Here is a 72089-nt window from a genome sequence, read left to right as displayed (position 1 = left end):
CTTTGGAGTGGCAGAATCCCATTTGTTGTTGCTACAGAATGTGTATGTTTATTGGAAAGCGCTGAAGTTTGGATTGTCTTTCACTATTTGCTTACTTAGTATCCAGAAAATGAAAATATTATACATTTTGTGATTTTAATTTTTATGCTTATTGTATATTAAGACGAAAAACTACTACACAGGTTAATTTTTCTTGGCATAAGCAATTTCATGTTAGGAGAACTAAAAGAAATGCTTTGCTTCAACAGCTGACCACATGAACAGTTCTCACTCCTTGGCTATGGAAAATCACGTTGATGATCACTTTGGGCTGAGCTTATGTGTTTCTCCCAATACTTCATGAAGCAGTGCTGAGGAATAATCCCAAACATGAAAGTTTTAGCTGGATCTTCTCACAATGACTTCCACATTCCTCAAAGTACCATTGGAAATGATCATTTGAAGAACATCTTAGATAGGAGCTGTAAGAAGCCCGTTAGTAAACTCTTGAGAAAATTTTCTGTGAAACTACTTGATTGTCATCTGGGACGGGGCAGAGTTCCAGAAGACCCAGGCAAATATTGAATCTCGCCCATAGAGAACTGAACCAAACTGTCACACATTAGCATGTGATAACATGTGGGAAAAATTACTCCTGCTCCTCACACAGGTGATCTTGTTTTTTGATGAAAATTTTCTTTCAACCAAATTGATATTTCTCCAGTGGAAAACTCAGAAAACTCACTTTTTTTCTTTTTTTTAAACTCCACTCAAATCTGCTTTCTGTCTATGGGTCTTCTGAAATACAAGCAATGACTCTAAAAGTAATTTCAAATGCAAAAGACATTCAGAAAAGATTATGATCTGTGAGGAGACCATGGAAAGCAAAAAAAAAAAAAAATGTTAGTTAGCTCGCTATATTTAGCTGTAATTAGCAAAATTTCCTCAAGAGAAAGCTTTCAGGCAGTATCTATATAAGTCCACACATTCTTTTGCAAGGCATATTTTTCTCCGTTTAAGAGGAGACTGACTTTTTCAGCATCAGAATACCTGAAAATTCTATTGTTATCAGCTGGAAAGTTGATTTTGCCTGTAACTCAAATAAGTATAGCCTTTGTCCTGATACAAATATTTAGAGATTTTTATCCTGAGACAAATATTCAGAGCTACATGCCAGTTTTCAAGTTCATATGAAATAGCCATTTGTCTTTTCTCACTGTCTGCAATGAAGCTGGTACAAATTAGCATCCTTCTGACAGAGGAATATGTTTCATTTTTTCAACATTTTGACTCATGATGTCAAGATCTTTCTTAAAAGGCTGATCTCTGTCTTTTTGTTACAAAGTGAATATCAAATTGAGTATCAGAAAGAAATCAGAAAGAAGAGGTTAAAGGGAACAGTTACATTTCTGAATAGGGAGATAGATTTTTAAACCATCAATGCAGTAAGTTCAGACAAAGGTGATGAGTGGGCAGAAGAGACTTATCTGAACTTTTTAGTGCAGTTTGACAGGAAATTAAATACCTTTATATTTGCTCATCTATCATGCATTCACCTTTACCTCATGGCACGTCCTTAGTAAATGGTGACATTTGCAAATGGTTCAATTAAAGTCTCTGTGTTCTGGGAAGCACTGCAATCTCTGTATATGAAATAAATAACAATTAAATCACTGAATGAATTTTGCTTCTTCTGAAACAGTAAGTAGGATCATAACTATGTATACTATGAAGTTGAAGGAATACTGATTGCTCATTTTACAATTGTTCTCTGGTCAAAGTTCAGTATAATACAAGACTTAAAATTTACACCTATGTTAGAAAGAAGAGTGGAAATATCAAAATTTTCAGTTTGCTGAGAGCTAGAATAATTAAAAAAAAATGCTATTCTCTTAGCTTAATCTCATAGTTAAAGAAAAAATTTTGTTTTATTTTATATTCAATATTGAATGTTTTAACTGTAATTTCTATACTAGTGTAGAGTTCTTCTTCTCTCCTCTTTTCATATCTGACCTGTGAAAAGAAATTAGATGGAGACTGGAGAGAAGAATATTTTCAGATATTAGCATGAGTATGTATATTCTATCTCATAGGATCACAGAATCACAAAATGGTTGAGGTCCAAAGAGGCCTCATCTAGTCCAACACCCTTGCTCAAACAGGGACACCTAGAGCACATGGCACACGGTCGCATCCAGGGGGGTTTGGAAGATCTCCAAAGAAGGAGACTCCACAACCTCTTTGGGCAATCTCACAGTAAAGAAGTTCTTCCTTGCACGGAGATGAAATTTCCCACGTTTTCATTTATACTCATTATCCCTTGCTCTGTCACTGGTCACCACTGAGAAGAGTTTGACCCCATCTTCTTTACATTTTCTCCTCAGGTATTTGTACATATGGACCAAATCTCCTCTCAGTCTTTTCTTCTCCAGAACAAACAGGCCAAACTTAGCCTTTCCTCAAACAATAGATGCTCCAGTGCCTTAGTCATCTTTGTTGCTCTACGCGGGACACTCAAGAAGCTCCACATCCCTCTTGTACAGGTGAGCCCAGAACTGCACCCAGTACTCCAGGTGCGACCTCACCAGGGCTGAGGAGGGGGCAGGATCCCCTCCCTCGACCGTCTGGCAACACTCCTCCTAATGAATGCAGGCCAGGATCCCATTGGCCTTCTTGGCCACGAAGGCACATTGCTGATTCATGGTTAACCTGTTGTCAACCAGGACTCCCAAATCCCTCTCCACAGAGCTGCTTTCCAGCAGGGCTACCCCTAATCGGTACTGGTGCCTGGGGTTATTCCTTCCCAAATGCAGGACTCTGTGCTTGCCCTTGTTGAAACTCCTGAGGTTCCTCTCTGCCCAACTCTCCATCCTGCCTAGGTCCCTCTGAATGGCAGCGCAGCCCTCTGGGGTGTCAGCCACTCTTCCCGGATTGGTATCATCCTCAAACTTGCTCAGGGTGCACTCTGTGCCCTTATCCAAGTCACTGATGAACAAGCTGAACAGCACTGGACCCAGTACTGACCCCTAGGGACACCACCGACCACAGGCCTCCAACTAGACTCAGCCCCATTAATCACCACTCTCTGAGCTCTGCCATCCAGCCAGTTCTCAATCCACCTCAGCATCCACTCATCTAACCCACACTTCCTAAGCTTTCCTATGAGGATATTGTAGGAGACTGTGTTGAAAGCCTTGCTGAAGTCAAGGTAGACAATATCCATGGCTCTCCCTTAATCCATCCATCCAGTCATCCCATTGTAGAAGGCTATCAGTTTGGTCCGACCTGACTTCCCCTTGGTGAATCTGTGCTGACTACTCCTGATCACTTTTTTTTTTTTTTTTTTCCTTCATGTGCCTAGAGATGGTGTCTAGGATGAGCTGCTACATCACCTTTCCATGGTGGAGATGAGACTGACCGGCCCGTAGTTTCCTGGGTCCTCTCTCTTGCCCCACTAATGCTCCACCGGGTTTTCTTTCCTGGGATGTAGGTAAGATCATGGCACATATTATATATGTGTATATAAAAGTACACATAAACCAGAATTATAGAGAGTTATCTGAATAAGGGAGTGAAATGGAGATAAAAACGTGAGGGAAACCACACTAAATGTCCAAGGTGGCATAGCTATGAAAGTATTTTAGTTTTTACTCCTTTATAAAAGTTTTTTTTTTCCTGGAAAGTTTTTCACAAGAAAAAGAAAAGTTTCTGTAAGATATTCAAAAGGGGAAAATGAAAACATTTTATGACCTTTTTTCAGCTGGCTTATATGAAGACATTTTAGTAAAAGAGGTGTTAAAACATAACATTGCTAGTGTATTTATTACAGAATCTTTGTAAGTTTCTCTGAATTCCTTGGTTCTTGTTCAGATCATTTACACTAATACAGGATAAATTTTGTATTTTTGAGCTGATTCGTTGACGAAGCATTACCAAAAAGATGAATGAAAATTAGTCTTGCAAAAGAGGTTTTGCAAAGAAAAAAAAATCAAAGAAATACCTGCTTTACAAGTGTTGCAGCTTCCTTACTTGTTTTCATTTTCAGTCAACTATTCCCCATCTACCTAAAGTATAGATATTCTGAGTTTATATAAAGGTGATGTTACAGACCTGTATATCATACATATATAACCATTATTTTGCCTATCCAGTCTCCCAAGAGCTCAATATATATATGCTCAGTGACATTGCAGACCTGTCAAGTGTCACATATTGGATATAAGACTCATAACACTTGCTCATGATTCACGCTGCCTTTCACAGCAAAGGATATGCCTTGTACTTTTATACCATTGTGCCACTCCTGCACCTTCTCTCTTTGCTGATAACTTGATTCAGCTGACAGTGATAGTCACTCAACTTGTCAGGTTGGACAGCAAGGGCAGGATGTGGCTCTGTACTTCAGTAACAACACGTAGCATCTACCAGTGCCCCAGTCTCAAAAGATGTCCTACTTACTGGCAGTCTTCTCAACTTCAGCCTTGCACCCACTTGCCCCACATCATATGACACAGTGCTATCTCAAGTGGGACTGGAGTAGAAATGTCAAATGTCTGCAGTTAGTTAGAAGACATTCTGTGGAGCTCTACAGCAGTGAAAAGAATATGCTTTAGTTTGGTCAGCAGAGGAGGATCCTGCATTAACAATCTTGTACTTTGCTCTCTTAGTAAACACTATGAGAACCACTCCTATTAAGTGTGTTAGCAGGACTGACTTCTCATTGCCAGTCATGAGCCAAAAGAAGACTAAGCAGAACACCAGGTGACAAGTTTGACACAGCTTTGTTGTTCAGGCCTGTGACCACCTACTTGAGTACAATCAATAGTGACTAGGTCCATGATGACTGTGTATGTGCTAAGTGGAGAATTAAAAAATGGAATGAGTACCAATGCTGTACAGAGGGATAACTTTGTGGTAGTAGAAAAATACTAAGGAGAAAGTAGGTACTCCCATTGTTTCAAAAAATTCCTTAAGCACAGCACCCATTGTAATAATTTACAGCTTTTTGCATATGTATCACAAACACTGCAACTCTCCATCATATAATAGAAATAATCCCTACACCCATAATTAAAGCATACCTTTTCACCATGAAACATAAGACTTACACTTGATTTGTGGTAAAAAATGAAAACCTCTGAAGAAAGCAAGTAAACAGGCATGTACACCAAAACACAGTGAACTAGGTAAGTCTCTGCTGATGAGACAGTGACAGCAAGTGAACTGACTATAGGGACCAAAAGGACTGACCTCCTCTAAACAAGATATGAGTGATATGCCCTGACCCACTTGATTCAGCAATGATTACACTGACCACTGAGTGTAAGGTATATTGAGAAATTTGGCTATATTTGCTATATCTTTGTGCTGGATTTATTAAAAAGTCCTTGTCTTCATTCTCTGTGGCTATTTTTTTTGCTTCTGTAGTGCTAAGATGTCCATAGTGAGACTTGGACGAGGGCACAGAGTTCACCCTCAGTAAGTTTGCAGATGACACCAAAACGGGAGGAGTGGCTGACACTCCAGAGGGCTGTGCTGCCATTCAGAGAAACCTAGACAGGATGGAGAGTTGGGCAGAGAGGAATCTCATAAGGTTCCACAAGGACAAGTACAGAGTACTGCGCCTGGAGAGGAATAATCCTAGGCACCAGTGCCGATTAGGGGTTGATCTGCTGGAAAGCAACTCCGCAGAGAGGGATTTGGGAGTCCTGGTTGACAACAGGTTAACCATGAGTCAGCAATGTGCCCTCGTGGCCAAGAAGGCCAGTGGGATCCTGGCCTGCATTAGGAGGAGCGTTGCCAGACAATCGAGGGAGGGGATCCTGCCCCTGTACTCAGCTTTGGTGAGGCCGCACTTGGAGTATTGGGTGCAGTTCTGGGCTCCTCAGTACCAGAAGGACATTTTGCTTCTAGAGAATGTCCAGCACAGAGTCACTAAGATGATTAAGGGACTGGAGCATTTGTTGTACGAGGAAGGACTAAGCGAGCTGAGCCTGTTTAGTTTGGAGAAAAAAAAGGTGAGAGGAGATTTGATTAACATGTTCAAGTATCTGAGGGGTGATTGTAGGGAGGCTCTTCTCTGTGGTGGCTGGTAACAGGACAAGGGGTAACGGGTGTAAGCTCAAACACAGGAAGTTCCACCTCCATAAGAGGAAGAACTTCTTTCCTGTGAGGGTGATAGAGCCCTGGAACAGGCTGCCCAGAGAGGTGGTGGATTCTCCTCTGGAGATCTTCCAAACCTGCCTGGATGCCACCCTGTGCCATGTGCTCTAGGTGTCCCTGCTGGAGCAGGGGGGGTTGGACTAGATGATCTCTAGTCCCTTCCAATGCTAAGCATTCTGTGCTTCTGTGATTCTGTGATTGCAACAGCTGTTATCAACACAATAAATTATATTTAAAAAACGTATTATTTAGAAAAAATAAAACATAAATCTTTCTTTACTCTGTAGTATATATTTCCAGCATTGATTTCCATTATAACTGGTTTTGCTATTTATAAAAGAATTTAAACTAAGATAAACAATAGTTTTTCTTTTTTTTTTTCTTTTTTTTTCTTTGTCTATATAGCATATTCCTTCATTATTAAGTCGTCTTACATTCATCTCAGATTGCTTCTCCAAGTGGACTGGTTTTGTGAAAATATCTAAGTAGAAAAGGATGGATTGTTGCTTTGGATAAATGTCCAAAGGAAAGAGAAATGACAATTTCAGAAGCCACAAAAACACGTATGAAGATAATATAGAGGGCATTTTTTAAAAACTTGAGTCTAGAGAAATGTGTACAGAAAATGAACACAAAACTGTGAGCAGATTCTTTCTTTCGGTAAAATGGCAAGTCCTTGGATTTTTTTTGTTGTTTTTGTTAGCATATTTTTTTTTCTCCCTCACTCCTTCTCCCTTTATTCAGTTCTCATAACTTGCTAAGAGTTTAAAATTAGACTATCTTCCAATGTCAGAGAAAGTGTCGTTGTATTTGATCTACAAAGCATCCAGTATGTTTCAGAGTGCAATATAAATAACATGGGGATCTAATTCTGTGCTCAACCTCTTGAGAAGTGTCAGAAGGAGCAAGATGATTTTAAAGTTATTTTTATACTCCCTAGATTTTGCTTTGACTGAGAATAGATGTAGTGTTTTAACTACTCTTTCCATTGAGCTGCACATCTACAGGTTTGAACGTTTACAGTAAATCTTGCTGTACCCTGCATGAAGCAGTGCCATGGAAAGAACAGTGTAAGTACAATGTAGTTTCTGCACAAGGTGAATCCTTTGCTAGGCTGTTTAAACATCTGTACCTAGTTGGAATGATTAATACTGGAGAAGACTATAACAGGCCAAGTAGTTCTTTAAAGACCCAAAAGGGCAGCTGGCCCTGTTTTCTAAGACAAATAGGTGCAGGAGATAGGAAACCACATGGGGGCTCAATTTCCAGCTGGCAGATTTAAAAGGCTTTTGGTTCAGAAAGAGGATTCATGCAGGGAGTAACTTATTAGTTAGAGGATGTTTCTATTCTAAGGAAGGTTGAAGAGATCAGCTGCATGATTTGAGGAAGGATATTTTTTTCTCCTTCTTCTCTAGTTGGATGAGGTTTCTCTCTTTGTCATTTTGATAGCTAATGGAAGTTATCTGGGAATTCAAATCAAATACTCAAATCAAGCTTTGACTAATGAACAAATATTGCACTATGAAGTTTTCAATTAATAAATATTAACTTGAAGGAATTTAGTCACATAAACCAGTTTTTTCCTAGTTTCCTACCCTACCTGAGTTTTATTTACAATCAACAGAGGAAAAAAAAAAAGACTCTTTATATCTGCCTGACTTTAGTAAGATTTTCAGTGCTATGTTCCATGATATCCTCATAGACAGGCTTATGAAGCCCTGTTTAGTTGAATAAAAGATGTATAAAATTCTGTTTACATCACACCATGCCAGCCTGGTTGCCAGCCTGGTCCACCACTTGTTTACTTAATCATTGGTCATTCTCTCCCACTCTCATAATTTCTAAATTATAGCCTTCCTTACCAAGTTGGTCAGTCTTTTGGCAAAGACATTTTTGGTCCACTTTTTCGGGTGGATCCCACCTCTTACAAGCTGTTGTGAGTCCTCATAGAGGATCACAGAAAGAGAAACTATGTTCTGGACATCATCTATGCTGGTGTCAATTGCTGACCTGAAGAATCCATTCAGTTCTGCTCAGACCCTTCCATCTCATTGGCATAAAGCATCAAGAAAAACAACTGAGGCCTCATGCCTTTGCCCATTTCCCGCAGAGTCATGTAGCTATGACTAGCTATGTAGCTATGACCATGACTCTGTAGTGAATCAGCATGGATTCAGCAAGGGAAAGTCATGTCTGATGAAGGTGATAGCCTTCTACGATGATGTGACCGGCTGGATGGACGATGGGAGAAGTGTGAATGTTGTCTATCTTGACTTCAGCAAGGCTTTTGACACAGTCTCCCACAACATCCTCATAGGAAAGCTTAGGAAGTATGGACTGGACAAGTGGACAGTGAGGTGGATTTAGAACTGGTTGGATGGCAGAGCCCAGAGTGTGGTGATAAAAGGGGCTGAGCCTGGTTGGAGGCCTGCGGCCAGTGGTGTCCTACAGGGGTCAGCACTGGGCCTAGCGCTCTTCAACTTGTTCATCAATGACTTGGACGAGGGCACAGAGCGCGCCCTCAGTAAGTTTGAGGATGACACCAAAATGGGAGGAGTGGCCGACACTCCCAAGGGCTGTGCTGCCATTCGGAGAGATCCAGACAGGATGGAGAGTTGGGCAGAGAGGAACCTCATAAGGTTCCACAAGGACAAGTACAGGGTACTGCGCCTGGGGAGGAATAATCCTAGGCACCAGTACAGATTAGGGGTTGATCTGCTGGAAAGCAACTCCGCAGAGAGGGATTTGGGAGTCCTGGTTGACAACAGGTTAACCATGAGTCAGCAATGTGCCCTCGTGGCCAAGAAGGCCAGTGGGATCCTGGCCTGCATCAGGAAGAGTGTTGCCAGCAGGTCAAGGGAGGGGATCCTGCCTCTCTGCTCAGCTTTGGTGAGGCTGCACCTGGAGTATTGGGTGCAGTTCTGGGCTCCTCAGTACCAGAAGGACATTGAGCTTCTAGAGAGCGTCCAGCACAGAGTCACAAAGATGATTAAGGGACTGGAGCATTTATCATATGAGGAAAGACTAAGTGAGCGAGCTGGGCCTGTTTAGTCTCGAGAAAAAGAAGGCTGAGAGGAGATTTGATTAACATGTTCAAGTATCTGAGGAGTGATTGTAGGGAGGATGGGACCAGGCTCTTCTCTGTGGTGGCTGGTAACAGGACAAGGGGTAACGGGTGTAAGCTCAAACACAGGAAGTTCCACCTCCATAAGAGGAAGAACTTCTTTCCTGTGAGGGTGACAGAGCCCTGGAACAGGCTGCCCAGAGAGGTTGTGGAGTCTCCTTCTCTGGAGATCTTCCAAACCTGCCTGGATGCCACCCTGTGCCATGTGCTCTAGGTGTCCCTGCTGGAGCAGGGCGGGTCACACTGGATAATCTCTAGAGGTCCCTTCCAACCCTAGTCTGTGTATACTTGATACTTTCCAGGTCTCCCTGGTTCCCACATAACAACCTCTCCACAGCATCCCATACAAGCCTCCAGAAAGTAGCAGAGTTCCCTAGACTGCACGTCAGGTTGGCAGGACTCCATCTCCTGCAGCAGGGAGTCTCGCACTACTGACGTTTGCTGCTTTTTCCTGTTTGTCCCATGCAGCTGAGGCTCAGCTGATAGAAATGGTCCCTCTGAGAGTGCCCCCAGCACCTTGTTAGATACAAGGGCTGCAAGTCTTCTGGCAATTCTTCCAATGCCAGAAGTCACTAGCTTACAGCCCTCATTGGAGTTACGACTTTGGCTCAATAGGCACTGATTTTGTGTTCCCCTCAACTGCCTGAAGGCTCCTGAAGCTGCAGAATTAAATATCTGGTCAATCGCATTCTCATCCTCTCTGATGCTGCAAACTCTGCTGACCTCCTGTCCACAATTCCTTATTTTGGTGGCACCGCTACCTGAGCCATTGCACACCTCCTGCACACAGAGAGAGCATCTTCCCCAGACTCACTAAGGGACACTGCACACTCTGCAGCTAGAGATGTGCAGAGCTGCCTCCTCCTTCTGAAGTTCGGTCTTGTTCAAATCCTCTGATGTTGCAGGGGGAATTGCTCTAATAACTGTCAGGGACTGTCACCTGTGCCATCTCACCACCATAGTTGGGGACATGCTTGAGCAGTGTTGCCAGGCACTTTTCTTTGCGCTTTTCAGCACGAATTGTGTAACCTGCTGCATCTGATGGCTGCCTCTGTTAGCTGTGCTACAAATTTGTTTTAACAAATGTGATGCTGAGTATCATATTCATATGGAAAGGGTCTCTGAAGGAAAACTCAATATGCTGAGCTGAGAGCTTCCAAATTCCTATCTATATCCTTCAATTCTGATTAAAGAAAAATAGAATTTAGAGAAATAAACAGCACACATTATAGAAAAGGGATATCTACAGTCTATTTTAATCTGCCATGCTGGATTTTTTCTTTGCTTATTTTTTTAGGGGAAATAGTGGAGAAACCTTTGGATCATTTTCAGTGTGCCGGTGACAGCAGAAAGAAACATCAAATCACTTACTATGTTTTAAAACAAATACATATTGTCAAATGTATTGCTTCTCTGTTGTTTCTATCAGCTGGATAGATTCACTGATATAAAGTTATTTAAAGATGAAAGATGAGTTGTGTTTCTTTCAGCTTGCAAACATTTACTATGGTGCTTTTAGTAGGGCCAGCAGACAATACCCAAGGGTTATGGGAAGGGTGAAGGAAGCAAGAGGACTTGACAGTTAAGCTGGAGGTTCATTAATAGATTCTGTATGACTTTATTCAACTTTGTATCATTTCTTAATTGAGAACTCTCCTCATGCTATAAACCATAGTCTCAAAGTCAAGTGGCCTGGTGTTTGCCTCTCTCTAATTAGATGAGCTCCTGCTTTGTGAATGTCACGAAATATTCATGTTATAAAGTCCTTCTTATAAGTCTTGTTCTTGTGTGTATGAGTTGCTATTAACTCACTGTGATTTCAGCATTTTTTTTCAGATGTCCATAAAATACAGCTCACGACCTCCTGAATTTCTATTTTTTATCATTTTGTATAATTGTTTTAAGTGGAATTTATTGCAACTGATCGCTAAAAATCTACAACACATAACTCTCTGTACTCCACTCTACTGAACTTCTTTATTAGAGAACTGTATTTGAACATATAAATTGCACTCTTTTCACCCAACAAGATCCTGGCAGCAACATAAGTCCTGATGTGAAGTTTGTCATTAAGATTGTCTTCTGGCATTTGAACCAAGGCTTTGACAGAGAGAATACTGTCTGATAGCCATTTTGTTCTGTTATGGCTAAACTGTTCTCTTCTGATATACCATCTGACAGACAGGAAAAACCTTCTATTCCCTGAGTCTGCTTTGGCAATTCACATTTTGATTTTCTTCATTCATAGTCACATATATCTACTATTTCCTGTTGGTGTGGAACTCAATTATCTCTCATCTCTTTTTCATTTGGTATGCAAATTATTCTGTCTTTTGATTTTTTCTTCCCCTGCTCTGCTTCCTTGTTGTTTCCATTATCTTTTCCCTCCACTGGGCTTGTGTTTTCTTTTCTCTCTCCTTTTTTTTTTTTTTTTTTTTTTAAATAACTTTAGAATATATGCTGTTGAACTGCTAGTCTTCTGGTAACTCAGTCTTCCTCTGCCATGTTTTCCTGGTCAATATCTAAGCCCTAGAAATACCTCACTCTAGAACTTTTTTTGCAGCTTCGTATCCTATATCTTTAAATGTCAATGAATTCGACAGTCATTTTTAGCTTCATCTTTACGTTCTGTATTTCTACTTTCATAAGCTCTGCCAGATGATGCTAAAAATACAAGAAGCTTATATATTGTGTCTGAATAGACAGTGACATATCATGCTGATTTTTTCCCATTAGTTCCTTTCTGTCTCCTTTTCTTCTCCTTAGGTCACCACCAGCATTGTCTGTGGTCAGCTTTTTTAGCAAATGTCTTTGAAGAAAAAAGGTACAAATCTGAGAAACTCTCCTCTCATTCCCTGTTTTAGTACTCTTCTCACCCTTCACATACCTTCACATTCACATATTTTGCTACGTACAGCACGGTATAACTGCTATTGTGCAGATTTTCTTCTTGACTGGTCTCATGGTCACTTGATGGTCCAATATCAGAGAACTTTTTTTTTCTTTTCTGAAAAAAACACCTACTAACAGCAGCGAGACATGTATTTAGACATCCTTAATGGACCTGGTTAAAAAATAAAATTATGTTCGCAATGACTTTAGAAACGAAAGTCACTCAAAGGCATCCACACTTGTTAGATTTAAATATTTATGCAACATCAAGGTAATTTTTTCAAAAACTTCTTAAATCCTGAAGATTTCACTATTCTTCACTTAAAGAGATCTGATCTGGTAATTTTGATCTGAAAATGTCTGATGTGTAATTTGAGGGCATCAGGACTCTGTGATATTAGAGGTGGTTTTGGATACCAACTTTCAGGACTGAATTCTTATTTTCTAGTGTATCTTCAATTTTAAAAAATGCATGGTTTAAACATTTTAACAAAGCTTAATCTAAAATGATAAAAAACTTGCAATTTCTTGCAAAAAAAATTTCCAAAGTTTCTTTTAAAATTGTCTTGCAGTTTTTAATAATATTACACAAAGGTTCAAAATGCAAAGTTCAGTGCAAGTAAAGCTAGTGTGTGCACACATATGTATATGAAAAAGGGATCTGTTTCTACATGACATAGACTTTAACCCTTGGGATTTTTAACACTTGCAGAAGCTAATCTGCTTCATGTAAAGTACATGAAAGATGGCAATGAAATTAATAAAAATGCTGCACATACTGAAGATTTTTCTGTAATACTTTTAGAGACTCTTGTTATTATTTTTCCTCTCTTTTGAAAAAAACAAGGTCTGGATGTTATCCTTTTCAAACAGAAGGAGCAGACTAATAGAAACAGCTATGTTCAAAGGACCAGATCACAAATCTGCCAAAATCAGAGAATATCTTCCAACTCATCTTCCCATTCGCAAAGTGTTACCAGGTGCCCTGAGTACAGAAAGTAAGATAAAAGACTAAGAGCAGAGAGAGCTTTTTTTTTTTTTTTTTTTTTTCCAGTTACTTAAATGCAGCATGTGACAATTGCAGATAGAAAGCTTTTTGGGGGAGGAGAAGACAGTATTTAAGTTGACAGGGAAAGACGGTCCGTAAATTGTCAGAGAGATTCTACTCTTGACTACTGCCTTATCTTTCCCCTTATTATAGATCTATGGATATAATACAATCTGAGAAAAAAAAATCACACATTGAAAAAAAAGAAAATAGTTCTGAGTGAAGAGCATTTTTCTGTAGCAATATACTTACGAGGTATCATACTTTCCAATAACTCTCATGAGTATTGGCAGTCAAGCATGACTTTGTTTAAGTAAGCTCTGCTTGTGAAAAACTAATTTTTAAACAAATATCATGTATATTGCTAATGTAATAAATAAATTTAGGTGCTATCAGTGGAGCAGAACTACTTCACTACTTCACATTGTTTATCAAATTTGTTTTTGCTTCTTCAGAGAAAGGAATCTGATTAACACATTGGATATGTAGGGCTATATTTTACATTTGATCTAATACATGTCTAATACCTATTAATTTCAGAAACCTTCTGCAAAGTTGTAACTCATGTCAGGATTTGATTTGTAACTTCTCTACGCAGCAGTGAATGTCTTGCCTCCTGATTAGAAACAAGTTAGAAATGTTTGGAAATCTCAGAACAATCAGCAAGCAGCTTTCTGTAAGATAGCTGGAAATTTTTCCTTCACACACACACATCCACACAAATGTTAAGTGCATCAGAAGGAAGTTCAGGAAGTGTTTCAGGAAGTTCTTTTGCTGGCAATGTAGCTTTCATGCCTTTTGGCATGAAAAGATGCAATAGTTTTACTTGTCCTCAAAAACACACCAGCACTTATCTGCTTTGCAATTAAATTTATCTTGATGTGTTTGCTCAGCAGAAGGAATCTTTTAGATCATGCTTAAGAGAACTGACATCACTGAAAAGATATGAATTTTGGTACTATAGAGAGGTAAAATGCTCTCTAAAAATGTGTCAAGGATTGATGATCAAGTGTTAGAACTAATTTGAACTATTACACTTTCAAATGTAGAAAAACTAAAAATCCCAGTTAGTTAAAATGGACTAGAGAAAATTACAAGTAAAAAGCAGTCCTCATACAAAGATTCATCCTGACACGTTTCACAAAGAGGATGTTTAAGGTTTTTGTATGCCTGTGCAACTCTTCTGGCAGCATTTTTTTTTCCAACTTTTTCATGACCATCATTCTGTTGAAAGCTTGGTCAGGTACAAATTAAGAAAACACTTATACCAACACAGAGCAGAGTTAAAGACAAAAAGGCATACCATAACACCATTTTAAATGTCCTGATAAAAATTAGGCACTGTAGGAGCTGTAATAAGAGCATGGCAACAGAGTTTTTTGAGCATGAGTATAGAACAAAGAATTGTTTTTCTATTTTAAATGCATGTTGTCAAGCAAAAAAAAATTAAAAAATATCTTGACATTTTTTCTACTTCAGCTGAAAAGCCTCATCTGAGTTTCAGCAACTATTCCAGATAAAGTTATCCCAAAAAGTCAAAGCTCCAGCTTTCTCCCTGATTTAGAGTTAAAAACAGCCCCTCTATTTTCACATGATATTTGCTTAACATTTTTTTAAGGTTCTTTCTTCTACTGAAAGAGAAGGTCAGACCTGAAATGTTGAGATGGGTTTGTTGAAACTTTTGTAGAGGAAATCTTGGTCTTATGCAAGGTCAGAATCAGAATTTCATTTGCAAAATCCTAGTGAACCTAGGCAAAACGGTGAGTTTTGAAGAAAGTTCTGTAGAAAGCTTTATTGTTGATGTACTGCAGAACTTTAGTCCTGTCTGATTTGAACAATATTCCTGAAAAATATCACATTAGCTTTATATTTGACCAAAAAGATATTTTTAAAAAATCTTAGTATAGGAAAGAACACTGCAGCCCTGTTAGTCTCACTTTATAAGAAAAACAAGATTTATAGGCAAAGATAAGTGACAAAAGATTAGTGTGAAGAATTAAAATAGAAAGTACTGAAATCTCAAACTACATAATAGGTGTTGAAATAAAACTGCATAAAATGCTATTCACCTCTCTATCATAGATTTCATAATAGGACAAAACATATATCTATCTATAATTAGCATATGCCTGGAAAAGCATTATGTTCTCTGTAATATAAGAAAATAATTCCAGAGGATTAAGCATGATTAAGAGGCATATCAGTAAATCTTCAGGCTAATAGCATATTTAAATTGTTTATTGGGAAAATTCTGAGAGAGAAAATGGAGGGAAAAAAAAGTTAAGAATTTTTCAGCTTTGAAGTAGTAATTAACAGCTGGTTTCCTATAGATCAGAGTATCATGAAACTGATTTTCTTTGCATGCCTCAGTACATTTAAGAATTTCTTTACTGTATCATGTGACAGGAACCATGATCTTTCTGTGAAAATCTTGTTTTCATATCAGCATTTATGAAAAATAATGAATTTATTATTTTCTTAGCAGAGAATCATCAGCTAATTGTAGGCTCTTGCAATGTAATGTAATTGTAGACTATTTTCCCTGAATTCCTCTGAGAATTCTCCAAAATGGGAGGAAGATCAGAAATCAGGTTCCTCTGGGAGACCCTCTTTTACTGTGTTAAGGGTAAAAGGTAGGATCATGAACCTGCAAAGATAAACTGCACCTAATGCTGAACATGGTAATACATCTCCTGACAATAAGGATACACAAAATAGAACTGGACTCCTGGACAGCCAAATCCAGCTCTTTCCTATCATCAGCATCCTTAATGCTTTTGACATAATGATTAGCTCCATTTCTTAACTAATTTGTGTTTTGATCCTATTACTTCTGAAACCTCACTAAGAATTTCTTTTCTAATTTCCAGTACAACTTTACAGTCATGGGAATATGAAAAAAACATGACTGCAAGACAGTAAAATAAAAATATACCTCATGTGAAATATTTCCACTGAGAGAGACTTAAGGTACATGCAGGAAACAGAAGAATAAAAATTAGGGAAAGAGGTTCTTTCACCTTATGCACCACCACTTATTCAGAGAGGATGGGGCAGGTTTATTTTCAGCTAACTTTAGTCAATAACAGTTTAGATATTTAGTCTAAACCATCCAGTAGGCACTTTAGGAGCTGTTAAAGTTAGGTACAGCAGAAGGTTGCATTTTTACCTCTTTTAAGTATCTCCCTTAAAATAAATTTCTATAAAGAGCCTGTAAAGGAATGGTGAATGTATTTATGTCTATTTGTTGTATAGGGAGACCTTGAAAGACCCCCTAGGATTAGAAAGCTAACTTTTAAACAATCAAAGTTAGATAAAATAAATCCCATGATCATACACCCAGGCATAGGTGGCTTGGGACACAGGGAGGAGAGGCAAATATAAGAAGCATGTCAGTAGTTGAGAGGCATTTTAGCATGTGCCATAACATTATTCCCTACTGCAATCTTCTGTCACAAAGAGTAGAAATTTGTTTCTAGCTTCTGAAGTAGAAATTTGTTCCTAATTTCTGAAGACAAATTAATTATCCCAGAAGACTTATTTTCAATTAACTACAATGTTTCCTTACCCTTCAAAAATCTCAGAGTTTACAAATGAGTATTGCTATATATAACTGAGTGTTTCTCCAACATATCAGAGTGGAGGAAACAAGAGAGAAATGCTTTAGATATATTGGGACATGTGGTGTTAAGGCTCTGAGGGCACCAGGAGGTGGTTACAGCCCTGGTCAACCTCACCAAAGACCCCATCCTCACTCCTCTGTGGAATCATCGCTTAACACCTGCTGTCTTGCCTTTCTGGATGATGACTAGGCATCAGGACAGACCCATCACTATCATAACCCTCTCTCAGCTCATCCTGTTGAGTGCTGAGCCCGCCCGGTGTGGCCACAGTCTGTGTCTGCGCTCATGGTCAACCCAACACCCAGCAAGTGGTGGCCCTGATATCACTGCTCCCCAGCACAGGGACCCTGAAAGGACCTTTTTTGTTGTTTGTTTTTCTGAAATACTTGAGTAAATCACTTTAAAAGGAAAAACTTTGCTACTTTTGCTGGCCAGAGTGTATTTATTTATATGGTGTTCATTTCCTCAGTCTATAGTAAAATGCATCGTTCCTGCAGTCACTGAAAGGAACAGAGATTTAAAAATCCCATGAGTGTTGAGGTTGAAGAGGCAAGCGGAGCTGGGGATAGCATGGCAGGTGCCAAAGGCCTCAGGAGCTTCACTGTGCATGTGACTAGCTCCTGCGCTCTGCAGGGATGTATGAGTAAGCGTATGTGCTCCAGGAAATCCTTTCCTTTCTAGTGATTCCTTCTAGTGGAATCACTAGAAGTTAATGGGGCATATTGAGACTAGTCACATGGAGTTAAAATAGCAGTGGCTCTCTGACATTCTGGGAGTTCCCTTGTGAAGGTTATTCAGCAGTTATGTATCTCTGTGATGTCCACTAAGTAGGTTAAAGGAATTTCCCTTCTGAACTCTGTTCTCTTGCTCAAGGCCTTCTTGTGTTGGGATACGCAGATCCCTGATTGCTTGTGGTTCCTATTGATTTCACTGAAGTCCTGTACATTGTGGAGCACCAGCAGCATTTGCACAGATAGGGATGTGCAAGTGCTCTAACGAGGTCAGACCAGGTGCAGCTTGATTTACGATACCTTAGTAACCACAGATAGAGCTAAAAGCTGTGTCTGCACTAATGAATAAAATATGACTATTCCTTGGTATTAAAACCAATGAGCATCAAATGACCCACGCCTGCATCATTAAAATCTCTCATCCTCCAGAACTGAATGGTCATATGCAAAATAACCTGATCTGTGGTGATTCCTGAACAGTGCTGGGGAACTGTTCAGGAACTGAGAACTGGCCTGACCCTAAGTTGTGCCAGGGATGATCCTAACAAAATCGAGGTGGCCAACAAGCAGCCTACTGCAAGAGACAATCGTAGCCATGAACAAAATACTGCTGTGGCTCTATTGATGTACTAATGTATCCTAATTCATGCTCATGGCCTGGAAAGGCTATTCTGCAGTGGGTCCCAACCAATGACCCATGAGGATAGTGTCCATCTCTTCAGGTGAGCATGTGTGAAGTGTGAAGTTGGCACAGATACTGCTGGTGTAACTGAGTCAGAACACTTGTTATACCCACCAAGTCTGAAGGAATATCAACCACCAACCACACCACTACTGTGAGCCCTGTCAGTGCTCTTATACCCGGTGACATAATAGTAACTACACGACAAAAGGCAAGTTTCCATGGTTCATCCTGAGTTACAAATAAAGTTGTGAATAAAATTCCTCTCACAGTTTTCTCTAATAACCATTAAAAGTCCATGAATAATAATAAATTGTTATTTAATAATAAATAACCATGAAGTACAGAATAAATAATTTCAAAAAGGCATATAAAGAAATTATTAAGAAACTTTATTTCTTTTTTCTTCCTTGTACCAGTAAACTTCTGAGCAATTTGAAAGGGATGTCAGAAATAGTCGTATTGATATTTTGAATATGCTTCTTGGATTTTTGACCTTTTTAACGCCGTCTCTCTTTCTTTCTTTCTTTCTTTCTTTCTTTCTTTCTTTCTTTCTTTCTTTCTTTCTTTCTTTCTTTCTTTCTTTCTTTCTTTCTTTCTTTCTTTCTTTCTTTCTTTCCTTCTTTCCTTCTTTCCTTCTTTCCTTCTTTCCTTCTTTCCTTCTTTCCTTCTTTCCTTCCTTCTTTCCTTCTTTCTTAATTAATTAATTAATTAATTAATTAACAGCATTAAACTGATCACTGTAAGTGATCAGTGTAAGTGGAACACTCTTCACCTTTTTCTTTAGTGAGGGCCAATAACACAGTAAGTCATTAAAATTGCTTTTTTGTAGTATCTTGTCCATTTCAAATTCAGTGTGTGGATTATTTCATGCCCTGAATGGAGAAGGGTTAAAGTATTTGTTGATTTTACAGTGGAAGTTAGAAATCCCTGAATTTATGTTGGGAAATAGCAATTATCTTAAAAGTTACAGAATTTTTCTTCCCCCTTTTTAAACTTTTGAACAATTTAATACTACATAAGGCAAAATATGATTAGACAAAGCATGGGGAAAATATTGTCAATCTTCTTATGCATGGGTCTTCACTTATTAAGCTATTTCAAAAAAAAAAAAAAAAAAAAAAAAAACAGACCCAAACATTTCTATGTACTTTTCAAATACTGAGAATTATTAGAGCTTTAAATAAAAAAATAAAAATCCATTGTTTATTGCCTTACAGAAAAACAGAGGCATTTTGTCATCCCCTTGACTTACACACCACATACCTGATTTCTAGCAATATTATTCAATTGATTTTAATTTGCTGTAAGCATAACTTCTGTACTGATTATATATTATATAATATCCAAATAGAGCTTAGTTTAATTGCATATATATGTGAAATTGTGTGTGCATATTGCTCCTTTTCTGTCTTCTTCTGTTCTTACGGAAACAATAGTTCACCTGCACTATTATTTCAGGAGTAGAATTTAGAAACAATAATACATTAATGCAAGGTTTATTCTCATCACTGGCTGAAATCAGTGACAAAGTTTCCAATGAATCCTGGGGCTAATGCTACCAGATGAATTCTCTCATAAGCATAAATCTTGTGGTATAAAACCCTTGTATTCAGTTTGTTTTCAACACAACAGAGGTAACCTTTGATAATTGTTATCCATCTACATGTAACCATCCTAAATCTTATCTATATTCTTTAGTTGAAATTAGATACAATCAAACAAACATTGGGCATAAACCTAAGACTGTTGAGTCACCCTTATGCTATTCTTAAAAGATTTATTTTATTTAGAGCTTCTTCTTAGCTTCTTTTTGTATCTTTCTTGAATGACTAGCTTGTCTTCCATCAGCTCCCTCTGTAATAATACTCAGGGGAATGTATAGCTTGAGAAACAGGAAAATAACCTGAGTTGTGCTTTTGAGCCAGACACTGCAATGCTGTGGTATAAATATAAATCATGTTTTCTATTCCTCAATCTTGGAAGAAATTAATTTAATATCATTAAACAACACAAGATTTTTATGGTCAGAATTTTTCTCTCTTGAACTGTTTGCATGGTGCTGTGCAAGCACAAATGCAAACATAATTCTTGAGCTGTAGGTCTTGTTTTGTTGGAATAATTTTTTGTTAGTTTGTTTTTTTTGTTTGTTTGTTTGTTTGTTTTTTGTATGATGATATAAATTCCATGATAGACAACAAATCACTCTGTCACTTGGCAGACAATTTGGGTGAAATATAGAATGGTCTTTTCTTTTGCTGTTTTTCTTGGGTAGTTTTATGCATTCTAGTCACCATAAAATGAAAAGTCTGTAGCAATTACTGCATACAAGACAGGCTCTTCAAAACTATGCATATATTAAACTCTACTCTTTGGAGCTTCTAAATACTTCAAATGACGTCTTTTTTTTTTAACTGCTTTTTGATGATAAAGTCAAAGAAGTTGGAACAGGTTGCCAAGAGAGGTTGTGGAGTCTGCTTCTCTGGAGATCTTCAAAACCCGCCTGGATGCCACCCTGTGCCACGAGCTCTAGGTGACCCTGCGTGTGCAGGGGGGTTGGACTAGATGACCTCTAGAGGTCTCTCCCAACCTTAAGCGTTCTATGATTCTATGATTCTAAGTCATAAAGTGTAGTTCACTGATGACCAGAGACTTTTTGTCCAAACACAAAGATTCAAAAGATAATCATTAACCCTGCAATATATTATTTAAAATATATTTGGTTGGCAGTGAGCTTGGCAGAGAACTAAAGGAGCCTGGAGGTTTTTCTGGATCTGAGGACCTTGAAATCTGCATGAAAGACAAAGGCCAAGAGTAAACTGGGTTGACACATGAAAATCAAGATATATCTAACATCAGGACAGATGGGGCTGACTAGTCTGCCGGGACTGACTGGTCTGCCAGGGCTTGAGGCTGCCAATCCATGAGCTTGCTAGATGCTTTTTCTTAAACCATGCAAACATGAAGCTATCAGGGCATTCTGATATTAAGGGGAACAGCAATAATAGTAGTTTCATTGCTCAGGATGGTTCACAGTCCACAACTGGAAGAAAAATATATTTGTATTAGCAAATTCTTTCTTTTTCAATGCTCAGTGCACATCACCTGCTTTACAGCAAAAGACCTGCTTACAGGTAGTATTTTACCTTGTATTATGGTAGCTCTTAGAAATTTTACAAAAGATTGATCACCCTTTGCTAAGTGCTGCACAAATGCATGATATAGCACATGCTCTTCATGACATGCAGGTATATTAGTCATGAGAACAAAACATTCAGGTGAGGAATGAAGTGACAGGAATGAGGTGTAGGTAACAATTGCTAGAAAATGTTCTAGTAGAATTCTTGAAACTCAGCACACAGAATTTTACAAGACTGGTACATTTCATAGTTTCTGTTTTTTCATATAGCTTAAGATCCCTGTTATAGTTACAAAAGCAGCTGCTAGACATAATGTATGATATTTCACTTGTAATAAGGGAATACATATTTTTCGCAGGCATGTATTTGCAAGAGCTGAATGCAGAAATCGTATTATACCTTATTCCTTTTCTTAGCAGGCTAATAATTCTACATTGTTAAGGCATTTAAAAGCATATCATGTTCTTCACACAAACACTATTTAGAATTTTCATATCTAATCTGCGACTGCTAACTGTATTTCTAGATTTTGGTACTTATTTTTGATTTCGGTTACTCTTTTACTGTCTAGTTGCTTATTCAATCGGTCTCTTATTGAATCAGGAAATCACAGTAAAAGAATGTGAAATAAGAGAAAAAATAGCAAAAAGATTAAAAGGTAAATCAGAAGAAATTTATTAGTGTCTGTTATGTTATCTTTGAAATCATTTTCAATCTTGTGCTGTTTTATGCATATCACTTTTATTTATGTAAGTCTAATAAGGTGTTGTCAAGAATCCTTTGGAATAATCTGCTTCCTCAAAAATACTGATTGAACAATACAGATAGCTTCTGGTGCAAACATCAGCACAACCAGTTTCCCAGATACCTTTTTTTTTTTTTACCCTGATGAGACTGGAGACAAAAGTAAACCATGCTAACAAATCATCTGTTCACCATCAGAGTTTCATAGCCACTGTCACAGCTTTACTTGACAATAGAGAAACAAGCATATAGGTCAACTGTAAAATGAGAGAGAAAACTCAAGAACTCAAGAAACTGCACAATATAGAGAAATATGCTAAGAAAAATAAGTAAGATAGTTCATTTTAGAAATATATTCTGATTTTGTCAGACTATCTGGGCCATTATATTCTAATGCGTTAGGACAAAGTGAAAAAAAGTCATCATTGGAATATGTTGCTATTTTCCTTTGGTCTCCATTCTTGTCAATAGTGAAAGTTAACAAAACGTCAAGACTTTGCTTGCATGGAAAACTGAAGAAAGCATGAGGGAGTTATCTTACTTCAAAGTGCTGATTCATGATCTAAGCAGACTCCCGCTTATTGTGTGCCGCTCAGTTGCTTGGTTTTCCCTGTGCGCTGTTCTGGGAACTCTGTCTTCTAATGTAGGGTCCGGATTCCCAAAGAGGCAGCAGTTACCTGAATTAGGGGTTCAAGGAGCCCAGATACTTCATTTCAGCTGTTTGGGACTTTTGGAAAATGATTTATGACTTTCTACTATTAAGTCCAGAGCACTAGCCTGGGATTCTAGGTAAGCTTGAAGCTACTCAGTGCAATTAAAGCCGAGAGATTTTGGCATTTTTCCATAATCTTGGTGAATTTTGGCTTTCTGGTGTCTCAGGAGTTTCGTGTCAGGAAAATTTACCTCTTTCCAAGAGTAAGTAGTGGCTTTCAAGGGTATAGATTGTGTATTTGAACAGCTAATGTGCCAGCAGGGCTCATATGATATACGGATCTGATTTTTTCCACTAAGGATCTGGTCTTAAGTGTTCCTGGAAGAGATCTGGTAGATTCTATAATAAACAAGCAAACACACAAATAAGCAGACTTCAAAATAGAAAAGCATCCTCATTCCTCTAAAGATTTCAAAAAGTCCTATTTTTCACTATGCTCTTCTGAACTAAAGTTCTGTTGAATTTTTTTGTCAGATTTTGGAATTAAAACATTTCAAGAATGGAATATAGCAATTATTTCATTTCCACATGCAATTATACAAGTAGTTCAAAATCTTATAAAGACTACTAGATAATTGAAAATCATTATGAATATTTAATTATCATAAAGCTCGCAGAACATTTTTGCACTAATCTTGTTAGTCATCAGAAATGTTGAGAGGGTTTAATTTCTATTTTGCATATCAAAATATATTCACATATTAGTCACTTATTATTTATAGACACATATATGAGTATATTCAAATAACACTAAAATCAGAATTATGTTACAAGATTCTAAATTTAAATATACCATTTTTCTTGCAATTTTTTCCTTCTCTCCTTTCTCTTTGAATATCTCCCTGAATTATTTCCCTTGTTTCAATGTAGTTAGGAGATGCAAAATACAATGTCTATAAATATACATAGAATTTATTTTATAATGTTTTGTGGTGTACGTATAAGTATGCATTATCCTAAGAAAGTTTAGGGAGTCAGAGGGAAATATTCTGTCTCAATAAAATTTTTTATGCAGGTAGTTAAATTTGGTCTTAAGTGTATACTTTGCCTTCCTTAATCATATTCTCAACTTACGAGCTTTCTAAATTTTGACATTATCTCTTCCCCTACCTTCATCTCTGTCAAAAATTCATTTGAACATTACACAACTTTTGTGCCCAGATAGATCTAATGGTTGTTCTAAATTATATTCTGTTATACTCTTTCTGCTCTCCTGCTTCTATGTCACACTGAAGAAAGTTTGTGCCTGTCTGATATATTGATAAATCATTCTTACAAATTTTAGCTGTAAGACAAAGATTTAGAGATAAAGTGAACTAAAACAGTATAGGCCTCATCCTGATGATAAAGAAATAATCTAAAACTGGCATGAAACTATACAAATGTTAAAATTAAAATCTTTTTCCTAGCATTATAAATAAAAAGTAGAACAAGAAATTTTTCCAACAACATTTTCAATCCTGTATTTACAGCTATCTACATATAAATCCTCCCAGTTGTTGATGAATATTCTGATAATTCAAGGGGCTAAATTTCATGCAGTTTATTCCTCTGTTCAAGCCTACATTGTTCCAGTCATGGTTATATCAGGCCACTGAGAAGGAATCATTACCTTTTTTTTCTGTAACATAATGTTAGTGCTTATGGAACTTAACATTGTATTGTGGATTTTATTATTTTTCTTGACATTTTACTGTAACAAACAGCTGTTTGATTTAATGTAATCTTTCCTACTACTGACAGAAATGATTTCCGGGTATCTCATTCTGACTGAAAAATCTTTCCAATTAGTTTTTTTTCCCCCTTGTGTCAGCTTTTGCTTTTCTTGAAGTCAGTCTTTCTGTTTGAATTATGATCATGTTGTTAGTATATTCTTGATCACTTTCGTGCTCTTCTGTGATTATAACCTCTCCCGATGTAATATTGTTTAAGCTTACATGCTGTAGACCATATACCCCTTACTTTAGTTTAGTACAAATTTATGAAATTTTATTGGAAAGACACTGGAAAGTCATACTTGCATTTGGCATCTTATTTGATTCCAGTACATGCATTACTTGACAAGGTTCTGAGATATTCCCTGTTTTACAGCAAATATTATGTACTGCTGTGTTAAGAGCACAGTAGACCATCTTTTACAATGTTCTCTCTATTGGTATAGAAAAATGTTCTGCCTCATTTGCAGGAGCAAATTTAATACTATCTTATCTCCTATACCACAGTTCATCATGAAGTGCGATGTAGCTTTTTTACTTTAATGAATGTCATTGCAATCCATAAAGAATAAATGAAGTTATGTCTTAGAAGACAGAATACGAATAGAATATACATGGTGTCTTCCTCAGCTATAACATTTGGATGTCTCAACTAGGAATTACAGAGCCCAAATTGCTACATAAATATTCCAAGTTCACATTTCTTCAGTAAGCCCATCTCTGCAATAAACATGCATTGTATTTGACAGTTGAACTCTTTTACTAATTAAACAAGCATATTTACCAATATTCTGAGTGAACCTTAAAGTTCTTCTCCTTAAAGTTTATTTGTGTTCAGAGGGAATCTTCCTTGAATATATGAAAGATATATGTGTATGAACACATCTATTTTTGCATTTTTTGTGGGAGTATAAAAATACAATAATAGGTTTCTGAGATGTTGTGTGGGAGTAGAAAGGAGAATTATTAGTGAAACTTTTCCTGTTTGCCTTCTCACTCAGATTTGTCTTTTTGTATCATTTATAATTTCATGTTAGGAACTACATCAATATTTCTGTCTTTGAGTTAGAAGTCCTCACTGAAATGGAAAGAATTAAATGAAGTTCTAAAAGTCCTAAAGAACTTAAGGTAAAAAAAAAAAAAAAAAAAAGTGACTACTGTCTTTTTTTTTTTTTTTTTTTTTTAATGCCATAGCAGCTGGTGCACATTTCTGTTTTAATCAGAGAAATACCTGATCAAGGAGCGTTTACATGTAAAATATGGTACCAACTTTTACTTCTAATGGGAAATAAGACCTGATTGAACTGATCAGAAGATTTATTCTGAAAAGTATCACTCCCACCTCCTACCAATAAGCTGGTCTGGGATAAAGGGAATATTTTGAAATCATTATTTCTGAAGTCTATCCCAAAAGTAAAGAAAAGCATCCTACTATCTTTCTAACTCCCCTGTCCTAACTGTAGCAATTCGTTTTGTTTTTTGGGCCACAATCCACTATCAATAATACTCTAAAAATAAATAGAATAAATTCCTTCTTTGTAAAGAACACTTTAAGATAAATCAGGCAGTTCTTGTCAAATACTGTGAGCTGTGAACAGATGTGCAGTCCGAAAACACTCACAACACTGTGCTGGTTTCAGTCATATGCTGCAGTACATACTTCTGACAGAAGTCATGGCAAATTAAATAGGCTCAGATAAACCAGAGGGAATGGCTCGAGATGGCATACAAATTAAGCCAAACAGCTGGCTGTTCAAATTATTCCTAATTCCACCTTTCTTCCACCTTTCATAATTGCACTTTTTTTTTTTTTTTTTTTTTTTTTTGTCTACCAGATCAGTTTTTGTAATGTTAGTACAGAAACAGATGAGATACAGGAATTATAAATAGGGGGAAATTCTGCTATAACAACCAGTCTTTCCCTTTCATAGTGTTCCCTCTGTGAAAAATATTTTCCCCTTTTTATAATTTTCTTCTCTTTTACAGTTATATCAGATGCTTCTGAAGTAAAAAAAAAATGTAGTTTTTCATATACATATAGATACTTAATGTCTAAATGCTGCCGGGGACAAACATGGTATTCAGAATCTAAGAGATGTTTCATTATGAAGACATTATCACTTGTTTGGATTTACTCATGAATCAGAGATGGCGCTCTTGCCATGTATAAGTGCTATTGTGAAAGGTATCAATAAAGAAGCTGTTTCAGTATGAACAAAATAAAGCAGCACTTCTCTGGAGGAAGAGGATGGAAGGTGAGCCTCGTCCCCGCATGGTGTGAGGGGTGCTCTTCTGCACCCAGGTCTGCTAATGAGAAGATCAGTGACGAAGGCCTGTGGCTAAACAAGTTTTTTATTAAACCTATTCTTGGGATTGTGTTTACAGAAATTTTCGTCTCCAGTATTCTCATAGCGGTTCTTCCCACAAATATTCACTCCCACTTTTTTTTTTTTTTTTATTAATATAGCCATTTATGGAAGACCACACTGTCCATTTTCTAGTTCTCTTTCTGGTGATATTCCTCCACTTGTACTCCAGTCCTGGAACCAGTTTGCCTAGAAAAAATAGTAGAATGAAGAAGAAGTGTGATTTTTAAATGTCTCCTTTCCTGACCATTTTGTCCAAAAGTCATTGTAATTCTCAGTTATAAATGATCATGAGCCCCTGTTCCCAACATCCTCTGAAATCACTCAGGCAACAGATTGGTTGGAAATAGGGATATAATTGGCTTACATATATACTGCTACTGGAATAGCACTTGCAGGTATAGGTGTCTGGATGTAGCTCTGTTTTACCCTGTGGGACTGAAGTGATTTCCAGCAAGCAGCAGGATGAGGGAGGCACAAATGTAGCCTTTGGGCTCTACCTCTTGGTATAAGTACCTCTTGGCCACTGGATCTGTGCCAAACAAGACACCTTGAAGATCATTCTTTGGGGTATCCCATTCAGAATAGGGAGAAGGACTCCAAAAGAAAACATATTCCAGGCAAATATGGACTTTCCTTTTTCTTCCTTCCAGAAGAGTTGCTAGGCAGGCACACAGGAGTGGAGTGCTCCATTTAAAATAAAATAAAATAAAAAAACAGTCTTTCTCAGAAATCGGAATAACAGAATAAAGGAAGAAAAAAAAATCACTAGTGATGCAAACTCCAAATTAGCAAAATTTTTAAGCATGTACTTGGTATGATCCCTATTCAGGACTTTACATTTAGCTGCCTTCTTCCCCTAAAAGAAGCATGGTTTTATTTAATCGTTAGTCTGTGAGCTTTCCTTGTTAAGGATGAATCACTGATTTGGAGTTTCAGAAAAGGTGGTATAAAGGAAGATTTGGAGAAAAAAAAAGCAGGATTCTAAAGAAAGAAACTATTCAAACGTATCTACATAATATTCAGTTCAGAATATTACTGGGAAAATTCCTTATTCTGGCTGACTCAGTTCGGCATGATAAGCAATAAAACTTATATAATATTTGAGCTCTAACCTTCTGCTAAAGCCCTCCTCTCATTACCTAGATATATGTCAGGTGGTAAGTCTTGCCACTCTGAATAAATTTGACATCAACAGATTTCTCTTAATTTTTATTTTAATAAGTAAGCCATACAGCAGCTGTGAAGTTACTGATAATGAATGTTAGGAAATAGGATTACTCAAGTGAGTTAAATCCTTCTGCCTTTTCATTATATGCTATATAATACTCCAAACTCATGTCCTGAATAGACCAAGAACAAGTAGCTGGAACTTATGTATTTGAACTTGTGCCTCTAGCTGAGTCACTAAATAATTCTCAGACAGTATGTACTTCATTTGGGCCATGTACATGAGAAAAGCTGTGTTGACAATATCTAAATGTGCTTACATTGCATTGCTGCATTCCGAAACTCTCCAAGAGGTTGTGGGTGTTTGTGTGTATTTTGTTAAGACTAGATTGATCTGCTTTTGATTTGCCGTAGACTATTTGTTTCAGCAACCAGTCATCTATGAAACATTCTGCCTATAGTCCCCAAAGAGCCTTGGCGTTTGCACTTCATACACTGCCCAAACTGTCCAGGTGATTTGACTCTCCCTCTGGCATGTTGTCTTCTGTAAATGGTGTGTTGGCCCTTTCTTCCCAAACCTGCTTAGCAATGCACTCGTAAAACCATTTCAAATGTTGTTGCATGTTGAATTTACAGTGTGTCAGCAAGCCTGGTTCCTATAACACCAGTGGCCTTTTTTTCCTCTCCTTAAGTTTTAAGTCCTCTTTATAACAGCTGCAAGGCCCAAGAAATGTGATGCAAAGTTTGCAGTCATTTCAGCAGCTAAAATAGAGCAAAGAAACAAGTCAATGCAGCCTCATAAGATTTTATTTTTGCTGTTGTTCTTTTGTTCTTTTAAAAAGATTGCAGGTCCACCTGGCAAAAAGCTCTATCCAATGGAGCAATCTTTGCTTTTGTATCATAGTATGTTTTGATTAAAAATTCTAGAGGATTAACTTAGCACATAATAAATGGCTTTAAAGGTGGCTTACTGGCAGGGAATTTTTTAATGAAGAGAGACCAACAAGTGGGGTTGTTTCTGTTGGGTTTTCACACATTCAACATTTTATTAAGGGTCCATATGAACCCTTTACTAGATATATTTATATTTAGAATAATAACTAATGAGGAGGTCAAGTAGTTGGCTGAATCATCTGAGTCACTCTGAAGCAAATGGTCATAACCTACCAAAATGTCTTTTAATACATCTCAGTAAGCTGTAGTAGTTCCCTCTAAGGGAACAAAGAGCTAGATCTATAGCTACCGAATGGGACTATCTCAGAAAGTAGTGATTCAGAAAAAGACTTGAAATCATCACAGAAGCAGCCTTGACATGATCTTTCAGTCTCATACTGGAGCAAAAGAGCTAACAGAGTCCGTGAATGGATTAAAGAAAAATGTCAAGGTAAAACAGGGAAGAGGTTTTGAATTAGTGTGTGAGAAATAAATAGATCTCTGCAAGAACTTCTCCACTTCCAGTGTCCACATGCAGACAAAAACGGAAATATTGACAATAGTTCAAAGAAAGAACATAAATGTTTTAAGAATCTAATTATTTTGAGACTTAAAGAGCTCAACCAGTTCAGCATATGTCCAGACAAGGTTAAAAGGTGATTTAATCAAAATATAGGCTTTCATTCAAGGAAAAGAGCTGGGATAGTGAGGATGCTCAGTCCTGCAGACAAAGGCATAGAAACATGTGTAATTTGAACTTTGATGAATTCAAGCTTGGAAAAAAAAAGATTAATTTTATAGCAGTAAGAATAAATAGTACAAAATAGATACGAGCAACGAACATCTGCACATAAACTCTTTGAGCTAAAGTCTGGAAGCTGTGCTTAAATCCATTCAGCTTCTGCAAAAAATGAGTAAGAGAACTGACTCATGGTTATACTTGTCCATTCTGGCTTTCACTTTTAAGACTTCATTAGTGTTTGAGGAAGGAGAAAGAAGTCTGTATTTCGTGAGTAACAGAGGGAAAAAAAAGCAGCACTTCTGAAATAGTATAAAATATTTTTTAAATATATTCATTTAAAGAAAATCTTTTCTTCCAATACTCACTCTGAGTCAAGGGAAGATATATATCACTTAAAGTACCAGATATTCTCCTTGTACTTCAGTCACAGACCTCAGGGGAGGAGAGGAAGTGGCTATCCACCCTCTCAAGTGAAGTTTATCAGTATCTACAAATGTCAAGCTTACATTTAAGAATCTAGTTCACTATTTTTTTTTCATTTTCACATTCCATCCCTGGGAATTGGGAAGGCAACCTCCTAAACATAAAGTGACTGTTCTGTCTGTTGAAAGCATCAGACAACAATAAAAGATAAAAGATCTGCTAGAGTTTTAACTCTTGAAAGGTTAACTCATGTATGGTAATATAAATGTAATTGCTTTGCTTTAGAGGGTGGTTTATATGTCATTTTTATCAACAGAGTATTTTATATGCAGAGTTTTAAGTGGGAGAAGCAGACAGATACTCCTTGGCATACGATGATAGGAAGGACTTTCTTTATGCTTCATATACGTTAGAAATTTTAGTGCTGTTGTAATCTGAGTTATTTTTTCTACTGTTTAACTCAACAGAACTGATGTGTACCGAGGTTGTTGCTAGATTTGGTTGACTCTAAACTTGGGTGGATTTTTGCAGGGAAGTAGTGATTTAATTGAGATAAATATGGATTAGCAGAATAATTTGGACATTTATCCATTTATCATATGTACCAAACAGATCAGTTTATCTGTTCTTTTTTGTATGTCATTATGCCATAGTATTTATGATTTGTAACAAATCATTTTGGTGTACAAATGAAAGATAGGCACAGCTCAGTAGATCTACCATAGAACTCCACATATTCTCCCATTAAAAAGAAGTAATATCCATAGATGAATAATGGAAATTAAAAAAAAAGAAAAATAAAGAATAAAGAAAAGAATGTTATACTTGGTGAAAAAGAACCATGAGGCAGGTAAGAGAGTCTGAGACTATTTGTCTTTTCTCTACCTTCAATAGCAGTAGTTCTTTTATTCCTGTATGGCATTGTAAGAGAAAATGGACCAACTCTCCTGACTTCAGGTGCTCAAGCAGAATGAAGTTTGAGTAAAATAAATGTCCTACTTCTGTGGCATCCTATATCTGCAAAATCCTGATAGGATTTCTGTATGTGTCCTTTCTCAGAGAGTGTCTCAGAGTGTGTGAAATATCATGTACTTAGCTGTACTCACCTACGTATCTAATTCTTATCATCTGATGAATCACTACTACTACCCCAGTAAAGCACTTTGTAAAGCACACACAGCACTCTGTTGTCAGGTTGGTAAAAAAGCTTTTCATCTTTTGCCACATTTTTTTGTGAGATTTTTGAGAAAATCTCAAATGACACCTAGCTATGGTAACTGTCATCAATCCACAAAAAGACTTGTTCTAGTGAAGCCTAGTTGGAAATTTTGCTTGTTCTCATTGGACAGAAACTAGGCCAGAATCTTTTTGTGGAGAAATCTTTGTGTTTGTCTACTTCAGAATATAAAACATAGCAGAAAGAATGTAACAATCAAAGATTACTGCTACAGATGACAGTTCCTACTAACCCAAAGTGGTGAAAATTTATGTTTAATGGCTGTTAAGCATGATCATCAATGTACTACTGATCTCCATGAAATTTGGTTTCCAGTGTCTTATGATTGACTGGCATTGACTTGTATCTAAGAGAGCGGGAGCTTTTCCCACAGCTATAGAATTTAACCTCTGTATGAATTCTGTCATGCTGAAGAGGGCATGAAATCTTCCTGTGACCTTTTTCTCAAGCAGAGCTGGTTTCCTCTATCCCTCCGTTCAATTTGGCTGAAATTTGCAAAAGGTCAATGGTTATTGTAGAGGTTCAAATGCAGTAAAAGGTTGGGAGGAGGAATGAGAATGTAAAGATATTGTCATTTTCATAAAAGACAATGTTAAAAGCAATCTGGAAAAAGATTATTTTTTTCTTTCCAAAGCAACAGCCTGAGAAACTGTGAAACATATTTAGGACCATGAGAGTGAGAAGCAGCCATACAAAATGCTAAGATAAATAGATCACCGTCACTTTTCTTTTTATTCTGAAAAAATGGCACATTTAAGAGCTAACAAATTTCCTTTATAGGGAATTGCTTTCCCTTTCCTCCAATCAGATCTTTATTATAGCTTCTTTATGATATTCAGTCTTTATTATATCTTCTAAATATGGATTCTTTACTCATGCAGCAAAGTGGCAGAATTGGAGCTTGTGATAAAATTGTCCCCAGTTTTATTTCTTTGCTGACTGTGCACTTCAGCAATGTCAACTCCATATCTTGAATAATCTAAGAACTATTGTTTAGTTATGATAAACATCAGATCTTTGTTGAATATCTGTATGACCCCAAGTTGGGCAAGAGAGGGTCGGATACTGGTGGAGAGAGACACTAAAGTTCGTGAGGGGTTCAACAGGATGGATTTAATAAAGAAATTGCATTCCACGCTGAAGAGGAAGCACCGTTTCTTTCTATTTCACGTCTATCCATCTACCTACCTGTTTCCAGACTTTGTATCTCTGCTAATAGAAGACACCTCTGCTAACTGAGATAATAGCACTGCTGCTTCCTCTGCAGTGCCAGTGCCAATCCCCATCATAGGTAGCATCATTGCTTTAAGATGGGTGAGGGGGACAGCTTGAAGCATCTTAGTCCAGATGGTTTTGCTCAAGGAGACCTGATACAGTTTGGTAAAGTCAAGGGAATAAATTCTGGAGAACATCTCTAACTGCTGCACCTGGCTGATCTTTGCTGCAATTGTCGTCCACCTGGTGAGCCCAGCACTGACGCCTACAGCAGTCAGGGTAAATGCAGCTTCATCAGTCACTCCATCAGGGAGAGGAAAATATGTTGGTTTTGCTGTTGCAGGGTGCGGAGGGCACTGCACAACCTAAGATCTCCAGGCAGAACCCCCAACCTACTGAGCTCCTCTCTAGTAAAATAAACTTCCTTTGCCCCATTGCCCCACAGCCTTAACAGCCACTCTAGTAACTCTGCACATCCTACTGCAGCTCTGATGCTTTAAAATCACAAGTAGTACTGATTCCTTGCAAATTAGTTGAGCATTTATTTCAGAAAGCCCTGTTCTTTCTGGTCGGAGTGGTGAGAGTAATGATACCCCCTGCCCTGGAGCACGAAAGGGTCTCACTCTCTCCCCCTCATTTGGGGGCCCATTTTGCCCTCAAAGAGGGACCTCCACCCCTATCCCATTGACTACATCGGATGTGAGCACAAGGCAGGCAAGAACGGTGGAGAGAGACACTAAGAGTTCAAGATCGGGTTGAAAAGGATAGATTTAATGAAGGATTTACACTCTAGACTGCACATGGAGACCCAGGAACCAATGACCAGGAGGGGTCATTGGTGGCAGAGGCTGCTGGAGGCATGGGCTGGATGCACAGGTTGGACTCCCCCGCTATGTAACCCAAAGGCCCTCACTTTAATCTTCCAGGATTATTTCCTTATCTTAACTGTAATAACTATGACAAACTGCTGCCTGGGAAGCAGCTAGATGTTGCAGGCAGAATAGAAAACACACCTGGCCCCAGTGGGCATTTGGTCAGTGAGAGCTTTACATGCTGGGCCTGAGACTGCATCCTCTGCTGGTAATTGACTCCTCACCAGATCTTCTGCAGATGTTCCCACTGCAATCTGCAAGAGAGAAGACACTGGGAAGAAAAGTCAATTTTCAGATATACCAGTGCTGATACCAACTATTGCTCATATAAAAATTACTGGATATTTTCAGCAACTGAAAAAAGAGGACTTTTTCTAAATGAACTTGCTGCTAATATGCATTGATTTAAATTGGACCCAGCACTAACAGTTGAATAGAAAGGAAAGTTGGTAGGAAATGTGACAGGAAAGCTCTCACCGATAGCAGGCAAAAAGTATCACAATTGTCATTTTGGAATTCTTCCAAAACTTGGAGTCAATAGCATTCCTTCCAATTGCCTAATGTTGGGGTTTTTTGTTGTTGTTGTTTTGGAGTTTTTATTTATTTATTTTTGTCATGTTCCTTGCTCATAGTGCTCTATTCTAACTGCAGATGTCTACTTTAACTGAACATATTCAACTTCTGTCTCTTCGTATGAGTTGCTTCAACCATATATTTCTCATCTTTTTGGATGGCGCAGCAAGTATCATGAGTCATGTGATATTGTTACTACATGGCAACTCAGTGACTTTTACTAGAAGAAACAGTGTAAGATGGATTTTTGGTACAAGGGTTTTGTGAGAAAAGCTATCATATTTTCAAAATGAATAAATATTTTCAGAAACACTTAGCTAGGTATCCAAAGAATTCTGCACCATGACTAAAAATCTGAGGAGTCTAAAACATGGTTAAGTTTATTTTAATTCATAAAAACATGTATGTATAATATGATTAGCTTATTCATAGGTTTTATGTAAATTCACCAATTTAGGTTTTGATAAAAGATTAACCTTAAAAGTTTTCTTTAAAAAATACAGTTTTAGACCAAATCCTTTATTTCTTGCCTAGAAACGAGCTTCAGGGAATGTAGACCTGAGATCCTCTTGTTTTTATTTGCAGGGGCAAGAAGGTGTAAAAGACTGAATAATGTTATTCTTTTTCCACTGCATTTACAGCTCTTTTATTTTCTCTTAACCATGAAAAACAATTATGAATTACAAGTTTTGAGACTCTGCAGATCTACGGTAATCATTGTCAGTGGGTCCAAGTTTTTTAGAAAGATCAGAGTGACAATATGCAATTTTCTGATTAAAAAAAAATCATTCCTGCTTCCAGTGAAAATAAACAATGTGTTAGTGCCAACTGTATATTGAAATAATTATTCATAAAGGAAGCACATTGAAACAGCTCAGACTGAGTGAAGAAAAGCAGTGCTTTCTTAGAAATTCAAAGACAGTCATACACAAAGGAGTGAGAATGAATATAATACACTTTTAGATTCATGTTTTTTTTTTATCTTGACATTGTGTATGCAAAAAGTGATAATGGCGTGTTATGAAATATAAGCCTGCCTCTCCTGTTAAAAAAGTGATTTTACTCCAATGCACCTTCAAAGAAATCCTCAAAAATTAAAATTGGTCCGGTGGATCACTGAGCATTTCAAAGATAATTACAAAGTAGAGCAGTTTTAGAACATGTTAACTTATTCTATTGATGTTTTCAAACTTTTAACAGGTTGATGCAAACTGTTATAGCAAAACAAATCTTAAGAACTATATGGATATCCTTTTTTTTTTTTGCCCACTATTAAGATTTCTGATTTGCTAGCATTTCAATATCAACTTTGTACAAAGTCGAATGATTATATGATAATCAAAGAATATTGGACCTAATGACAAATTTAGTCATGTACTTCTGTAATTTGAAAGTGTTAAGAGTATGCATAAAGTGTTTCCAAATCAAGACCAAAACACCGATTTATATAGAATAGAATGTCCTCATGAAGGAGAGGATGTCTTTTATTTTGACTACTGCAATTTCCTGTACAAGGGGATCCTGCTCTTATAATATCCTCTGGGAATATGGAATGCCAATAAAAAAGAAGGATTGCTTAAAGAAACAAGCTTTATTCTTGGATTCAGTGGAACTATTCCTGTTCATTTTAAAGAAATGTATGATAAGAGTTATGCAACCAAACTGAATGCTGAGCAGCAATACAGACCACAGAAGAAGAGTGTAGGAAAGAAGATTAGTTTCTTTAAAGACATAAGCTGGTACAGTCTTGAAAATAAAATTTTCATAAAATGTTAAAAGGGTTTCCACTGTTATATTTCACATCTATTTTCAAAAATTGAAGCTTGTAAATATTAATGTTAGAATACAGAAAAATAGGACATGCACAACCAGAATTGTTATGAATCTAAATACAGGGATGTGTTTATCTGTTTTCTCCCTTCCTTTTCTTGCTTCATATTTTGGAATGCTGCTGAACGCTTATAACCAGATTTGTTGTAATTAACACTCATAACCAGAGGCAAACTGTTTTGCAGAGTTTATATAGAGGGCAAGAACAGAGGTCAACCAGGAAATCAGCACTTCTTTTTAGCTGACCAAAGTAATATATGCACAACTGGCAATCTTAGAAAAAGAGTTCAGAAAAAAGCTGGACATATTATGATGAGAGAATATACCTCACACATAACATTGCAGTTCAGTTGTGAAACCAAGCCAAGACAAGATGCATTATTATTTCTATTGAAAAAGTTACTTGCTCAGTTTACTAAGACCTTTTTTTTTTAATCTCTGTTCTCCCTGAAATACAGAAAAGTTATACCTGTGAAATATTTCTGTCAACTGCCAATAAACACTTTCAAATAAAAGAGGTCTTTCTGAAGCTATATAATATTATTTATTCCTAAAACCAACATAACCTGTTTAGTTGTCTGTTCCAACATAATATTTTAAAGAAATACTTGCATGAGATTTTGTTTAAAAGGGAACTTCAGTCATTCAAAAAGATTCAAATAAAGTGAGGCAAATAATACAGATATGCTTTTGGGATTTTCAATTCTACAAACAAATAAGGATTTTTGTTTGAAGACTGTGAATACAACTTGCATAGATTCCTACCAATGCTGAAATACTTTGCAAAAGCAGCCAAAGAGCTCCCCTTGGAACTACCCAATAGTGAATAGTGAATTAGTAAGTAGAAGGAACCAGACCTGAGAGGAACACCAGTGTGTTGATATATAACTTCAGTGAGAATAGCTGAGCATTAAGGAAGATTTCATGGAGATTAATCACTGCAAATTGTACTTTTCCACATGTGGAGTTTTTCAGTTTTCCGTCAGATCTTATTATCAGAAGAATTTTCTGTAAGGGTGGAAGTGCAGTTACCTGTCTAATGAGCTGTTCATACATTTGTTTTTCTAATCAAGAGGATTACCAGCTCTCCTATCCTGCTTGTCCATGCTCAAGAAAGTAGTGGAAATACTGTCAATTAGGATTTAAATGTTGTTCCAAAAAATACATTTTTCCCCCACACTGTTTGGAATATGAAAATGGCAAAAGGAAGCTGATCACATTGACTTCCCTATGTGTGAAAGCAGAGTGGAGTCATTGCATTAGGAGATCTTTTTCAAAGGCAGCTTTTGGTGTCCTGTAATCATTCCTCTGACCTTGGTTATAGGCTGAAGGCTCTGAAGTTTGAGACTTCATATTCTATTTTGTAATTTAATGAATATCATCCAAGATATAGAAGGTCATTCAAGAGAGAATTTTTTTTCAGGATTGATAAAAGAGGGCTTAGGTTTTATCACTTAAAGGGTCACAATGGGTATGGTGCTTCCCTATTTTAAGAAGAAAAAGATCACTTGAAAATAAAGAAAACTGTTATCTTTATTTTACAAGATTCTTATCTGAAGATATTAACAGATATGATGTTCCAAATCATCTGCTGGAGAGTAGGAAAATTGCATCATGGACATTGTTTTACAAAAGCAGCCTGATTTTTAATCCCCATTCAGGTATCTGAAGCTAACACGACGACTCCAGAAAAGGAGGTGACTTTTGGTCAGGTGTGATTTTTATCTGCTACTGTCTATTATTCTGAATGGTAATTTTGATTCTGATATATTTTGTGTAATTTTGTATGATTTAATATCAATTGATAATTCTGGTGATAAAAAATACCCTGGATTTTAGGGTAAACATTCCAAGACCTCAAGAAGTGGTAGTCAGTTTTTATGTGCGACGTTAAACCAAGGTGTCTACACAAGGGTGTTTGCACATGTGCTTCGTCTTCAAACTCCCTTTACAATTGATGGAGACCTAGTGACTTATTTTGCCTACATACTGTCATCTAAAGACATGTGAAGTCTAGAGTATCAGACACCCACAGAAACAGGACAGGACCCAGAACAGGTGCAGGATGGGTCATTATGGTCCACTTAATTACCTCTAAGAAAGACAGTTACACACCAGACCTATGGAAAATGACAGGAAAATGGAAGGAAAATGGCAAATGGAAGATGGAAAATGGAAGGAAAATGAATTGAACCTATATTTCCACTTAGTTAAATGGGAACTTTGACCCTCCTGCCTTCTTGGGACACTCAAATTAGATAATTTAATCTGGAACTGAAATCAATCAGCAGAAATAAGATGCTTCTTCGCAGAAGAAATTCATAAGTATTCTTTAGCCAATTTGGCTTCTTTCATGTTAGCAAAAAATAAAGCACATACAAAATAGGTAAACACCAGCAAGATAAATGTAAATTGAGTGAAGTTTAATTGATTAGTCTGATTTCAATGTGACAAAGCCAGCACTGGATTTTCATTAAAATTTACAGAAGTATCTCAAAGGTTACAGGCAGTTCAGAGCAATAATATACCCTCATTATCAAATTCCTTTTATATCTTTAACCATATTCATTTAACATTCAGTTAAAAGGAACAGCATGGCTCTCTTGAACCTGTCACTAGTGATTTATTAAGTTCATTTTCTATTCATTTGTTTATAGATTGAACATGGGGGGAAAAGCTCAACAGTATTGAACACATTTAATAAAAAAAAATAAAAAAGGACTGGGTATTTAACTTTGCATCATGCTAGGTTAGACGTTTTTAGGAGGAAGACAATAATTAAATTTAAGCAACAGGCTTGATCAAGGATAAATGCTGTCTCTGAAATCAATGCCTATTTAGAGCAAGATAATAGTTCCTGAAAAAGCAGTGTTGTCTTGCTGCTCGACTGAGGTTTCAGTGTGTGTGGCTTGCAATAGTGAAAGGTTGAGAGGAAGCTGATGGCGCTTTTTGTTTAAAATCGATTTCCTAGATATAGGTAACATGCAATGGTGAATCAGATAGCATGCATGTTAGAATCATCCTTTGGCTAAAGAAGCATAAATCATCATCTAAAAATGTTATGTCTTGCAGCTATTACCAAAGAACTTCTGTCTCTTTTCAGAACTAATCCCTATTTCAGAGAAGCATTTGGAAAGACTGCTAGACTACCATTTAAATATCAGCAGCACAATTTATGAAAATTCATGAAAAGCTGTTCATAATTTTGTAAGGATTTGCATGGTAATGAAAAATACCATTATGGAAGAATTGAACATTGTCATTATTATGAAAATATTTTCAGCAGGACTTGCTTGAAAAGTAGTATACACTTTTATTTGAAACGTATGGAAATATGGGCATGTTATAATTATTAATAAAATAAATTATTTAAGAGGTTTTTTTGTTTGTTTTTACATATGCTAATTTAGTCAATGCTTCACCTAACAGCGCCCTTGTTCCAGAAGACATCCATAAGGTTGATCTACAATAGAAATTGGTGCAAGGCAAAGATTGCCAGATTTCAGTCTGGTGCTATTCTTAATGGTTGTATGACCATATACCGTAATGCATATTTATCAGCAGAGAAGTTCACATCAGTTGCCGTATTTAGGTGTACAACACACAGTGCACCTGAGGAAAAACAAAACAAACAAAATAAACAAAAAAAAAATCACCAAAACACTGGCAGGATAAATTAATGTAGATATGCCATTATAGAAATATATCTGCAAACATTTCACAGGTTTAATTGGTCATTTACTTATTGGTAATCATATGCTGCATCTCTTTCCTTGTTCATGGATAGCTTTTTTTTCCTTGATTTGATCTTAGATATAAATTTCCTGGCTATACAACAACTTTTCAATATTGATTAAGAAGTATTATCAGTTTTTCATGACAGACAAAAGTTAAACTTCAGTGGATGCCAAACACCCTGAAATTCATGTACATCTAAAGCAAAAATACATAAATAAATAAAACAAAATAATCCCTCTAAATCTAAATTCGAATTAGGTGTAGACATGATGACTGCTTATGTAACATATTTCAGGAAAGCACACATCACCAGAGCCAGTAAATCAGAGTATATATAGAGAATCATAGAGTTAATCGTTATGTCCCACTCCATGAAGCAAACTGTACAGTCCCGTTCTCTTTCTGTGCTGCAGATGTAACTGCTAAATGTACTAATCTGCTCTTAACAATTGTTATACATGAAACATAAATACTAAGGAGAAGAAAGGCAAGATATTAAATCTGAATTTATGTTCAGAGTCTACATTGATGGTAATAACAACTCATGCATTTCAGCACTTATTGAACTTGCTTGTCTTTCAGGGCTTAACTCTGAAATTAATCTTAGTTTTGGAGTTCAGAAATCATATTCCTTTATCAGGGGCATGTTTTCGAGCCTGTGATCTTTTATTATCCTCTTTTTTTTTTTTTTTTTTTGCTTTGGAGGTTAGACTTGACATGGAGGCAAAACAATCACATCCTGGCTAGTAAAAGGATCTTTATGCTATGAATAGGGCACTCAAAACATAGTCATACTATTAAGGAGAATATATCTTTACATTATCTAGAAAGAAATCAGTGTATCAAGCTATATGCTGATATAAATTTAGACTTACATCATGCACCACACAGTATAACAGATAAAGAAGTAAACTACCTAGAAATCAGTCTCCAGGAGAAATTCCAGATCACTCATGCACATGATTACTTAGTGTCACGTGGCGATACATTGGGTGCGATTACTAGCCTGCCAGCATATCTCTCTCACCCCTTCTCAAGTCTCCCCTCCCATTTTATCTATACTGAGATTAATGTAAACACATAGCATTGCTATTTTTTCTACCTCCAGCATCTTGAATGTGAGGCAAACATAAAATAAAACATCATTTCTTTCTACCAGGACTCAGGACAGTGACTTTCAACAGCACATGCCTGGGAGTACCACTCTATTTTAAAGAATAACATGAGTCACCATGTTACTACCTCAAATACCTACACTTTCAGTCATATTTAGAATTATTCAGATCTGTCCTTCTTTGAATGTGTGCTTGTGGCTTTTATCTTTCCATTTCAGTAGAATTCATAGCTCACACTACAGTCATATGTAGTGTAATGCTTTATTAGTGTCATAAATTTTTACAAACAGGGAAAAAAAACACTTCAAAGAGTAACTGCTAACAGCCCAGAAATATAAAAAAGTCTTGTGTGCTCTTGCTGTTGTGGTGGTTTGAATTGCACTATGACAGAAGAGAACACTCTTTAGAGCCCCAGGCCCTAGAGGCAAGAGAAGAAGCTGGTGGAGAGGAAGACTTGCCCTGGGTAGAGGAAGATTGGGTCAGAGAGCACCTAAGGAACCTCGATACCCACAAATCCATGGGCCCTGATGGGATGCACCCCAGAGTGCTGCGGGAGCTGGCAGATGCCATAGCTAAGCCACTCTCCATCATCTTTGAAAGATCCTGGAGAACGGGGGAGGTGCCGGAAGACTGGAAGAAGGCCAATGTCACGCCAGTCTTCAAAAAAGGCAAGAAGGAGGACCCAGGCAACTACAGGCCAGTCAGCCTCACCTCCGTCCCTGGAAAAGTGATGGAACGGCTCATACTGGCTGTTGTCTCCAGGCACATGGAGGACAAGAAGGTGCTCAAGAGTAGTCAGCATGGATTCACCAAGGGGAAATCTTGCCTGACTAACCTGATAGCCTTCTATGATGAAATGACCGGCTGGATAGACGAGGGGAGAGCGGTGGATGTCGTCTATCTCGACTTCACCAAGGCTTTTGACACCGTCCCTCACAACATCCTCCTGGGCAAGCTCCGGAAGTGTGGGATAGATGAGTGGACAGTGAGATGGATTAGGAACTGGCTGGATGGCAGGGCCCAGAGAGTGGTGATCAGCGGTGCAGAGTCTAGTTGGAGGCCTGTAGCTAGCGGGGTCCCCCAGGGGTCAGTCCTTGGTCCAGTCCTGTTCAATTTATTCATCAATGACCTGGATGAAGGCACAGAGTGCTCCCTCAGCAAGTTTGCTGATGACACCAAACTGGGAGGAGTAGCCGATACCCCAGAGGGCTGTGCTGCCATCCAGAAGGACCTGGACAGACTGGACAACTGGGCGGTGAAAAACCTCATGCAATTCAACAAGGCCAAGTGCAAGGTCCTGCACCTGGGGAGGAATAACCCCAGACACCAGTACAGGCTGGGGACTGACCTTCTGGAGAGCAGCTCTGCGGAGAAAGACCTGGGTGTCATGGTGGACGACAAGTTGACCATGAGGCAGCAGTGTGCCCTCGTGGCCAAGAAGGCCAATGGGATCCTGGGGTGCATTAAGAAGAGCATCTCTAGCAGGTCGAGGGAGGTGATCCTGCCCCTCTACTCAGCCCTGGTGAGGCCGCATCTGGAGTACTGTGTCCAGTTCTGGGCTCCACAGTACAAGAGGGATGTGGAGCTGCTGGAGAGAGTCCAGCGCAGGGCTACAAGGATGATCAGGGGCCTGGAACATCTGCCCTATGAGGAGAGGCTGAGTGAGCTGGGCCTGTTCAGCCTGGAGAAGAGAAGGCTGAGAGGGGATCTAATCAGTGTATATAAATACCTCAAGGGAGGGAGTGCAGAGGACGGGGATGGTCTCTTTTCAGTGGTGGCCACTGATAGGACTAGAGGAAATGGCCGGAAACTGAAACATCAAAAATTCCATAGGAACTTAAGGAAAAATTTCTTAACAGTGAGGATGACAGAGCCCTGGAACAGGCTGCCCAGAGAGGTTGTGGAGTCTCCTTCTCTGGAGATCTTCAAAACCCGCTTGGATGCAGTCCTGTGCCACGTGCTTTAGGTGTCCCTGCGTATGCAGGGGGGTTGGACTAGATGATCTCTAGAGGTCCCTTCCAACCCTAAGCATTCTATGATTCTATGATTCTATGATTAGTTTGAAAAGAATGAGCCCTCCTGGGGAAATTATATTTTTACTCCCCCACAGCAAAATGTAGAAAAAATGAGCTGTAAAAGTAAATACAAATGTAAATTTCATGCCTTTCAAAACATACAAGAACAGTATGCAATGCAGTGAAAGCACAGAAGTATTAAAAAAAAAAGATCAGAAGAAAAAATGTTCCCTTATTTCATGAAAGAAAATGAATCAAAGATGAATCTTTCATAACAGTACATTCAAATAAAAGCTCAAGTTATAAACAGAGTAGAAAGAAACTGTTATTACAGATATTATGAAATTCAGTTATTAGAAACAACACAAACAACTGCAGAGTGTAAACTCAGACCCAACAGGGATTAGTCACTTAAAAACCTAGGTAAGAATGGGCAAAAACTTGAAATATAAAGAAATAAGAGATTCATATCTGCATAAGAAATTCATATCTGCTGTGTAAATGAAATGAGGCTTAGGCTGGAAGCACGGGTACAGCATCTCACACAGTCACATATAAAAGACACATTGAACATGAAAGATTACAGAATCTTTTGTTATTTATAAGTATGCTGCTCAAGTCAGTCACATGGTACATTTACCAGTGTCTGACTGAGGACGATTAAAAGTTTTATGGTGACAACATTGGTGTTTGTGGTATTGATGGAATAGAGGCCTTCACATTTCACAAGTTTTGTTTGACTTACCACAATATATACAGCTAAATTCTTTGTATTTGAGGAATTAGTAGCTATTGGTTACTTCAGAGACTTCTAAAAACACATTCATAGACAAGTATCTTTTAACTATGAGTTAACTCCATAATGATATTTCCCATTGCGCACCATCCCTTTAATATATTTGCTAAATGGTTGATGCACAGTCATTTAAATTTGGTTTTCTGTTACTTTCTGTCTTCATTTTGATATCATAGAACCATAGAATGCTTAAGGTTGGAAGGAACCTCTAGAGGTTATCTAGTCCAACCTCCCCTGCACACAAGCGTTTTCAATCCCTGCTTGTACTTTAATTTGACTCTTGCAATCAGTAGAACACTGCCATGATGAATTATTATCTTCAAAGAGCTTTATAAATAGAAAAAAAGTAATTTTGCCACTGCTAATTCTGTAATTTTCAGAGTCTGGATAGCAGAATAAAGACCTGGGCCCAATGTCTTTATTCATGTTGAACACGTTGTCCACCTACTTACTTAGCCAGTGTGCTATCACTAGGAACAGGTACAAAGGGCAGTAGAATCATAGAATCACAGAATGCTTAAAGTTGGAAGGGACTCTAGAGGTCATCTAGTTCAACCCCCCTGTGCACACAGGGTCACCTAGAGCATGTGGCACAGGACTGCATCCAAGTGGGTTTTGAAGATCTCCAGAGAAGGACACTCCACAACCTCTCTGGGCAACGTGTTCCAGTGCTCTGTCACCCTCACTGTTAAAAAATGCTTCCTTAAGTTCCTGTGGAACTTTTGGTGTTTCAGTTTCTGGCCATTACATCTAGTTCTGTCGGTGGCCACCAGTGAATGCAACTTGCATAGAGGCCAGCACCATCCTCCTCACTGCCTCCCTTGAGGTACTTATAGACACTGATTAGATCCCCTCTCAGCCTTCTCTTCTCCAGGCTGAACAGGCCCAGCTCCCTCAGCCTCTCCTCATAGGGCAGATGTTCTGGACCCCTGATCATCCTTGTAGCCCTGTGCTGGACTCTCTCCAGCAGCTCCACATCCCTCTTGTACTGTGGGGCCCAGAACTGGACACAATACTCCAGATGTAGCCTCACCAGGGCTGAGTAGAGAGGCAGGATCACCTCTCTTGACCTGCTGGAGACGCTCCTCTTACTGCACCCCAGGATCCCATTGGCCTTCTTGGCCACGAGGGCACACTGCTGCCTCACTTGTCGTCCACCACGACACCCAGGTTACTCTCTGCAGAGCTGCCCTCCAGAAGGTCAGTCCTCAGTCCTGTACTGGTGTCTGGGGTTATTCCTCCCCAGGTGCAGAATCTTGCACTTGGCCTTGTTGAATTGCATGAGGTTTTTCACCGCCCAGTTGTCCAGTCTGTCCAGGTCCCTCTGGATGGCAGCGCAGCCCTCTGGGGTATCAGCTACTCCTCCCAGTTTGGTATCATCAGCAAACTTGCTGAGGGAGCACTCTGTGCCTTCATCCAGGTCATTGATGAATAAATTGAACAGGACTGGACCAAGGACTGACCCCTGGGGTCACCGCTAGCTACAGGCCTCCAACTAGACTCTGCACTGCTGATCACCACCCTCTGAGCTCTGCCATCCAGCCAGTTCCTAATCCACTCCTAATCCCATTCCTCACTGTGTCCACCTCATCTATCCCATATTTCCGGAGCTTGCCCAGGAGGATGTTGTAAGGGACGGTGTCAAAAGCCTTGGTGAAGTCGAGATAGACCAAATCCACTTCTCTCCCCTCCTCTATCCAGCTGGTCATTCCATCATAGAAGGCTATCAGGTTAGTCAAGCAAGATTTCCCCTTGGTGAATCCATGCTGACTACTCTTGAGCACCTTCTTGTCCTCCATGTGCCTGGAGACAACAGTGAGTATGAGCTGTTCCATCACTTTTCCGGGGACACCTCCGGGGAGGTGAGGCTGACTGGCCTGTAGTTGCCTGGGTCCTCCTTCTTGCCTTTCTTGAAGACTGGCGTGACAGTCCTCTGGCACCTCCCCCATTCTCCAGGATCTTTCAAAGATGATGGAGAGCGGCTTAGCTATGACATTTGCCAGCTCATGCAGAACTCTGGGGTGCATCCCGTCAGGGCCCATGGATTTGTGGGTAATGAGTTTCCTTAGCTGCTCTCTGGCCCAATCTTCCTCTACCCAGGACAAGTTTTCCTCTCTCCAGGCTTCTTCTCTTCTCCCGAAGGCCTGGGACTCTAAAGGGCTGCCCTTGGCAAACACCGAAGCAAAGAAGGCATTCAGTAACTGCTTTTTCTGTTATTCGTAACCAGGGTGCCCATCCCGTTCACCAGCGGACCCATGTTTTCCTGATCTTCCTTTTGCTGTTAATATATTTGAAGAAGTTTTTCTTGTTATTTTTAACATCCCTTGCCAGATTGCATTCCAAAAGCTCCTTAGCTTTCCTTGTCGCATCTCTGCATTCCCTGACTACGTTCCTGTATTTCTCCCAGGGGGCCTCTCCTTTTTTCCACATTCTGTATACCGCCTTCTTCTGCTTGAGCATTGCCACAAGCTCCTTGCTCATCCGCGCAGGTCTCCTGCTCCCTCTGCCTGACTTCTTACACACAGGGATGTCCTGTTGCTGGGCATGGAGGAAGTGCCACTTGAAAACTAACCAGCTCTCTTGGGCCCCACTTCTTTCTAGAGCTCTAGCCCATGGGATTCTCCCGAGGAGGTCTCTGAAGAGGCTAAAGTTGGCCCTCCTGAAGTCCATGGTTGCAAGGCTACTTACAGCCCTGCCTCCTCCTCATGGGATCCTGAACTCCACCAACTCATGGCCACTGCAGCCGAAGCTACCCCCCCACCTTCACATCTCCTACAAGTCCCTCTCCGTTTGGTAGCACGAGGTCCAGTAGTCCACCTCTCCTCGTTGGCTCCTCCACAATCTGCATCAAAAAGTTATCGTCGACGCTCTGCAGGAACCTCCAGGACTGTTTGTGCCTGGACTGTTATTTGTGTGTTAATAATTGGGAAATGCAGAAAGGTAATTTGGCCAGTACCTTCAATTCCTATTTGGTTTAGAGTCATTTTCCTCACTCAAAGAATTCGCTGTTTCTCGTCTGTATTATCATGCATGTTATTTTCATGGTATGTAAAATATAATCTCAGAAATAGTTAAGGCAGTTCAAAAGAGGAAGCCAGAAGAACTCTTCTCAGTTTCCAGCTTGCATTCATCCAAGTAGGTTTATCCTGATCAGTTTAACATATGTTAATGATTTTATGCTATCTGCACTCAACTTCATTGCATAGCCAGTGTGGGTCATTGGCACTTGACACTGAAATGTAGATTAGCTTAGCTCCTGATCAAGTATTCCTTCAGTACACCATGTTATTAGGTCCTTGATAATTACACACTCTCACAGTCCATATTTCTTTGTGCTGAGGTGCCATCAGTAGTGTCAGCCACTTTAACAGTCTGTCAGCTCTTGGGTGATTCACCTTTGTCTTTTATTTTAAAAAGTCAGATTCTTGACCAAATTAAGAGTGTATAGGTGTCAGGTTAGATAACCAGCATGATAATCTTATCTTGTCTTTAAATAACAAAATCCAAGATTCAGAAGCTTTTTAAAATTAAATTAAATTAAATTAAATTAAATTAAATTAAATTAAAAATAGGTTCTATCCAAGATGAAAGCTTGATTTTACTATACATTAAAAAAACCCTTCTATTCAAAATATTAATTAATTCATGCTGTTCTCAAAACTTTTAACTCCCGGTCTACATAAGGTCTAAGCCCTCTACCCTTCCTGACATCTCTACAGAAAAGGGATGAGATCCTTCCATAGGAGTGGAACAGAATAAAAGATATCTGTCTCTTCTTATATCCCTTCCTCTTTCCTATCCTTTTTTCCTTCTCAAGAAAGAAAACTTTAGAAATCCAGCAAAGACCAATTGAACTGTTTTGCCTCCTTAAGTGGGAATAACCAAGGTAAAACACCATATGGGTTACAGTGCATAAAAATGAGCACTATTAAAATTGTGTTGCCTGCTGTTAACCTGATGCCATTAACGGCCAGGCATTATTTAATGAACACATTTATTAGAAATTCATATCTGTAGCATTAGGAAACTTTGATTCCATGTTCCAAACCATCAACTAATATAACAAGGACAGAAATGGTATAGAATATCTTTAAAAAGAAACATGAACAAAAATGAATATGTGATGACTTTTGTGAAATCCAAATCTTTCTGAATGAAATTTGGAACATGCTGCCCTTTTATTGGGTTACTTTCAAGCTATGCCCACAAAATATTTTGCAGTTTTAAAATCAGAATCATTCTGATCGGTAGCGAACTCAACAGGTCTCTAGACAAATGTCCTGCTCAAAGAAGAATCAACACTGAATACAGACTGGATAATTTAGCTCTCTCCAGTTAGGTTTTGAAAATTTCCAAGGAAAGATATTCCAAAGACTCTCAGGACACCCCGTCACAATGCCAAATTGTCCTCATAATTATTTTCTCTTTTATTTGTAGACAGTTAGTACTTTCTCTGTTTCAATTTATGACCATTGACTCTTGCCTCAGAAAAGTGCCTGGTCCTGACTTCTGAATAACATCCTTGTAGATACCAGGGACCTGCTGTCAAGTCCCCAACACTACCCCCTTCTTCAGGTTGAGTAAGGCCCTTTCCTCAGCCCACAACAAGTTCTTGTCTTCTGAACTTGCTCCAGTTTGCTGATATCTTTCTTGGACTGATGGCCTAAAACTGACACTGTTTTCCAGATGCAATCTAGTAAGTGTCAAATACAAGGGAATACTCACTTTCATTTATCTAATGACTACTCTCCTTTTCATACAGTCTAGTATGCTAGGATGTTGTTGGTCATCATCAATTGTTAGGACACATTGCTGGCTCCTGTTTTCTAATCCCTAATCTTGTTCCACTGATGCAGGAGCTTAGTCTATCCCAGGTGCAAGATTTTATTGATTTTTCAAAGAGTTTTCAATTGGATTATTCTTTTAACCTGCCCAGAACCCTCTGAATGTCAGCCTAGCCCTTGGTATATTAACTGTAATATATAGGTCAGGATCATCTGCAAGCCAGTAGAGGTTGATTCTGTCTTTTTCTCCAAATCCTTAATGAAGATATTAAACAAAATAGGTTCCAAGGTAGATAACTGTGGAACTCCACCAATAACCAGCCTCCAGATACAACATGGATGAAAGATTAATGAACCCTTTCAGGACAGTGATCAAGCTACATTTTACCCATCTAGAAGTCTACTCAACCAAAGCATAATCCCCCATATGGGTTGCAAGGATGCTATTGGAGACATTGTTGAAAGCTTTACTAAACCCAAGGTAAATCTAGCTCTCCCTCATCCATTGATCCATTCACTTCATAATAAAGGCAACCAAGTTTATCAAATATTTACCCTAGAAAAATGCATGCTGGGTATCCTCAAACACCTTCTTCTCCATTGTATGATGGAAATGGCTTCCAAAGTGAGGATGCCTGGGCTATATTTCACCAGATCATCCAGTACGTGAGGCAATTGTAACTGATCTCTTCAGACAACATAAGCAAGTGTGGAGTTCATGTCTGGCACAGTAAGATCCTCCTCCTAGCTCCAGTGTGAAAGTCAAACTCTACTCATGGGTCATTTAATATATGTACGCAGATATAAATATATTTTAAGCACCACTGAGCCAAAATCTTAAGTAAGAATTTTTCCTTTCCATTTCAGAAAGACTCAATCTCTTGAAACTTGCATTATGCACATTTTATTCTCATTAATAACTGCAGCTGCAGGTCACAAATGATTAAAGTAAGCTTCAGTAACTTCCAGTTCATTAAGACAACCAAAGCACCAGAAAAATATTTGGCTTCTTCACAAGCCTTAGACACTCCTAAAATATTAGTTTTGCCTTGAACTACAGTTAGTGTCAAGAAATTTCAAAGCCACCCTGTTAATCATTCATTACTGGATTTTAAACAATAAAATATGCATATATATTCTGATATGTACATATACACATGCACACACACAAACACATATATCTTGATAACTCTCTTCTCAGTCAAATAGCCTGTCCCGTGGCAGTCAGGATTCCTAGTAATTCAAACTTTTATATTGTAATCTGTCATTTGAACTCATCTGAAATCTTAAAGTAGTCTTTAAATTCTCTGATGTTATTCGTGCTATTGCCAAGTTCCTGAACTCACAAAATATACCGTTGCAGAAGAGAGGAAGGGGAAGCAGAATTATGAATTCAAAAGCAAATCACTTTTCCTTCCTGCTGGCTTTTACAGTTTGACCATATAAATATTACAGCTTTAGCTGAGAAATTCCAAAAAATTGGAATCGGCTAGAGTTAGAAGGTTTATAGACCCTTTTCATTTGAAGAGGGTAAAATGTCTTTTTATTTTTTTTTAGTATAATTTGAGTTTGGGAATAAATGTAACTTGTAAGTAAACAGAACAAATATTTGGCCTCTAAGTCATTTTTGAAGGAGTAAAGAAATTTTCTAGTACTTTTTTATTAAAGCAACTAAACATTAAATTTAAACATTAAAGCAATATTTCTAGCACACAATTATAAATGTTTCTCTTTGTCCCTCCTGACTTCTTTAAGTAGGTTTTGCTTATAGGGGATATAGACCAATACAAAAAAAAATCCTAAAAAGTGCTTCTATAATCCCCATTTTGCCATTCATGATGTTAATCACATCAACAAATATGCTTATTTAAGCCCAAGCAAGATTTTATGTCAATGATTGCTTTCTATTCCATTACTTCAATGCTTGAAAAGAACTGAAGTTGTCATTTAAAGTAGATGTTCTGTAGAGGATACTCTTCTGGCCTGTATAAATATATACAGTTGAGCATGTTTGTTGTTTGAGAAAATACAGTGAAGCTTAAGAATATCAGGAGACATGTACAGAGTACAGTGGCAATTTCAAATAAACATAGTAGCATCTAAATGGCTAATAGAAAAAACAAAAACTATTTTCAAATAATTACCTAATAGAAAGTAATAAGCAATTAACCTAATTAGGGGTCATTAAATCGCAAGATTTTCACAAGCAACTGTTGAATTTGTTGTCATGTATGTTCTCTTTTCCTCTTTGCAAAAGTGTAGTTGTGAGATCTTTTCTCAGCACTTAAGTGATAAAACAATGCTGTATGAACAGAGACAATACAATGTGTATTTTACTCTGCTGCTAGCTAATGCTGATCAGGAGTCTTCATTAAGAAGTTCACATGGTTATTTCTGTCATTTCTGTTAAGCTCTAAAGGAAACAATGTACAACTGTTTTTGAAATATTCATAGTAGAATTATAACTTAAAAAAGCATGAAAATTAAGGTGATAGTACAAGCAAAATTTTCTTTTCATGCCTCATTGAAGATGAATTTTCAAAATTAGAAACTGTCAGCTTATCACTAGGCACTCCTGATACACACACAAGTATGAAATCTGCTTGTTGGGATGTGTACCATAGTAAAACATAAAATAAAGATTTAATGTTACATTTTTTTCACTAGCCTGTTATAATAACCATTCAGTTCTTTATTCTTTGCATTCTTACATTGAATATAAAAGTGACTTCAGCTATCTGTCCTTCAGTAGTCTCTTTGTTCAGCAACAGTACAGTGGCAAAACTGGCAGATAAATCTTCAATGTCAGCTTTTGTACTTATTCTTTCATTTTAAGAGAAAGGTAAAATTGCAGGGGACTTTTATATTGCATGGTAGTAAATTAATTGAGTAAGCTCATAAAAGTAACAAAGAATCTAAAGAGAACTGCTAAAGGTCAGAAAACTTCCCAAAGGACTTTTCAGAAATGATCGGTACTGGTTTCAGTAAGAGAGCAAAGCATGCAGAAGTAATTGAATACATAGTAAGATCTCATAGGGGAGCACCACAGAAAAAATACTGAGACCAAGGAGTTGTAGAAGTTAAAGAAAATAGTTTTAGCCAAGCTAGGACAAAACTTTTGGTAGGAAAAAATATCTTCAGGCTCCAAGGTGCCATAGCTACATGGTACCTGTGCTAGCTCACATTTAGCTCTTGAGTATCTGGGTGCCTTCACCAGATGTAGTGATGCATCCGCCACTACATTGAAGTCTCATTCAGTTGCAACTAAAAGGTTTTTAAGGTGATCCTGGTTTGGGTGTCTGCGAGCTGTGAGGAAATCAGGGGGATAGCACTTGTTTTTCTGGTTAACTTTCTTTATATTGCAGATATAATCATCTATCTTCTCACTTTATTTGTTCTTTCAAAACTTTCCAGAAGCTTTCAAGTTATCACAAAAACGCATCTTACAAGATAAGGCGATTTGAGTATTTTTCTGCCCCCCTCTCTCTCTCTCTTTTTTTTTTTTTTCCCCTTGAGAAACATTATGTAGCAATAGACATTAAAAAAAAAAAAAGATCTAACAGAGTGCTTCCACACAGCCAAAAGGCAGAGTACGTCTCTTTACACCAGACAGGATGTTCAGCTTTGGATGAATTTTTTAAGCTAAATGCAATTTCCAGCTCTAGTAACATTTATCACAACAGGCATGTTTATCAAACCTGGATCTCCTAAATGACTTGACAGCTGCACTAAGCACTTTATCTGAGTCAGATGTGGCTGTGCTGGTTGAGGAAAAGGCTAACAGGGCTTTACCCTTCCCCATGCCCCACCACTGCAGCTCTGTGCACCCCGGCATTCCCCATGCAGCACATGGCTGCTGCTCTGCTCCTTCACACCACAGGGTATTTACAGAGCCGGAGCAAAGACGCAGTATGGTGCAGCATATACTTCATCCCATTTACAGCTGTGTCACACATGGGGAGGGCTCAGTTCTTTTATTCTGCTACATCCATCCAGCCTTAGTACTGAACACCTGGAGACTGAAAGATCTACCTACCTTCTTGTCCTCTATCTGCTTCACTAAGTCAGCAAAACATCTATTTATAGTAATGGCTCCCTGCATTTTTGCAACAAGCCTCTTTACTTTTGGAACTATTTTAATTTCTCCAAGAGTCTCTTTGTCTCTAATTGAGAAACTATTTCTTCATCCTTTCTGGCTTTATGATACCCTTCAGGAGAATAAATGAAGAGTGTTAATATAATTTAATAACAAATAATAAGCAATTAATGTTGTGTTCTTTAAACTGAAGGAAGTGGTGCCGTATTGAGGGATCTGAACAGGCTGGATCAATGGACTGAGGCCAATTTTATGAGGTTCAACATGGCCAAGTGCTGTGTCCTGCCCTTCGGTCACAACAAGCCCATGCAGCGCTACAGGCTTAGGGCAGAATGACTGGAGACTGTGTGGCAGAAAAGGACCTGGGGGTGCTGGTCGACAGCCAGCTGAACATGATCCAGCAGTGTGCCCAGGTGGCCAAGAAGGCCAATGGCAACCTGGTTAGTATCAGGACCAGCGAAGTGATCGTCTACCTGTACTGGGAGCTGGTGAAGGTCACATCTCAAATCCTGTGTTCAGTTTTGGGCACCTCACTACAAGAAAGACATGGAGGCACTGGTACATGTCCAAAGAAGGACAATGAAGTTGGTGAAGGGACTGGAGCACAGACCTTATGGAGCACAGTGGCTGAGGGAGCTGGGATTATGTAATGTGTAGGAGACTCGGGGAGACCTCTACAGCTACCAGAAAGGAGGCTGTAGTGAGACAAGGGTTGATCTTATTTCCAAAATAACTACCGATAGGACAGGAGGAAATGGCCTCAAGTTGCATCAAGGGAGGTTCAGGTTAGATATTAGGAAAAATTTTTACATGGAAAGAGTAGTCAAGCATTCGAACAGACTGCCCAGGAAAGTGGTGGAGTCATCATCCCTGTCAGGGTTCAAGAAACGTGTAGATGAGGCACTTTGGGACATAGTTTAACAGGCACGGTGGTTAAGGGCTTACAACTGGACTCATTGATCTTGAAGATCTTTCCCAAGCATAACGATTCTATGATTCTATGATTCTGTATCTTCTCTTTCACTGTATTAAGGAGTCAGATTTCTGAGCTTGCCCCTCTCAAATCCAATTCCTTCAGAGAACTGTGCATGGATGTGTACATGACTGTTTCTTAACTGATCACAAACCATGGCATCCTTCAAGATGTGCCTTCTCAAATGTGTCTTATTTGTGCGCCACTGCCTTTGCCCTTACCACTCCTGGCAGCTGCAGTGGGGAAGGCAATAGGCAGCATTCAGATATGTAAGCAGAAAGAGGATTTTGCTGCTCAGTTGGTGCTGTCAGGCCACTTTATTGTGATATAACTACCACCCATTGTATTGGAGATGGAAATTTCTGTGATCTGTAGAGTCATAAAAATCTCCTCTGGGAAGCAGAGGCCAGACCTTGAGAAAGAAGATGTTTGCCTTCCCAGGCTGAGCGATAAGGAGCAGGGATGCAGCTGCTCAGCCCGGTTCACATGCAACCCCCTCCAAAAACCTGTTGAAGCCGGCCGCTCAACTGCGCTTGTAGCCAACTTAACCGCAGACGTCCTCCAAACTAGCTTTGGAGGCCAAACATCTGAAAATGAGGAAGAAGATGAGGAAGGCAGGACCCCGAAATTGAGGGCTGGGACCCCCGACTGGTGTGCGGGCCTGTGCACTCAGTGGGGTGCGGGAGGGAGAGTTGCACAACTCGAGGTGGAGTTTGTCCTCCCCCGGGCTGCCTCCTGGGTTGTACTGCCAGGATGCACCGGGCAGAGAAAGGACAGTGCAGGGAGAGCTGGGGGAAGGAGAAACTCCAAACTCTGAGGCCTGCGCTGTCTCCATGGAAGCCGGTCAGCAACTCCCTCTCTGATCTGCCAGCTCGAGAGGATATTCAGTTTCAGTATCCTGCTAGCAGGTATTATCTCGTAATTATCCATACTTTGCTTCTTTGTGTTTTCACCTGAATAAATGCTCGACGTAGTCACCTGGGTCTGGCATGATTATTGCTGAATCCCGAGTCCATCCGGAACATCCATGTAACTTGCCCCGCAGTTTGCAAATGCTTCTATTAGGACTCATTGTCTGACAGAGCAGAAGTAATGCCTAATACAACAGCAAAGATATCATGACTAATAGGCTGCTCAAAGACATTTTTCCCATTTAAAAATGAGACAATAAAATGTATATGTTCAAAGAAGTGGCTGATGCCAAACTCTCCCTTACGCATTATCACATTTCTATATATCTGAATATTTACTTTGAGTTTCCATTCAGCCAATAAAAATGTGGTAAACAATATCAAATAGCACTCAGCAAAGTACCATCAGTTTTGTAGAATTAATGGTTCATCTGACAAAAGATTCAAAACCGTACGTCATAATTCCAGGCAAACCTAAATTTTCATAAAGAAAAAAAATCTCTGCTTAATACAGGAGATCGGTTCTCGGTTATTCATTATTATGAATGCCTTCAGTAGTGTAAATATACAGCAAAATTTGACAAATAGTAAAATTAATAAAGAATCTTGCAATGTTTCTCAAGATTTTTCTATTTTGGAATAAAGCAATTTCCTCAAAATTGCCAGTGAACAAGAGCAAGCTGTTGTACTGCATGTCAAATGGAGTAAAAAAGATTGTTCTGATTTAACCTTGTAGAAACTTTGGTCCATACATTAACCTTTGAATGCACTGGGAATTAAGTTGTACACACAACAGTAAGCACATACAGTAAGCATTGCTAGCCATTTCTGTGGTGGTAAAATATCATAGATGTTTCTTCATTCAAGCAGAAAAAGAGTATAATACCCTATTCTATATTGTGTGGTAATATATTAAAGGTTAATACTCAGATTATGATACCTCTATACTATGATAACCCCACCATTTTAGGGGAGAGATTTGTGAATTCCACTGACCTTGGTCTTAGGTCAGAGAAAAACTAAATCTAGTGTAACTATTATATATCTATTTTATCAATTTAGTTAACAGAAGGAAGATAAATGTTTATAAATGGATTATATTTGAGACTAAATTTATTAAATTATTGTTGCATATTTTTTCTTATAATTTGTCTTTGAATTCTTCATCCAATTTTATTTTTAGAATCTTCTAAAGCAGTCCTTTATTCATCATCTCTTTTCCCCTGCCTATCATTGTCAGATTTCATCATTTATTACCAATGTTATATTTTATAACAGATTCCTGGTCAATGGCAAATGTCAGTCTAGAGTGAAGGATTAAGAAGTTGACTTTTATAAGGCATAGAGTGAAGGTTCATACTTTTACTTTTTCTAGAAACAATTAGAAGTTGATTTAAAGCTGGGTTTTGCCATCAAAATTTGCTTGTAGGTTTGAACTTCCTACAGTCATTATGAGATTGATTTTGACTTTCCCCACATTGAAACAATTGAAGCTTGAATAAACAAAAATACAAAATCTTAAATTTAATTTTTGTGACTTTCTAATAGTGATTTAGATGCTACTTTATACAATTATGAAAAAAGTCTAAGTTTTAATATTTTAAATAAGTTATGAACAGGAATCAAAGTCTCTGCCTTTAAATTATTCTTTTGGGTATTCAGTGTCCATTTCAGCTACACTGTATTTCACTTTATCTGCTTTAAAATGTGAAAACATAAATATCATCCTTCTACAGGAGATAATCTGGATGAATTAATTAGCTAACATATACTAGAAATGTAATCCATATTTCACTTCTATGATTACATTTAAATGCTGCTTTTCATCTCACTGTAGTATACATGCCTTGTATTAAAAACGTATGAACAACAAAAACAAATACCTGTTGAACCAAAATGAACAGAGCTCTTACTATTAATTCAGTTTCATACAGAATTAATTTTAAAATACATCAACATTTAGAAAACTATAACTCTTCAAGAGGAGCCACTCTGCACAAGCAAGTTACAAATCAGAAAATCTAACTTTATTTCATCACTTACTGCATTTTAGAGAGACTGCTTACTGATATTTAGTCCTCAGGCTTGATTTTGGCTTTAGTGCAATAACTGCTTCATGTTCCTCGGAGAAGCTCTTTGGTATTTAACTAATAAATAAACAGAAATAAACATCTAAGGAAACAGCTGTCAGGAATCTGCATGATCTCTACTTACTAATGGGTTAAAATTATGCTATTCCAAGCCTTATGTGAACTGTGATTGTGCTAATCTGGTCTGCATCTCTTAGTATTGCCTGTTTATTCAGTTTCATGTAGTTTGGGTAAACATCTAAAATTTACTCTTGAGTGTTGAATATTAGCCAAACATTTATTTGAGAATGGACAGGTTATTTCCATGTTATCTTAAAATATCAGGAGCAAATTCAAGTCTCATGATTCTCTGGACCCAGTGATTTAACTTCTTATATTGGAAGTACTCAGCATGCATATTTGTACCTATTAATCAGCACAGTAAAACTGGTGACTTCTGACAAAAACATATTCATGTGATTTGCATTATGATTTGGTATTGAGATAAAAGGAGAACATGGAGACCTCTTGTTAAAATAATTGAACTTTGTTCTAAGGGCTAAATCCAGCAGTGCTGCCCAGGGCTGTCTTGACTAGGCAAAAAGATATTTAATCTCCATCATAGAATTCCCTTGAGGTAGAAATAAAATCTAGAAATCGTAACTGTTACATTGCAGGAGAATGGGGAGCAATGTTTTCTGCGGTTGGTCCTGAGGTTGCTTACTGTGTGGCAAGGCACTGAAGATACTACTCTATCAATCAGATTCAATATTAATAATAAAAAACAAACAACACATACAACCAAACACGCATACACTGGAAGGACACTTTCACCCTCATTTTGTCTTGTACCAACCTAGGTACAAGTCCAAAACTTATTTATCTTCTTTCTCTTGATCTCTTTTCACTACCAAAAAAAAAAAAAGCAAAAACAAAAACAACAAAAAAACCCCCAAGTCTTTAGAAATGTGCATCAGGAATTCATGATATTTGAGAAAAACACATCTATACACCAATTTCAACAGTTGCAATTGAGAAATTTTCCCATCAGGTAGAGACGTCTTAGGTATGAATGCATCTTTCTCCAAATCTTAAGTATGAATTATAGATGCTGGAAGCAAGGAAGCACACACACATGCACACCCTTATTCATTCAAAATTGACAGTTTAAGTATTTCCCCTCACAGATCCACTGTTGTGGACCAGCAACAGAAGAGTCTCCCTGTTGAATATGTGATACATGATTTGCAATCTGCAGCCTTATTCTCTCCCCCTGCTTCTGTAATTCTCAGTAAGAGAAATCAGAGAGGAGGTCAGCAAATGTGACGCTGCTGCTGCTTGGTGCTGCCTGTGCTGCCACCAGTGCCTCTTTGCTCACTGCCGAGCCCAGTGACCTTCAACCACATTCACTTCACTTACATGCTCTGAAGAGCTGCTTCACCCCAAAATTTTCCACATGATTGAAATACATGAAAGATCAAAAGAGTAGCATAAGGTTATCACACTTTACTCCTAAGTAAAATGAGATAAGTATGACAATAAAATGAATACACCCAGATCCTAAGACAAAACAAATGGTTTAAAAATGCAACATAGAACTGCATTCAAAATTGAGAAATAGTTTCCAGATTTAAACAGAGATTAAGCAAAGAAGAATCTGAACGCTAGCAGGTACGCAGGTGTTCCAAATCTATCCAAATATCATGGGTCGATGCCAGTTGATTATTATATATGGTAGTTGATCAACAGAGCCTTTCTGCAAATTTTATGAGCTGAAATTTTATGAGCTAAAATATTGCCCAATCCCACAGTTGTTGCCAAGCACATTGCATGAAAATATCGAGGGCATAAATATATTTATGGCCTTTTATTTTCAGTCTATAAAAAAAGAGGACTTTATAACATAAATGAAAATTAATTGCACAATTACCTTTCCCTTGAGTAGATTCCAAAGGGGGAAGAAGAAAGCAAAACCCCTCAAAACTAGCAATGCTCTTCTCATGTCCTTTATTGCTTCCCTCAAAGACATGTAAGAAAAACAACAAAAACAAAAATTCAGCAAAAATGCTTTTTTTTCCAAGTCATATTTTTAGTGGTCCCTTTTGAATCTCATTGCTGAGACTTCCCATCTGACCTTATTTTTCCTGCAGCAAAATTTACCTTAAGTCCTCCACAAACAATCTCAGAAACAAAGCTCCTGTCTAAGGACTTCAGTTCAATTTTTTAAAAGTCATAAGCTTTTGAAGTCTTACATTAGCTGTGGTTGATTCTTTTACCTTGAGGAAAATACAACATACTTTAAAAGTTTCATTTTCCTCTGTTTGTGAAATAAAAATAGTAATACTTAAAAAGTCTTATTTCATTTTACCAGAGAATGCCAGGTGCTTCTTCAGTGTCTAGCAGAGTGAGCAGAGCTCCTCACCCACTTGACACCATCCCACAGCCCTCAGCGAGCTGAGCAGAGCAGGGTTGTGGACGTGGCTGGGGCAGCCAACAGGCCAGTGGTGCCAGACAAGTCAGTAGTGACAAGGGAGGTCTGAGATCAAGCAAGGAAATCAAGCCCATGCCCAGGATGCAGATGAGCAGGTACATTGCCACGCACAGGCATGACCATAACAGCTCATAGAATGCAAGAAGAATGAGCTAAATGCAAGAAGAATGCAAGAGTAAGGTCCTACTTAAATATGGTGCCTGAGTTGGAGATCACCAGCCTCCCATGACCTTTTTCATATGAGTATGAGCCAAAGCCGTATCACCGCTGAATGAGCAGCCAAACTTCCATGAGAGCAATCAGGACTTATTTTATGAAAATTAAGGTATTCCTTTACCTAATAATCTTCTCTTTGAAACCCTTAATCACACATGACAAATATTAGAGCTCAAAGTTATGATTCTGCTTCTTTGTGTTTTGTTTTCTTATCAGGATCTCTGATAGTCATAAAAAGAGCCATGTGATAAGCCAGATACCAAGCTAGGTGGCTCTTACAATAGTCAAGAGTTCCCTCTGTTTCAGAATAACACAGCTTATCTCACTTACATGGTATGGTAAATGTCTACCACAGGCACGAGGTACAGTATGTTGTCCTGTGCTGATGGGAAAAAAATCTTGTGGAACTTTGCAAATGGTTTACGTGTGACTTTCAGTCAAGATGCCCAACAGATTCCAAAGTCCAGATATATAGCATACTTTTACAATACCTTAAAACATCACATGTTCACTTCTTTTCACAAGTTTCTCCAAAGCTTTTTGTTCAGGGGAAAGATGGAACTTCCTCTGAGACAGGTGTATCACTGGATTCCATGATATACCATAAATTACTGGAAAAACTGTGGAGATATCTACAAAGAAGATTAGTATGCATATCTGTTATTCATTCTTATCTAATGTTAGAGTTGAACTAGAAAATGAATAATCTATTAATAATATACCATTTCCATGAACATTACAATGGAAAGAAAATTCCTCTGCATTTCAGTAATTTTAACTCATACTAAAGGAATTCTGTGTTTATTTTTCTCAGAAGTGTGCATGTGTACTTGGTCTTTGTGGATCTGTGTGTCATGTCAAAATGACAACAAACAAATCTAGATGATTCTGATGGTTCAAAAATATTCAGATTTAAAAACACAAAAATTCTGTGCCAGCATGGAGGGTCTGGCATTCTTGGAAACTTCATGAAGCAGTTTGTGTTCTAGGGCTAATCTAAAAGCTAGTGTCTTAAGGTTTATCTTTGTGGTTAATATTAGCAACAACAAAACATTCATTACATTTTCAATATAGTTACTCTCAGAATTTCTCATGTCAGCATCCTCCACAAAACTGTGGTAAAAAGATGAACAAGATTTTATAGTGAGTAAGAAAATGGGGTGGAAAATAATATACACAATATTTCAGTCTAGAATACTGGAAAATCTACAAAGAGAAACTGAACACACTAGCTATTTCACTTCAAAGCAAAATCAGTAAGAGTCATGTTAAAATATGCAAAATAAGTACATACAAAAGAATAATTTCTTTGCAGAGTAGATAACATTCATTTAGCTCACGGAGATGTTGTGCCATTTGAAATGCCCTGGTGCCTCCTGCCTAGTCTCTAGCTCTTGTCTGGAAGAGTGTGCACCTTCTGTGGGTGCTCTGCCAGGCCTGCCAGACCCACACTTTTCTTCTATGCCTTCGAGTGGTACAAGTGGAATTAGGCACCCCTGACTCATGTGTCACAGAAACTGATAACTGCAGTAAAGAACTCTTGAGAAAAGCATTAAACATCTGGCTAAAAATGACCCAGTTATTTATTGTAAGACCTGTAAATAATGAAAGAAAATGCACTAAGCTTCCTTTTTAGAATTCAATCAGATTTCTTAGTTTTACATGCAAAACTTTCCGAGAGAGTTGTAGTGAATTTTTACTTACACAGAGGCTGCTTTGTCTTTTCACCTCCCCTTGAGGGGCCTGGTATTTGTCTGCGGTGTCAGAAGGGATACACAACTTGATGGAGCTCAGGTCAGATCCATCACAAACATTTCCATGGCCTGTTCCTGTCTTCTTTCTCCTCTCTGTGTGATGCATATTCTAATCCCTCAGGCTAAAACTGCAATGAAAAGATCTCATTTCCCATTTGGGTAGGAGTTTGTAAAAGTAGTTCTTCATCTTTCTTGATGAAAGCAGAGAAGGCTGGAGAAAAATCTTACATTTGGGCATTGGAATCTGATACCAGCAGCATTCTGCTATACAGAGCATGTGGTTGAAGACTGACATTAATCATGTGCAGTCTTATCTAAAACCTAACACAACCACTGGAAAGACTCTCATGGATGTCAGTAGCTAAAACAAGATTTATTTCAGTAGAAAAAAAAAGATGTATAGAATGACTTGTGAAAAATATTTTTTTCACCATCTTTATCTGTTACAATTGTTCACATGCTTCGAAATGATATATCAGCATGAACTTTGTTATGTCTATTGGAGTACAGGCAAATAGAAAAAGAATATTATAAATCATTTAAAAAGCCTCTTTTAGTGTTGCCCTTTAGGTTGAAGCACTGTCAATTCTAAGCACAAAATACCCTAGAATTTGCATCAGAATGATGCTTTAAGATATTGTTTAGTTAATTATCCTGGAACATGGATAAATTGCTGCCTTTAAGACTAAATAATGAAATGCCTTAGGATATTAGGATATTCTTCACTGTTATTTCCTCCAGCAAGATAGAAAATAATAATCCTTCTGGACTGAATAGATTTATGCCCCACTGGTCCAATTCAACAGTTTTTGTGGTATACTATACTTAAATTCTCTAAAAGAGTAGTTGGAAATGCTGAAGTCATTTGTTTAGGAATACAGTATCTAAAATGTCCTGTGGATTATTAGAATGCAAGTCTTTTGGGATGCAAGTATAATTTGCGTTACTTTCCTCCAGTCGATATAGTATATGAATGCGTGTGCATTAAAGATAACACATCTATATTTCTCAAGTCTCTCTGTTTCTTATTCTATACCATTCTGTAAGTGATAACCAAATTTCTAAGAAAGTACAATATATCCTATATTTCATGGTCATCCATGAAAATGCACTTTATGAAGTACAAAAAATTATCAGCCTTGCTCTCAGAGTGTGTCTTGATAAGGGAGCATGAGAAATATTTTTAGTTATGCAGTGTCCTATTTTTTATACTGAGAAGATATGCAAAGATAACAGAATCAGCTATCATTTGTTTCACTGATATTTTGCTGGTATGGGGTTTATGGTCTGCAGTGATATTCTCTCTTGTCAATTGTAGACAATTTCTGCACTGGATTCTTCCAAGCTGTGGTTTGTCAAGTCTTTCTGTATTCCACAGAAATAAGATAGCAATAGGGTATTCCTTGACTATTGCAAGTATCTACATAAGTTTGTTATTATCTGTATTTAAATGCTGTTATAACAGGGAACACTTGTATAATCCGTAACAATTTTGAAATCATTTAAAGTTTAGTATTGTGAAGACAACATTTAGATATATAGATGCAGGCATAAAGTATTTTAGTTATTAAAGAGATGTTGACTTTTTCCTGGATTTCCTAGCTCAGATGTAGAGGACTAGGCTTATGTCGATCCGCATTTGGCTGGAAGAATTGCACTCGTGCTGTTTTACTGATTTGAGTCTTTTTTGCATCTTATGTGGCAGCTAAAGTTGTTGGCATTGAAAACCAAGGTGAAGTGAACCCAAATCCCATCCCACGTGTTCAACTTCCCATAAAAGTAAAGTCAATTGAAATTGCCCACTAACTCTGTGAGAGCTGCATTTGCAGAATGACATCTTCTCTTTGGTTTTGTTACATATTTAGCTTAACAGCTATTAGGATAGCAGCTCTCATTTTACTCTGAGAGTCCTGTATGTTCACAGGCAATAACACATATTAGATAATGAGATGACATCAATGGTGCTATAACTGCCATGATGATTGGCTATTAAAAAATGGCTTAATGAGACATATAGCTGGGCAAACTAAGGTCTGATAGAAGAACTTAAAATAATCTTACACCATCACCTATTCCATAACTATATTTTTGACACCAACTGGAACAGCAAAGACATAAGCCTGAACAGCTTTGTAAATAGCTATTTGTTTACATTATGACATTCCACCACTTGTTTACAATAAACTTTGTGCAAACCAGAATATCTGAGTGGTTATAGTATTTCCTTCTGTTAAAAATTCTACTAAAACAGTGCATCAAGTTTCCTGAAAGTAACGCCCGTACACACTCTGAGGGAGTACTGAGAAGGATGTGGCATCTTGGAAAATTTGCATCTACCATTTCACCTAACATGAACATTTCAGAACAATCTGGCCTGAAAGTTTTGTTTTTACTGGCTTATGACGATGAACTCTGGAGTAAAATATAAAATATCACAACATTCTGTGCCTGTGTGTGTAGATTACAAGGAGGCTAATATGTAGGTAGTCTGTAAAAGCAAGGCTTTGTAGGCTATTATGTACAAAAATATACTTCACTGCACAAAGCAAATTACCAACTGAGAGCTCGGGCTGGTAGGATTCCCCTAAGGAAGAGATTTCAATGACACCAAAAAGTTCTTCACAGAAAAAAGAACATTTGCCTCTTAAGGAAGTTCTTTAAAGTTGCAGTGCAAACTGACTGCTTGGTTACTCATATCCTTGGAAATTATAAAGTGAAACTAGAAACTGGCATGGGTGAAGAGCTAATAGTCAGTCCAGAAACAACACATTAGAAGGCTAAAGTTAACTCGCTTTAGAATTCCAGAAGGGTAATTTGCAGAATGCATTAGAGGTATATGGGTTGCTTATAAATGTTTTTAAATCAAAAGAGATTTTTTAATAAAATAACATGCATATGTTGTGTAAAAACTATGCCAGACATTTTCGGTTGTTCTGGCAATGAAAAACTAGCCCTTATCTCTAGGGTGGGAGTCATTGGCTCACATAAATAAATAAATAAATAAATAAATAAAATAAAAAGGATTTGTTCCAAAATATCTTCAAGAATTTATAGACAAGAGATGTGGGAATATACACAAACAATTGCCAGATGCTAAGCCATATGCCAGACCTATTCCCTGGAAGATATGAATACCATGAACCCATAATACGAGCGATGTAGAACTGAACTAGAAGATATGGAACTGGCATTGCTGGATTTAAAAAAAAAAAAAAAAAAAAAAAAAGATGGTCTTCAGTGATATTCTCAATGTCAATTAATGTTCAGAGAAATAACATTCATGGAAAATCATCCTATTCCTGATGTATTGGTAGTATTTCTTTCTCAAGTATCCCTCCTCCCTTTGATATATTTAACTCCTTATTATACCACCTCCTAATTAAAATGCACTTCCTTTTATTTCAGACTGATAACCAGGAATTACCAGCTTGGTTCAGAACTGCAACTCAAGAGCAGTGTACAGTTCATTACTTTGGTGCTACTGGCAATGAAGCTGATGTAACTGGTAATGAAAACCATTCTCATTTCTATATAATCACAAATTAATTAGGAAAAAAATCTATGGCAGGATAAAAATCATTTTACTTTTTAGGAGTAAGTATATAGTTACAATATCATGTTAGGCTATTTGCAACTATGTTCAGCTATTTGTTACACATTTGTAACTTTATACTAACCAGTTTAAACTTGTATAGGTAAAATTTACACTGACTTCAAATATTTAATTTGCCTTTTTTGCTGCTTCTTTCAGGACGTTTAAATGCAAGAGCATTTCAGTTATGAGATAATGCAGTCCTTTTGAATAGTTTAGTTTATAGCTAGTATAGAGAGCACTCACTAAAAATGTAGTTTCAGGCAATTCAAATAATTGAAAATATGGATGAAAATCAACAAAGAATTTTAGCTAAAAAGAAAGGTAATTAAAATCTATAAAAATACACATTTTTTCCCTTTATATTTGTCTTTTTTTGAGAAGGTAAAATCTTAAGGGAAATCAAAAAAGTGAGAACAAATATTGCTTCTGCACAATGCAGGATGCAACATGAGATGCTCATGCAGCATGTAAGAGATCAGACACCCTTTAGGCTTTAGCAGAATTTGAACCATCTCAGTTCTGAAGAGATTTTCCTATGTTCTAGGATATGTTGAAGTGCTTTTGTCTCCTATTACAGCTTTTTGCCATTTGTTTAAAATACTTGAGTATGTTTCTGAAAAAGGAATGACAACCAAAATATGACATGGGGTTGTAAAAGAGTTTTGATTTCTTCTATCCTCGTGAATGTTTCTTCTATCCTACTGAATTATTTAGTAAGTCAGAACTTAGCTCTAACTAGCAGGTGTCATCCAAGAATATCTAATTTCAGTTGGTATACCTCTGTGGCAAAAGGCAATTCAGTAGTGGCCCTGGTCTAACTGATAGAAGAGATAGGGTCTTGACCCTGATTTTTTCTAAGAGTTTGTTCCAGTTGTTATGGAAAAGTTCTACAATAGAAAAAGTTTTGGTTTTGATTTGAGGAAGCCAGCAGGAAAAATGAGATGTTTATGTTAGTTCATTCCACAGAGAAGGAGAGACAGAGGCATTTACAGTCTGCCCATCAATGTTAATTTGTGCATGAAGTATTACTATCTGACAAATCTTATAGAACTTTTTTCCTAAGTATTAAGGTCCCAAAATGTAAGGCAACCAGGGGTGTACAGTAGCTTTAGACTGCTCATCCACATGTTAAAGTTCAAAACAAGAGCTCAAAACTGTATAATTTATTTTGAGGAAACTATAATCTGTAAGGTACAACCTACTACAGTTTTAAAGCTCTGATTCTTAAGAAGTGATGAGAATTTATTTGCCAAAAGCTAATCTTTAACACTAATCTGTTTGATCACCACTAATCTCAGGCTTTATATTTTCATTCACAGTACAGAAGACACAAGTTGCCTGGTTGTAAGTTTGCAGCATTTTTCTGAATGTATGCGTAACACTGGCATAGAGCCAGACAGGATCTCCTGGATCAGCCATTCTCTTACCTACTACATGAAGTTTTATCATTCTAATCCCTTATATCACTTTATCACATCCACCTAAAAATCAGCTTGTTTTCTCACTTCACACTTCCATCTGAAAAGCTTTCCCAGAACTTTGTGCTCTCAAAGCTGTTAGCTTACTTCTAAAGATATTTGCTTTGCCACTAACTGCGAGGCACTAATAAAGAGCATTGAACATTGTGAATGACAAGAAAGCAACCCTCATCTTGCTGTTACATTCCTCATCAAGTATGAAAACTTTCAGTTTGATTTACATTAACCATTTATTTTATTGCATCCCTTCAAAAGGCCTAGGGTTTTTTTCAGTGGATGCTGGCAAACAAAAGAAGCTAAAATAGAAAGCTGAAGTATTTTCATGAAACTTATCTGTGGGTTTCATTTTGTTATTAGTGATATTGTGTCTAGTGTAACCACATCAGATTAAGAAAACTGACAACATTTTTATGTTAAGACACTGAAAAATGTTTTATCTCAAAACTTTGAGCTTTTTGGATATGAGGTTGTAAAGGTCTTTTTCCTGCTTTCACTCTTGCATTTAGGTTTCTGTTCCAGACAACACAATAACACAATAAGAATATTCCTCACTGCTTAAGAAAGCAAGCAAAAAAAAAAAAAAAAAAGAAAAAGCTCTGCAGAGCTTGAGTACAAAAAAGGACAGGGCAGGAACAATTTAGAATGCGAACTAAGAAACAAATCTTTTAAGATAAACTTACTCAAAGCAAAAGACTGTGCTGAACTGTGCAAAGTTCAGCATTATTTCTCTTTAATAATTTAAATGAATTCAAATTCATTTTTTTTCAAGCCTGAACAAATGGAAAATTCATACAATTCATACCTTTCTGAGAAGAAGTTATGCTTCTGCTCTGACATTAGTGAAAATGTGAGATTCGCTAAGAGAAATGACAGTATTCTCCTCCACTTATGGTTTGAGCAGGCAGAGTGATGCTGTCACTGTGCTTTTCTCCAAGATGAGTTCCTCTGGCAGACAGGAGCCCAGCAAGGCAGGGAATATTGCACAGCAGTAGATCGCACTGCAGATTCACAGTCTTCCCTTACTCAGGTTTGGCTGACGAACCAGAAAAGTGTGCAGAGGTGACACTTAAGGAGACCTAGAAGAGAGCCCATGACCAACCTTATTCTGTTATTTACCAACTTCAAACTTTTTTTAATGTAAAACACTTATAATTCAAATTTTTATGCTGTTGGGATATATGGGTTGGCTTTGCTGTGCTACAGCCTTGAAAAGCTAAGAAATAAAGCACAAAATAAAATTAACTTTACCTTTGCTTTCAAACACATATATTGGTGATATAACGAGGGAGTGCCTAATCATACATGCACACTAGAACAATATATACTTTTTCTGATGTAGCAAAAACTCAACTTATATTCATTATGGCAAGAAAAGATACATTATCTTGTTAAGGCAGATGTTGCTTTAGAAGCCGGAAAGGAAAAAAAAAAAAAAAGAAAAAAGAAAGCTTTTAATCTACTGTGATGGCATTATAATATTTCAGCATTTCTTTCTACACTTTTCCCTATAAATCCTAGTGTTCTCCTTCTTCTTTTTCTTCTTTTTGGCTGACACTGTTCATTAGTTAATATTTTGTTTCTTGTGAAAAACTTCTTCAATGTGCTCCACTACACCTCTTCCCAGGCTCTAAAGTAACATTATATGAAGAGGCAAGAATTTATTGATAATCTAATTAAAGTTTTAGCAATCTAATCAAAGTTATTACTAGTCCAATTAAATTGATGCTAACACTGATAATCCAAATTATCCAGTTATTACAACTAATTCTCATGAGTAATACAATTAAATTATTATACACAAAATCTGGTATTCACCCTGCTCTCTGGTGTTATACTCATCCTTCCAGAGTTTTATTAAAGGACCCAAGTCCAGAAAGAGTATGATGCTGATAGTGAATTTATCTTTCTCCTCCCTCTTGAACCCACCTGGAGTTATTTTTGTATGCTCTGCAACACCATCATCTTACTAGCACTTCCTCCATTTGTCCACATTTATTTTATTTATTCATTATTTATGATATGCTGAGGATTTCCTTTCTGTTCTTTTTGGCACTCTTTTACCCAGCTCCTGAGGTTACACTTCTGTATTGGTGAACAATTGACCAAGCAGGACAAAGAAAGCACAGACAAAATGTTACAAGTCTTGAGGCCTTTGCTGTTAGTACAAAACCTGTGACCTGAAAGACCAGACCTTCCTTACTTGGTTGCAGGGCTACAAATGCTTCTAGAGCTTTGTGAGCTTATTATTTATTTCTAAATGCCTTTTCCTTTGAAGTTAGGACTTCTTCTGGAATGTTATTACATTTAGTCTCAAGATTATATCACTTTTGCATTTAAATTATCATAAGATTTTTTTTCTCTACTTTTTCTTTCACTTTCTAGAACCGTATCTGATAACTGGACAAAATAGCCCAATGGAAATCAGTGTAGTTCCCTATAATACTCACTTTTTTTTTTTTTTTTAAATTAGATTTAATACTAAAGCCATTACTAGTTTTGAGGCACTCAAATTTTAGGTTAATTGCTGCCAATTGTAGGTCTAGGGAGGCATTTACATAACAAGTGGAGAGTTGCCTCAGCTTGTTTTGTGCACTGTGGTCAGAAGCACTAGGGAAGAAATTCAAGCTGTAGAAGCAATACAAAGGTCCTTGGACATGTTTACATTGTTGAAAAGGTTTAAAGCTCTGTCAGGTAAAAGACAAATCAGAGATAGGCCCAAGAAACGATTAGAATCAAAATAAACCTTTTCCAATATCTATAAAGTGCATTTAAAAAAAAAAAAGTCTCATTGGTGTCTGTAAAAATTGTAATTTTGTAATTTTAAAGCAGGTTTTTGAAGAAACATAGAAATAAATATATATTTCTAAAAAGTCTATAAGAAAAAAAAAACATACAAAAGTTTTTTTAAAAAAATTCCGAAGACCCTATATGAAAATAGCCAAATAAATTCACACTTTGCATGATAATTTTCATATCTTCTTTGCTCAAATGACAAGAGTAGTAGACTTGAACTATATCAGTGATTCGATAAGTATGTGAGGTGATCAATTTGTTAGAATACAGAACTATTTTCCTTTTATTTCAAGTGAGCCCATCTTTTGACAGCTTGGACTGCTTTGGAATCAACATAACTGACTTAAAGGGATTTGTACATCCTTCAAGGCAGTTTATCTTTTCTGTTAAAATTGTTTCCAAAGTCAGAAAATCATAAAATTTTTCATTCCTGTCTACTTCTCACAGTCACGGATGGAAGCACTCTTTAAGTGAGAACAGTGTTGCCATCAGCCAATGTCTCAAAAATAGAGACTACCTGACATTTGAAATTCTGTAGATAATTCTAATGCGTTAAGAGAAGTCAATCATCTCAGGTATTTAGTTACATTTATCTCTTACAATGATCATCTCATTCTTTTAATATGTCGTATTCTCACGTAGTTTCAAAGAAAACTAAAAGCAAATCTTCTTATGTTTTTATAGAAGTTCTATAGTAAGAGGTTTTCATCTTTTAGGACTCTTACTGATGGCAGATAGAACATTTCTAAAGATCATATTAATTAAAACACAGAAAGATTGTGGATGTCTTTAACCTTAATCTATCATTCTGATAGCGTTTAGTATGGCCGTCAATCAATCACAGTTATTTCACAAAAGTCAGAATACAATGATTAAGAAAGAGAAAAGTAATATAAAGAACAACTGGGCAATTATAGTATACAGGAAGCCACCAGTGAATTGTTAATTCATTCATATATAGATACATACATATTTTTGTGTGTATTTAATCAAATGGAACAATTCAACAGCTACTATTTTTTAACCCTTGTGATAGTTCCTTTGGTTTTATCTAAACAAGTATCCTAAAAGGTACCTTTCTAAAAGTAATCTTATTTGCCTGAGCTATAAAATTGGATTTCCAATACTGACCTATGATTGCACACTAAGTGTCATTGCACAACGAAATAATGTAAGACTAAGTGAAAAGGTGTAGTGGCTTTCTCTGTTCAAGCAGAAGCTCTAGTTTGAGAGTTAGACTAGAGTTTGTTTTCCCAAAAGGCTGGACTAGTGTCACATGAATCAGATGATAAAACAGATCTACTTCCTCATTCAGGAAGCAGTTACTTGCCTTCTAATCACCAGTAGTAGCCAAGCATTAATAATTCTTCAAAGATCTCCCTGAACTGTCTACAGAGAGAAACCAGAACAACTGTTGCCACCGCTAAGTGCCTACAGTTAAATGAGATGTTCCTGGCCCTTCTCAGTCTGGGTGAGATTTATACAACAACAACAACAACAACAACAAAAAAGCCATTTTGTCTAGCAGTTCTTTGCATCCTATTCAGTCTTGCGTTCTTCCAAGATTTTTGCTGTTATATCCTGTTGCACTCATTGCACATGAGTAAGTTAGGCATCCATGATGGCTGAGGTTGTTACATGCATTATTTTAGCAGTATCAAATGCTTTTAGCATTGTTGATGACTTTTACTACTGTTGGAGTTTTTTTAAAGTTGTTTTTATTCATCAGCATAGTGCTGCCACGAGATACTTTTTAATTCTGGCTATGTTTCTGTTAAAATCAGAAGAAACAAAGAACAGATGGGATTATGATTTTATATCATCTTAAGAGAAGGCTTTGTGAAAAGTTCTTTATTGTCAGTGTAGAATAAAAAAGAAAACAAAAAAAAAAGGAAGAAGATTGTAACAGAGTCAGTATACAACATTTGAAAAAATCTCATCTAAAAAAGTGACTGTTCTATGAGAGAGTCCCTACCTAAATGAAATTCTGTCACTACTGATTTGATTTTGCCATTCATATCTGGTCTTCTTTCTGAGAAAAATTGAAGCTTTTTGTTTTCTATTTTGTTTTCTGTTGTGTTTGGATACAAACAGAATAACATAGTCTTGAGACTAATGGAAAGTGAGTTATTTTTGTTAAAATACCTGAAAGACATGCTGATATTGTGAACATAATATTATTAAGATTCATTATGAAATTACCATGACAATTAAAATCAGCTGTGAAACACCAGTTCAGGAGTAACTCTCTCATTTTAAAATAATATCATTAGTCCTTGTCAAGAAGAGAAATGTAATTAATGTAAATTTCATTTGCATATTCCCTGCTTCATTTCTTTTCTTTTCCTTAATCTTGTAATCACAGCAAGTAATTTTTCAAAAAAAAAGGTGACCTTAATAAGTGATTAACATTTTGATTAAATTCAGCCTAACAATTCTTAATTATTATTAATGTCATAGTAAACAAACAAAAACTCCATTCTACAAAGATAGAGAACCCGAAGGCAATGCATTCTTTCCATTAGATCTAAGACAAGCACTTTAAAATATACATAAACAAATTTAACCAGATAATTCACACCCACTGTAATTCTCCTTAAATGTTCTTCATTGACCAACAATTGATATTTGTGCTGCCTTATATATTTTATCTATTCAGGCAGAAAACTATGAATCTGAGATTAATTATTTGCAACAGACATGTTCTAATTTATCATCCTCTTTCTGTATGAATTATTCACAATTTTATTTCTCAGATATAGTCATTATGCAAGGACTATTTTCTGCAGACACTGGTGAATAGCATGCTCACAAGAGATTTATTGTGATCCCAATTTTAAAGACAAAATTACAAGTCAGTTGTAATTTCCATGGGTACAAATCCATGGAAATAAATGTTCTTACATGTGTGAGAGCAAAAGACTGAAGCAACTGGAACACACCAGGAATTCTCTGAAACACGCAGAATTTCCAGAGCTGGATAAACCCAGAACTGACAGTATAAATATTTAAGTTGCTGAATTCATTATTCATTTTATTTGAATATTCTGTGATTGCTATAGAAAATTATTCTCTTTGGTACATCTTCTTTCCAGCAACTCACTTGCTAGAATATTCACAAAAGGCAAACATAAAGCAATGAGTACAAATGAAAGAATATATTGAAAAGTGAATATTCACAGAAAATTATTTGTCCAGCTGGCAGAAATAATGATGTGGTAACTAGAACTAATTACTGGATAACAGGGCCATATATTTCACTCAATACCCAAAGGATTTTCTATATGAAAGCAAATCATGATACTTTGGATATTTTAAATGAGCTTTTGATATTTCTTCAGTTATAGTAACA

At 37.3% G+C, this 72089-nt stretch overlaps 1 pseudogene; it reads right to left on the bottom strand.

Moving 5' to 3' along the window:
* Positions 1-40357: 40357 nt before the first annotated feature.
* Positions 40358-52463, bottom strand: LOC148593684 (uncharacterized; annotated as a pseudogene).
* Positions 52464-72089: the final 19626 nt, after the last annotated feature.

This window comes from Tinamus guttatus, unplaced genomic scaffold (assembly GCF_059628265.1).
Source record: "Tinamus guttatus ecotype Peru unplaced genomic scaffold, ASM5962826v1 Tinamus_guttatus_pri_ptg000355l, whole genome shotgun sequence".
NCBI lineage: Eukaryota > Metazoa > Chordata > Aves > Tinamiformes > Tinamidae > Tinamus > Tinamus guttatus.
This window is presented reverse-complemented; position numbering and strand designations above follow the sequence as displayed.